Source organism: Lethenteron reissneri, chromosome 64 (genome assembly GCF_015708825.2).
Source record: "Lethenteron reissneri isolate LAM-NWPU_2019-01 chromosome 64, ASM1570882v1, whole genome shotgun sequence".
In the NCBI taxonomy this organism is placed as follows: Eukaryota; Metazoa; Chordata; class Hyperoartia; order Petromyzontiformes; family Petromyzontidae; genus Lethenteron; species Lethenteron reissneri.
Genome location: NC_083842.1, coordinates 3,235,310 through 3,305,859, shown reverse-complemented (window position 1 = coordinate 3,305,859; position 70,550 = coordinate 3,235,310). Strand labels below are relative to the sequence as shown.

General features: G+C 53.5%; 2 protein-coding genes across 10 annotated transcripts; one reads left to right on the top strand and one right to left on the bottom strand.

Moving 5' to 3' along the window:
• Positions 1–18,620: 18,620 nt before the first annotated feature.
• LOC133359275 (tyrosine-protein kinase SYK-like) lies at positions 18,621–57,449 on the top strand. 7 transcript variants are annotated; one of them, XM_061577760.1, is made up of 15 exons: positions 18,621–19,012; positions 32,785–33,407; positions 33,767–33,981; positions 37,788–37,951; positions 45,090–45,228; positions 46,576–46,654; positions 47,673–47,695; positions 48,196–48,276; positions 51,008–51,056; positions 51,193–51,397; positions 51,682–51,891; positions 52,496–52,691; positions 53,128–53,268; positions 53,794–53,906; positions 54,262–57,449. In XM_061577760.1, exons 2-15 carry the CDS (start codon positions 33,197–33,199, stop codon positions 54,389–54,391), a joined length of 1,956 nt encoding a protein of 651 aa, XP_061433744.1. In that variant the 5' UTR covers positions 18,621–19,012; positions 32,785–33,196; the 3' UTR covers positions 54,392–57,449. The 7 variants fall into 7 exon arrangements, with proteins under 7 accessions (XP_061433744.1, XP_061433745.1, XP_061433739.1 ...); XM_061577761.1 differs by having other exon boundaries at positions 48,193–48,276; positions 52,502–52,691; XM_061577755.1 differs by having other exon boundaries at positions 48,193–48,276.
• Positions 57,450–57,590: 141 nt separating this feature from the next.
• LOC133359277 (protein shisa-like-2B) lies at positions 57,591–70,282 on the bottom strand. Of its 3 annotated transcripts, XM_061577764.1 has the most exons (5): positions 69,144–69,254; positions 66,231–66,705; positions 60,754–60,975; positions 60,517–60,653; positions 57,591–59,559 (listed from the first exon to the last, which is right to left on the bottom strand). In XM_061577764.1, the coding sequence occupies exons 3-5, from the start codon at positions 60,948–60,950 to the stop codon at positions 59,240–59,242; spliced, it is 654 nt and encodes a 217-aa protein (XP_061433748.1). In that variant the 5' UTR covers positions 60,951–60,975; positions 66,231–66,705; positions 69,144–69,254; the 3' UTR covers positions 57,591–59,239. The 3 variants fall into 3 exon arrangements, with proteins under 3 accessions (XP_061433748.1, XP_061433746.1, XP_061433747.1); XM_061577762.1 differs by lacking the exon at positions 66,231–66,705 and having other exon boundaries at positions 60,754–61,074; positions 69,144–70,282; XM_061577763.1 differs by lacking the exon at positions 66,231–66,705 and having other exon boundaries at positions 69,144–70,282.
• Between the last annotated feature and the right edge of the window lie 268 nt (positions 70,283–70,550).

The window sequence follows — 70,550 nt, the reverse complement described above, 5'->3', positions numbered from 1 at the left end:
GTGCGTGTACTGTGAGTATGTGAGTGTCTGTGTGTTACTGTGAGAGTCTGCGAGAGTCTGTGTGTACTGTGAGTATGTGAGTGTCTGTGTGTTACTGTGAGAGTCTGTGAGTGTCTGTGTGTTACTGTGAGAGTCTGTGAGTGTCTGTGTGTGTACTGTGATTATGTGAGTGTATGTGCGTGCACTGTGAGTATGTGAGTGTATGTGTGTTACTGTGAGAGTCTGTGAGTGTCTGTGTGTGTACTGTGAGTATGTGAGTGTATGTGCGTGCACTGTGAGTATGTGAGTGTCTGTGTGTTACTGTGAGAGTCTGCGAGTGTCTGTGCGTGTACTGTGAGTATGTGAGTGTCTGTGTGTTACTGTGAGAGTCTGTGAGTGTCTGTGTGTGTACTGTGAGTATGTGAGTGTCTGTGTGTGTGTACTGTGAGTGAGTATGTGAGTGTCTGTGTGTTACTGTGAGTATGTGAGTGTCTGTGCGTGCACTGTGAGTATGTGAGTGTATGTGCGTGCACTGTGAGTATGTGAGTGTCTGTGTGTGCACTGTGAGTATGTGAGTGTATGTGCGTGTACTGTGAGTATGTGAGTGTCTGTGTGTTACTGTGAGAGTCTGCGAGTGTCTGTGCGTGTACTGTGAGTATGTGAGTGTCTGTGTGTGTACTGTGAGTATGTGAGTGTCTGTGTGTTACTGTGAGAGTCTGCGAGTGTCTGTGCGTGTACTGTGAGTATGTGAGTGTCTGTGTGTGTACTGTGAGTATGTGAGTGTCTGTGTGTTACTGTGAGTATGTGAGTGTCTGTGTGTGCACTGTGAGTATGTGAGTGTCTGTGTGTTACTGTGAGTCTGCGAGAGTCTGTGTGTGTACTGTGAGTATGCGAGTGTCTGTGTGTTACTGTGAGAGTCTGTGAGTGTCTGTGTGTTACTGTGAGAGTATGTGAGTGTCTGTGCGTGTACTGTGAGTATGTGAGTGTCTGTGTGTGTACTGTGAGTATGTGAGTGTCTGTGTGTGTACTGTGAGTATGTGAGTGTCTGTGTGTGTACTGTGAGTATGTGAGTGTATGTGCGTGCACTGTGAGTATGTGAGTGTCTGTGTGTTACTGTGAGAGTCTGTGAGTGTCTGTGTGTGTACTGTGAGTATGTGAGTGTCTGTGTGTTACTGTGAGAGTCTGTGAGTGTCTGTGTGTTACTGTGAGAGTATGTGAGTGTCTGTGTGTTACTGTGAGAGTCTGCGAGTGTCTGTGCGTGTACTGTGAGTATGTGAGTGTCTGTGTGTTACTGTGAGAGTCTGCGAGTGTCTGTGCGTGTACTGTGAGTCTGTGAGTGTCTGTGTGTTACTGTGAGAGTATGTGAGTGTCTGTGTGTTACTGTGAGAGTCTGCGAGTGTCTGTGCGTGTACTGTGAGTATGTGAGTGTCTGTGTGTTACTGTGAGAGTCTGCGAGAGTCTGTGTGTACTGTGAGTATGTGAGTGTCTGTGTGTTACTGTGAGAGTCTGTGAGTGTCTGTGTGTTACTGTGAGAGTCTGTGAGTGTCTGTGTGTGTACTGTGATTATGTGAGTGTATGTGCGTGCACTGTGAGTATGTGAGTGTATGTGTGTTACTGTGAGAGTCTGTGAGTGTCTGTGTGTGTACTGTGAGTATGTGAGTGTATGTGCGTGCACTGTGAGTATGTGAGTGTCTGTGTGTTACTGTGAGAGTCTGCGAGTGTCTGTGCGTGTACTGTGAGTATGTGAGTGTCTGTGTGTTACTGTGAGAGTCTGTGAGTGTCTGTGTGTGTACTGTGAGTATGTGAGTGTCTGTGTGTGTGTACTGTGAGTGAGTATGTGAGTGTCTGTGTGTTACTGTGAGTATGTGAGTGTCTGTGCGTGCACTGTGAGTATGTGAGTGTATGTGCGTGCACTGTGAGTATGTGAGTGTCTGTGTGTGCACTGTGAGTATGTGAGTGTATGTGCGTGTACTGTGAGTATGTGAGTGTCTGTGTGTTACTGTGAGAGTCTGCGAGTGTCTGTGCGTGTACTGTGAGTATGTGAGTGTCTGTGTGTGTACTGTGAGTATGTGAGTGTCTGTGTGTTACTGTGAGAGTCTGCGAGTGTCTGTGCGTGTACTGTGAGTATGTGAGTGTCTGTGTGTGTACTGTGAGTATGTGAGTGTCTGTGTGTTACTGTGAGTATGTGAGTGTCTGTGTGTGCACTGTGAGTATGTGAGTGTCTGTGTGTTACTGTGAGTCTGCGAGAGTCTGTGTGTGTACTGTGAGTATGCGAGTGTCTGTGTGTTACTGTGAGAGTCTGTGAGTGTCTGTGTGTTACTGTGAGAGTATGTGAGTGTCTGTGCGTGTACTGTGAGTATGTGAGTGTCTGTGTGTGTACTGTGAGTATGTGAGTGTCTGTGTGTGTACTGTGAGTATGTGAGTGTCTGTGTGTGTGTACTGTGAGTGAGTCTGTGAGTGTCTGTGTGTTACTGTGAGAGTCTGTGAGTGTCTGTGTGTTACTGTGAGAGTCTGTGAGTGTCTGTGTGTTACTGTGAGAGTCTGTGAGTGTCTGTGTGTTACTGTGAGAGTCTGTGAGTGTCTGTGTGTTACTGTGAGAGTCTGTGAGTGTCTGTGTGTTACTGTGAGAGTCTGTGAGTGTCTGTGTGTGTACTGTGAGTATGTGAGTGTCTGTGTGTTACTGTGAGAGTCTGTGAGTGTCTGTGTGTTACTGTGAGAGTCTGTGAGTGTCTGTGTGTGTACTGTGAGTATGTGAGTGTCTGTGTGTACTGTGAGTATGTGAGTGTCTGTGTGTGTACTGTGAGTCTGTGAGTGTCTGTGTGTTACTGTGAGTATGTGAGTGTCTGTGCGTGTACTGTGAGTATGTGAGTGTCTGTGTGTGTGTACTGTGAGTGAGTATGTGCGTGTACTGTGAGTATGTGAGTGTCTGTGTGTTACTGTGAGTCTGTGAGTGTCTGTGTGTACTGTGAGTGAGTATGTGAGTGTCTGTGTGTTACTGTGAGAGTCTGCGAGAGTCTGTGTGTGTACTGTGAGTGAGTCTGTGCGTGTACTGTGAGTATGTGAGTGTCTGTGTGTTACTGTGAGAGTCTGTGAGTGTCTGTGTGTGTACTGTGAGTATGTGAGTGTCTGTGTGTGTACTGTGAGTATGTGAGTGTCTGTGTGTTACTGTGAGAGTCTGTGAGTGTCTGTGTGTGTACTGTGAGTATGTGAGTGTCTGTGTGTGTACTGTGAGTCTGTGAGTGTCTGTGTGTGTACTGTGAGTCTGTGAGTGTCTGTGTGTTACTGTGAGAGTCTGCGAGGGAGGATTGTTGGATGCTAGGGACGTTACTCAGCAGAATCGCAGATGCCTCGTGCAGTCCCGACCACCCAAGTCGCGTTCGGCGCAGATTCAAACCGGCTTGAGTGTTCACGGGTGGGAGTGTGTGAGAGCAGTGTGTGTGTGTGAGACCAGTGTGTGTGTGGTGTGTGTGTGTGTGTGTGACCAGTGTGTGTGTGAGACCAGTGTGTGTGTGTGTGTGTGACCAATGTGTGTGTGTGTGTGAGACCAGTGTGTGTGTGGTGTGTGTGTGTGAGACCAGTGTGTGTGTGTGTGTGAGACCAGTGTGTGTGTGGTGTGTGTGTGACCAGTGTGTGTGTGTGACCAGTGTGTGTGTGTGTGAGACCAGTGTGTGTGGTGTGTGTGTGAGACCAGTGTGTGTGTGGTGTGTGTGTGTGAGACCAGTGTGTGTGTGGTGTGTGTGTGTGACCAGTGTGTGTGTGAGACCAGTGTGTGTGTGTGTGTGTGACCAATGTGTGTGTGTGTGTGAGACCAGTGTGTGTGTGGTGTGTGTGTGTGAGACCAGTGTGTGTGTGTGTGTGTGAGACCAGTGTGTGTGTGGTGTGTGTGTGACCAGTGTGTGTGTGTGACCAGTGTGTGTGTGTGTGAGACCAGTGTGTGTGGTGTGTGTGTGAGACCAGTGTGTGTGTGGTGTGTGTGTGTGTGTGACCAGTGTGTGTGTGTGGTGTGTGTGTGTGTGGTGTGTGTGTGTGTGAGACCAGTGTGTGTGTGACCAGTGTGTGTGTGTGTGTGTGAGACCAGTGTGTGTGTGGTGTGTGTGTGTGTGTGACCAGTGTGTGTGTGTGTGTGAGACCAGTGTGTGTGTGTGACCAGTGTGTGTGTGAGACCAGTGTGTGTGTGTGTGTGAGACCAGTGTGTGTGTGTGTGTGAGACCAGTGTGTGTGTGGTGTGTGTGTGTGAGACCAGTGTGTGTGTGTGTGTGAGGCCAGTGTGTGTGTGTGTGTGACCAGTGTGTGTGTGTGTGTGAGACCAGTGTGTGTGTGAGACCAGTGTGTGTGTGTGAGACCAGTGTGTGTGTGTGAGACCAGTGTGTGTGTGGTGTGTGTGTGTGTGACCAGTGTGTGTGTGACCCGTGTGTGTGTGTGTGAGACCAGTGTGTGTGACCAGTGTGTGTGTGTGTGTGGTGTGTGTGTGACCAGTGTGTGTGTGACCAGTGTGTGTGTGTGTGAGACGAGTGTGTGTGTGTGTGAGACCAGTGTGTGTGTGGTGTGTGTGTGTGTGACCAGTGTGTGTGTGTGTGACCAGTGGTGTGTGTGTGAGACCAGTGTGTGTGTGGTGTGTGTGTGTGTGACCAGTGTGTGTGTGTGAGACCAGTGTGTGTGTGGTGTGTGTGTGTGTGACCAGTGTGTGTGTGTGTGACCAGTGTGTGTGTGTGAGACCAGTGTGTGTGTGGTGTGTGTGTGTGTGACCAGTGTGTGTGTGTGTGTGAGACGAGTGTGTGTGTGTGAGACCAGTGTGTGTGTGTGAACAGTGTGTGTGTGTGTGGTGTGTGTGTGTGTGGTGTGTGTGTGTGTGAGACCAGTGTGTGTGTGTGTGTGACCAGTGTGTGTGTGTGTGACCAGTGTGTGTGTGTTAGACCAGTGTGTGTGTGAGACCAGTGTGTGTGTGACCACCAGGGTGTGTGTGTGTGAGACCAGTGTGTGTGACCAGTGTGTGTGTGTGTGGTGTGTGTGTGTGTGACCAGTGTGTGTGTGTGTGACCAGTGTGTGTGTGTGTGTGACCAGTATGTGTGACCAGTGTGTGTGTGTGGTGTGTGTGTGTGACCAGTGTGTGTGTGTGTGAGACGAGTGTGTGTGTGTGAGACCAGTGTGTGTGTGTGAACAGTGTGTGTGTGTGAACAGTGTGTGTGTGTGTGACCAGTGTGTGTGTGTGTGAGACCAGTGTGTGTGACCAGTGTGTGTGTGTGTGTGGTGTGTGTGTGTGACCAGTGTGTGTGTGTGTGTGTGACCAGTATGTGTGACCAGTGTGTGTGTGTGTGGTGTGTGTGTGTGTGGTGTGTGTGTGACCAGTGTGTGTGTGACCAGTGTGTGTGTGTTCACGGGTGGGAGTGTGTGTGTGTGACGTGTGTGTGTGAGACCAGTGTGTGTGTGAGACCAGTGTGTGTGTGACCACCAGTGTGTGTGTGTGTGAGACCAGTGTGTGTGTGTGTTTGTTGTGTGTGTGGTGGTGTGTGTGTGACCAGTGTGTGTGTGACCAGTGTGTGTGTGTGACCAGTGTGTGTGTTTGTTGTGTGTGTGTGGTGTGTGTGTGTGACCAGTGTATGTGTGAGACCAGTGTGTGTGTGTTCACGGGTGGGAGTGTGTGTGTGACCAGTGTGTGTGTGTGACCAGTGTGTGTGTGTGACCAGTGTGTGTGTGTGACCAGTGTGTGTGACCAGTGTGTGTGTGTGTGACCAGTGTGTGTGTGTTCACGGGTGGGAGTGTGTGTGTGACCAGTGTGTGTGACCAGTGTGTGTGTGTGACCAGTGTGTGTCTGTTCACGGGTGTGTGTGTGTGTGACCAGTGTGTGTGTGTGAGAGCAGTGTGTGTGTGTTCACGGGTGGGAGTGTGTGTGTGTGAAACCAGTGTGTGTGTGAGACCAGTGTGTGTGTGTGTGTGACCAGTGTGTGTGTGTGAGACCTGTGTGTGTGTGTGAGACCAGTGTATGTGTGTAAGAGGCTTGTGTGTGTGTGTGTGAGACCAGTGTGTGTGTGTGACCAGTGTGTGTGTGTGTGAGACCAGTGTGTGTGAGACCAGTGTGTGTGAGACCAGTGTGTGTGTGTGACCAGTGTGTGTGTGTGACCAGTGTGTGTGAGACCAGTGTGTGTGTGTGTGTAAGAGGCTTGTGTGTGTGTGTGAGACCAGTGTGTGTGTGTAAGAGGCTTGTGTGTGTGAGACCAGTGTGTGTGTGTGACCAGTGTGTGTGTGTGTGAGACCAGTGTGTGTGTGTGTGACCAGTGTGTGTGTGTGACCAGTGTGTGTGAGACCAGTGTGTGTGTGTAAGAGGCTTGTGTGTGTGTGTGAGACCAGTGTGTGTGTGTGACCAGTGTGTGTGTGTGACCAGTGTGTGTGTGACCAGTGTGTGTGTGACCAGTGTGTGTGAGACCAGTGTGTGTGTGTGTTCACGAGTGGGAGGGTGTTTGTGTTCATGGGTCTTCATAGGTGCTCACTAACAGCACTTGCCCCAACAGTCTGTTCAAGGCTGTACGGTGGATCTTTGTGTGCACGTGTGGGAGTCTGTGTGTATTCACGGATGGGAGTGCGTGTGTATGTGTGAGATAGTGTATGTGTGTTCACGCGTGGGACGGTGTGATTGTGTGTGAGGTTCTCCTGAACAGCACTTGCCCCAACAGCTTCTATAGGCCATACGGGGGATATTTGTCTTTGTGTGTATGTGTGCACGTGGAGTGTGTGCGTGAGAGCGTGTGTGGCCATCTTAGTGAGCTTGTGTGTGTGTGTGTTCACGAGTACGTATGTGTGTGCGCGTGTGTGAACACGTGTGCAGTGGTATTCCTCAAATACCCGCATCTCACGTGTGCCCGCATTCGCCTGTGGAAGTGTGTGTGTGTGCGTGTGTGTCCGTGATTGTGTGCATGCACTCGTGCGTGGATGTTGTGCATGTGTGTGTGTGATTGTGTGTGTGATGGCACAGCGGGGAGCGCAGGTGGTGCATCTGTCAGTCATCTCGGTCAGTCAATCCATGGCACCTGGGTCTGTCCCGTGACCTCCTGCCAGCAGCAGAGAGCCTTCCACACTTTTTACGTTGACCTCAAGGGGCATCTAGCCTGGCACAAGCGCCGTGGTGACCGTCACCCACCACTTAGTGTTGCTGGTGTGCGTCTGTGACCGTGCCTGTGTGTGTACGAATGGAAAAATGTGTGTGCACGTATGTATGTGCGGAATTGCATCCGTGTATGTATTCATCCTGAACAGATTATTGGGGCAAGTGTCCGACGAAATATTATGTTGACCTTCTTTCGCACCGTACGTAGCCAACCGTGCTAATCGGAGTAACAGAACCCGTACAGGTCGGCACGGCACACGAGGGCTGGTGGCTGGCCAGGACCACGCCCGGCCGCCTTTATCTCCGGAACAGGCCCAGGTGTTTACACATCGCACCAGGTACTCGTTTGAGGCTGAGTCGACCTAGGGGAGGGCTAGGACTGGTTCAGATATCAGCCAGTTTTTTGGTCGTGAGCGGGAATCGAATTCGTCTCGCCGGGTTTGTAGCGCACACACACATGGACACACACACGGACACACACACGGACACACACGGACACACACGGACCCACACACACACGGACACACACGGACCCACACACACACGGACCCACACACACGGACACACACACGGACCCACACACACACGGACACACACGAACACACACGGACCCACACACACACGGACCCACACACACACACGGACACACACACACACAAGGACAAACACACGGACACACACACACGGACCCACACACACAAGGACAAACACACGGACACACACACACGGACACGCACACACGGACACACACGGACACACACACGGACACACACACACAGACCCACACACACACGGACACACACACGGACACACACGGACCCACACACACACGGGGACACACACGGACCCACACACACACGGACCCACACGGACCCACACACACACGGACCCACACACACACACGGACACACACGGACCCACACACACACACGGACACACACGGACCCACACACACACACGGACACACACACACGGACCCACACACACACACGGACACACACGGACCCACACACACACACGGACACACACACACGGACACACACGGACCCACACGGACCCACACACACACGGACACACACACACACACGGACGGACACACACGGACACACACACACGGACACACACACACGGACACACACACACACACGGACCCACACACACACACACACAAGGACAAACACACGGACACACACACACACACGGACACACACACACGGACACACACACACGGACACACACGGACACGCGCGTTGCGGGACACCGTTGTGAGGATGTTCGAGTGCGGATGGAGTTGAAGCGCCGGAATGAGAAAGTGAACGGAGAGAGATTGAGAGGAGAACCATCCATCATCGTCGTCATCATACGTGCTCGATCCACTGCTGGATGAAGGCCTCCCCACGTGGAGGAGGACATGGGGGGGGGGTGAAGGGACTGATGGGGGAGGGGAGGGGGGTGGGGTCGAGGGGAGGGGGGCTAGGGGGGAGGGCCTTGCGAGGAGAGGGAAGATGACCGGGGGGAGGGGTGAGGGGGGTGAGGGGGGTGAGGGGGGGAGGGGTGAGGAAGGTGAGGGGCGGGGCTTGGGGGCTGTGGGTGGTCTCCGCGGTTGCGCGGCTCCGTTGGGTGTCCAACGACACTTGGCATTAGCGCCCGACGAGCGCGGGTCGCGTGTGTCCCGAGTGTGTGTGTGGGTGTTGTGAGTGTGTGTTGTGTGTGAGTGTTGTGTGTGGGTTTCGTGAGTGTGTGTTGTGAGTGTGCGTTGGGACTGTGTGAGTGTGTGTGTTCCGAGTGTGTGTGTGGGTGTCGTGAGTGTGTGTGTGAGTGTTGTGTGTGGGTGTCGTGAATGTGTGTTGTGAGTGTGTTGTGAGTGTGTGTTGTGACTGTGTGAGTGGGTGTGTTGTGAGTGTGTGTTCCGAGTGTGTGTGGGTGTCGTGAGTGTGTGTTGTGAGTGTGTGGGTGGGTGTCGTGAGTGTGTGTGTTGTGAGTGTGTGTTGTGAGTGTGTGTGTGGGTGTCGTGAGTGTGTGTTGTGAGTGTGTTGTGACTGTGTGAGTGTGTGTGTTGTGAGTGTGTGTGTGGGTGTTGTGAGTGTGTGTTGTGTGTGAGTGTTGTGTGTGGGTGTCGTGAGTGTGTGTTGTGAGTGTGTTGTGAGTGTGTGTTGTGACTGTGTGAGTGTGTGTGTTGTGAGTGTGTGTTCCGAGTGTGTGTGTGGGTGTCGTGAGTGTGTGTGTGAGTGTTGTGTGTGTGTGAGTATTGTGTGGGTGTGTGTTGTGACTGTGTGGGTGGGTGTCGTGAGTATGTGTGGGTGTCGTGAGTGTGTGTGTGAGTGTTGTGTGGGTGTGTGTTGTGAGTGTGTGTTGTGACTGTGTGAGTGTGTGTGTTGTGAGTGTGTGGGTGGGTGTCGTGAGTGTGTGTGTGAGTGTGTGGGTGTTGTGAGTGTGTGGGTGTTGTGAGTGTGTATTGTGAGTGTGTGTTGTGACTGTGAGTGTGTGGGTGTTGTGTGTGAGTGTTGTGACTGTGTGAGTGTGTTGTGAGTGTTGTGTGTGGGTGTTGTGACTGTGAGTGTGTGGGTGTGTTGTGTGGGTGTTGTGAGTGTGTGAGTGTTGTGAGTTTGTGATTATTGTGAGTGTGTGTGTGTGTGAGTGTTGTGACTGTGTGAGGGTGTTGTGTGGGTGTTGTGTGTGTGTGTTGTGAGTGTGTGTTGTGAGTGTGTGTGTGTTGTGAGTGTGTGTTGTGTGTGTGTGGGTGTTGTGTGTGTGGGTGTTGTGATCGGGTAGGTCATGGAGAGACGCCATATCCTCTTGTCAGTCTGCTACAGAGAGGTGTTGAGAATGTTCCACAGAACCCACATCTCTGCTTTATTGACCTGGTCAAGGTCTATGATACCATCATTAGACCAAACGTTGGGTTATTCTTCATGCTTTTGGGGTTCCTGACCCTCTGCTCACAACCATTAAAGACCGTCATGATGGTGAACAGGCCCGGGTAAAGCTGTGTGAGTGAGAGGCATTCCCTGTTCAACTTGGGATGCGACAGGGATGTCCTCTGGATCCTACATTCACACCTTTTGACTGCGTAGTTGGAGAAGCTTCCCATGGCTGTACCGGTGGAACTTACATCTGGTACAGATGCAGTGAAAGGCTGATTGATGTTCGGGTATGATCAAGGAATGACTTCCTGTTGATCAGCCATGTTATGCATGCAAATGATCTGGTAAATTGCTGATCACTCTGAGGCATTGGAGATTGCTGCTGAACCTGGAACGTGCCACTACGAGGTGGGACCTCGCCATCAGCCCCACAAAAATAAAGCACCTGCCTGGGTGTTTTATGTAATCGAACACTCCACCCCCTCAACTCATCACGAATGATGAAGCAGTTGTGGAGGGTGGAGGAGTTCCCATACCTGGGCAATGTGCTTATGCACCGAGTTCCGGTTTGGCAGCAGAGGTCTCCGAATCCGTCCAGCGGCATTATCTTTTCATCACCTGCGTAACGCTGCTATGTGGAAGCTACCTTGCCTGTCACTCCACCCGAAGCTCCACGTCTTCTCGGCCACATTCATGCCTTTCATTTATCTATGCTTGCGAAACGTGGAGCACCTCTCAAGGAACATCTGCGCAGTTTTAAAACATTCAGCCTGGCCTGCCTACGATCCATCCTGGGTTTACCAGGCTGTTTTTTTTATGAGGAGCTCAGAGATCTTTGAAAGATCTGGACACAGTTTCATCGGTGAGCTCCTCAGTCAAACAAGGCTGGGTTGGTTTAGCCATGTAGCCCGCATGTCCAGCCACCGCATGCCCTAGCAGCTTCTGTTTGGCCAGATTGAGGGTCTAAATGGACGCGGCAAGGGATGGAGAGGAGATGGATTGGTGTGGTACAGAAGGATATGGAGCTGATTGGCTGGTGCCAACAGTGTCAGAATCGACCTCGGTGAAAGAGGTTCGTGAAGGACGCAACTTGGGAGTTTGAGGCAGTCGCCCTGCAGCAACAACAGAGGGCATAGGAGCGGCGCTCACAACGAGCAAAACACCAGACGGATAAAATGCGTTAAGTCGGCACAGCGGGGAGCACACCTGATGCATGTGCCAGTCATCTCCGTCAACCCATGACACCTGGGTCTGCTCCGTGACCTGCTAGCAGCCAAGCCAGCAACACTTTACGTGGCCTCAAAGTGCACCTAGCATGGCACAAGCGTCGTGGTGACTTCACCGCCACTTAGTGGTGGACTTCGGCTGTTGTGTTGTGTGGTAGAGCGGTGGCGCAGTGGTTAGCGCTGTGTTGCTCTCCAGAACCGGGCGACCCGAGTTCGATTCCATCTCACCACCAACAAAGATCACGAATGTTCTTAACCGGCCCTGGACCTCCCTTAAGTCGTCTCAGCCTGAAATGAGTAACGGTAGCAGTGTGTAAACATCGGCACACGTCAATATATCCACCCGCTTGCTGTCCTGCCATCCCCTGGCTACGGACGCGGATTCTCCGGATAATAAGACGCGCACCTTCTCCATGTATTTTAAGCCCAAGTTGAGGATGCGTCTTACAACCCGGTAGCTGTGTGTGTGATGACCAAATCTGTAGTGCTTTAATGAAACCGGGCACAAGCTCGGAGTGCGTCTTATTTTCCAGTGCGTCTTATACTCCAGTAACATCAATCAGTGACTTGTATTAGGTGATTATATATTTAAAAAAAAACTATTATTATCAATTCATATTCGTGTTAAATAATATAATTAATTGGCCACGGAAAGTGTAGCCCTCTTGTGGCGAGGCCCGCTGTCTCGTGTTCAGCAGATCGTCATCACGCTGCATAACCCAGGAAAGCCTCACTGAGTCCCATGACTGATTTTCAAGAGGAACCTGCCAAGCTTTCGCAGTACGGGCAATGGTGGCTCTTGTGAGTGTCATCCCAATTGAGTCCTTTGCTGAGCTTTCTAGATCACGCAGCTGCACGCGGCTGCTCTGAGTGAGCCAGCTCTGTGTGCAGGCAGCAGCTAGGGTTGGTGAATCACACAGAGACGTTGTCGTGAAACTCCCTTCTTTGAGGGAGAGCCGTGCCCTGGCTCGCCAGGAGGAGGCGATGGAGGAAAGTGTTGACTAATCTCCATCTGTTCCATCTTCTTATCGAGGAGCCAGAAGGGAGGACCTCATGTACAGCAACAATGTAGACGCCACCTGTCCCGTCTCCATGGGATCGAGTGTTCCCCCCTCGCACGGGGTTTCTCCAGGCGCTCCGGTCCCCCCCCCCCCCCCCACACGTGTAATATGGTATCGTTAAATGGTTGAAAACATCTTAACATGCAGAGGACCGCAGAGCTTAGGCAATTGTTGGTAGCCGCGGCTCAACAAGTGGCCGCTGTGGCTGTTGCTGCATCTCCGCTTGTCGGCGCGAGAAGTAACGGAATCTTATTTCCGTCACTTTGTGAAGCCATCTGAGGGTGGCGTTGCTTTCCCTTCAGTCATGCGAGGCTGAGAGAAGTGATCATCGCAGTGTCCGGATTCTAAGACGCACTTGCATCCTTTGGATTTGTGTTATTGTCCGCGCGTGTGTGTGTGTGTCAGCAGATTTGCATCACCTTAATATATACCCGCGGGCACAAGCTTCGAAGTGCGTCTCACTTCCCGGTGCGTCTTATAATCCGGAGAATGCGCGCGGCGAGGTTCATCCTCGACGTGGAGCGCCGTGTGTGGTCCCGCGTCACGTGACTCGCCCTGGGTGGCCGCGTAGCCCTGGAAACCGTGAGGGCGGCTCGACTGCATTCCCCTGCCAGAGTGTGTGAGTGAGTGTGTGAGTGAGTGTGTGAGTGAGTGTGTGAGTGTGTGTGTGAGTGTGTGTGAGTGAGTGTGTGAGTGTGTGTGAGTGTGTGTGAGTGAGTGTGAGTGAGTGTGTGAGTGAGTGTGTGAGTGTGTGTGAGAGTGTGTGTGAGAGTGTGTGTGCGAGTGTGTGTGAGTGTGTGTGAGTGTGTGTGTGAGTGTGTGTGTGAGTGTGTGTGAGTGAGTGTGTGTGTGAGTGAGTGTGTGAGTGTGTGTGAGTGTGTGAGTGTGTGAGTGTGTGTGAGTGTGTGTGAGTGAGTGTGTGAGTGAGTGTGTGAGTGTGTGTGAGTGTGTGTGTGAGAGTGTGTGTGAGTGTGTGTGTGAGTGTGTGTGAGTGTGTGTGTGAGTGTGTGTGAGTGTGTGTGAGTGTGTGTGTGAGTGTGTGTGAGTGAGTGTGTGTGTGAGTGAGTGTGTGAGTGTGTGTGAGTGTGTGTGAGTGTGTGAGTGTGTGTGTGAGTGTGTGTGTGTGTGAGTGTGTGAGTGAAGTGAGTGTGTGTGTGAGTGAGTGTGTGAGTGAGTGTGTGTGAGTGAGTGTGTGATGTGAGTGAGTGTGTGAGTGTGTGAGTGTGTGTGTGAGAGTGTGTGTGAGTGTGTGGGAGTGTGGAAGTGTGTGAGTGTGTGTGAGAGTGTGTGTGAGAGTGTGTGTGAGTGTGTGGGAGTGTGTGAGTGTGTGAGTGTGTGTGAGTGTGTGTGAGTGTGTGAGTGTGTGTGAGTGTGTGAGTGTGTGGGAGTGTGTGGGAGTGTGTGAGTGTGTGTGAGTGTGTGTGAGTGAGTGTGTGTGTGAGTGTGTGAGTGTGTGAGTGTGTGTGTGAGTGTGTGAGTGAGTGTGTGTGTGAGTGTGTGTGAGTGAGTGTGTGTGTGAGTGAGTGTGTGAGTGTGTGTGTGAGTGTGTGAGTGTGTGTGAGTGTGTGTGAGTGAGTGTGTGTGAGTGTGTGTGTGAGTGTGTGAGTGTGTGTGAGTGAGTGTGTGTGTGAGCGAGTGTGTGAGTGTGTGTGTGTGTGTGTGAGTGTGTGAGTGTGTGTGTGAGTGTGTGTGAGTGTGTGAGTGAGTGAGTGTGTGAGTGAGTGAGTGTGTGTGTGAGTGAGTGTGTGAGAGTGTGAGTGAGTGTGTGTGTGAGTGAGTGTGTGTGTGAGTGAGTGAGTGTGTGAGTGTGTGTGTGAGTGTGTGTGTGAGAGTGTGTGTGAGTGTGGAAGTGTGTGAGTGTGTGTGAGTGTGTGTGTGAGAGTGTGTGTGAGTGTGTGGGAGTGTGTGAGTGTGTGAGTGTGTGTGAGTGTGTGAGTGTGTGGGAGTGTGTGAGTGTGTGTGAGTGTGTGAGTGTGTGTGCGAGTGTGTGTGCGAGTGTGTGTGCGAGTGTGTGTGCGAGTGTGTGTGTGTAAGTGTGTGTGAGTGTGTGTGAGTGTGTGTGCGTGAGAGTGTGTGCGTGAGTGTGTGTGCGAGAGGGGAGCGGTAGTGTAGCGGTTAGCGCGCTGCGCTATGAACCTGGCGACCCGGGTTCGATTCCCGCTCACGGCTAACACCAGTGACGATTATCTGAATCCGGTCCCGGGCCTCCCCTAGGTCGACTCAGCCTTAAATGAGTACCTGGTGCGGTGTGTAAACATCGCCACTGGGGAGACAAAGGCGGTTGGGCGTGGTGCTGGCCACCCACCCCCTCGTGTACCGTTCCGGCCTTCATAGGTGCTCGCTAACAGCACTTGCCCCTACAGTCTGTTAAGGCTATACGGGGGATCTTTGTTGTGTGTGAGTGTGTGTGAGTGTGTGTGTGAGTGTGTGTGAGAGTGTGTGTCTCTGAGAGTGCGTCTGAGTTCGATTCCCGCTTACGGCCAACACCAGTGACGATTATTTGAACCGGTGCTGGGCCTCCCATAGGTCGACTCAGCCTCAAAAAGTACCTGGTGCGTGTGTAAACATAGCCACAGGGAAGACAAAGGCGGCCGGGCGAGGTGCTGGCCACTCACCCCCTCGTGTTCCGGGCCGGCCTAAATAGGTGCTCGCTGACATAACTTTCCCCGACAGTCTGTTCAGGCTATACGGGGGATCTTTATCTGTGTCTTTGTTGTTTTGTGTGAGAATGTGCGTGTGTGTCTGGGGAGCGGTAGTGTAGCGGTTAGCGCGCTGCGCTATGAACCTGGCGACCCGGGTTCGATTCCCGCTCACGGCTAACACCAGTGACGATTATCTGAACCGGTCCTGGGCCTCCCCTAGGTCGACTCAGCCTTAAATGAGTACCTGGTGCGGTGTGTAAACATCGCCACTAGGGAGACAAAGGCGGTCGGGCGTGGTGCTGGCCACCCACCCCCTCGTGTACCGTTCCGGCCTTCATAGGTGCTCGCTAACAGCACTTGCCCCTACAGTCTGTTCAGGCTATACGGGGGATCTTTGTCTTTTTTTGTCTTTGTGTTGAGCAGAGTTGAGCGTGGAGAGTGCTTGAATGGGCGACCACCGTGCGTAACAGGTGCTATCGGCTGCTGCTGCCGGGCTACGTTGTGCAATAACATCAATTGTTGTACTGCACTCTGCTTACGCGTCTATGCTCCCCGCATTGACCAACCCACACTACTCACATTGGGAGTGCAGTACAACAATGCGACCAGGACCGGCTCAGATGTCGTCACTAGCCAATGATATGAGCCGGTAATCGAATTCTCCTTGTATCCAAGGTCTGGGTGTATACGGTACTTACAAAAATAATCTAAGCTTTAGAGACCCAAATACCAAAATAAATTGTACTTACAAAGAGTCCCAACGACTTACATAGAGACCTACAGACTCACTTCGAAACTCGTAGACTTCACATAGAGACACAAAACCCACATAGAGACCCATGGACTGGTACGGAGACCCACAAGACACACACAGAGACACACACAGAGACCCATGGACTGGTACGGAGAGCCACAGAGACACACACAGAGACCCACAGAGACACACACAGAGACCAACAGAGACACACACAAATACCCACATAGAGACCCATGGACTGGTACGGAGACCCACAGAGACACACACAGAGACACACACAGAGATCCATGGACAGGCACGGAGACCCACAGAGACACACACAGAGACCCACAGAGACACACACAGAGACGCCCCCCCCACGCCACGAGATTGCGGTGACCTCGAATTCAAACGGCGCTCACCGGCGCGGCCAATTCCACATTCCTTTGACGGTGGCCAGACTTTCCACGATGCTCAAAAAAGATCCCCCAGCCCCACCGTGCCCCCCACTAATCCCGTCTCACAATGCAGCCCCCCCCCCCTCACCAGAGTAGCCCCGGGGTTTAACGACCCCGCGAAGTTGCGGCTCTTAGCGGAGTGCGATTTATGTCGAAGAGAGAATTCTCACACGGACCTAAATCAGCAGCGAGCCTCCCTCTCACACGCGAGGGCCATCACTCACTGCCCCCCCCCCACCCACTCCCGGGCCCCCCCCAAACTCACACGCCTTTGTATTATCTAATTCCCCTTTATTTAACACGGGGGTGGATGGAGGAGGAGGGGGGAGGAGCGTGTGTGTGTTGTGTTTTATTTAAATGTAAAATGTGGCTAAAGACTGCGTGGTGAGCTGGAGACGGATACTTAGTTAGTCAGCGAGTCAGTCTGTCAGACAGTCAGTCATATAGTCAGTCAGCCAGTCAGTCTGTCAGACAGTCAGTCATATAGTCAGTTAGCCAGTCAGTGTGTCAGACAGTCAGTCATATAGTCAGTCAGCTAGTCAGTCTGTCAGACAGTCAGTCATATAGTCAGTCAGCCAGTCAGTGTGTCAGACATACAGTCATATAGTCAGTTAGTCTGTCAGACAGTCAGTCATGTAGTTAGTCAGCGAGTCAGTCTGTCAGAAGTCAGTCATATAGTCAGTCAGCCAGTCAGTCTGTCAGACAGTCAGTCATATAGTCAGTTAGTAAGTCAGTGTGTCAGACAGTCAGTCATATGGTCAGTTAGTCAGTCAGTCTGTCAGACAGTCAGTCATATAGTCAGTCAGCCAGTCAGTCTGTCAGACAGTCAGTCATATAATCAGTCAGCCAGTCAGTCTGTCAGACAGTCAGTCATATGGTCAGTTAGTCAGTCAGTCTGTCAGACAGTCAGTCATTTAGTCAGTCAGCCAGTCAGTCTGTCAGACAGTCATATAGTTAGTTAGTCAGACAGTCTGTCAGACAGTCAGTCATATAGTCAGTTAGCCAGTCAGTGTGTCAGACAGTCAGTCATATAGCCAGTCAACCAGTCAGTCTGTCAGACAGTCAGTCATATAGTCAGTTAGCTAGTCAGTCTGCCAGTCAGTCATTTAGTCAGTCAGCCAGTCAGTCTGTCAGACAGTCAGTCATTTAGTCAGTCAGCCAGTCAGTCTGTCAGACAGTCAGTCATATAGTCAGTCAGCCAGTCAGTCTGGTGATGATAATTGGTGATGATGATTGGTGATGATGGTGATGATGGTGATGATGATTGGTGATTATGATTGGTGATTATGATTGGTGATTATGATTGGTGATGATGGTGGTGATGATGATGATTGGTGATGATGGTGGTGATGATGATGGTGATGATGATGGTGATGATGATTGGTGATGATGCTGGGAGCTTTTGGCGAGAGCCGTTCCCGGTTGCGGGCAGCATGAATGTCGCTCTCCTGCCACCTGCTGGCGTGTGTCGCCTCGGACACGGCGCAACGACGAGACGCGGGCGGCAGTCGAGCAAGTAGGTTCGCGTGTCCACGCACGGGGCCAATGGTGTCAATCCACTGCTGGATAGGGATGGCCTCCCAACGCCGTGCGGGTCTCTTGGAGGAGCAGGCGCTCACGGGGGGTAGAGAAATTCAGTTCTATCCGTTGGTTCTTTCGGTAAAGTCACGTAGAAGAAAAACAAGAACGAAGACGTCCCCCCCCCTCCCTCCTCCTGATGACGATCGCTTGCGGCGTGATCGAAATGTCGTAGTTTTTTTTTAATTAACTTTAAATTGTATATCTACGCGACTTTACCGAAAGAACCAAAGGATACGAATTCCTGCAGTCACGAAAGTTGTAAGTCAAAATGCAGTACCAGGGATGTTTATTTTGCGGGACTGCCTCCTCTCATTCTCTCACGCGCATCTCTGCGGCCGCCTTTGTCTCCCCGGGTGCCGATGTTTTTTGCACATCGCAACCAGGGAACTCGGTTTCGGGCTGAGACGACCGAGGGGAGACACAGGACCGAGGCCACTGATGTTAGGGGCCGTCCATAAATGACGTCACGCGATTTTGGACGATTTTGACCCCCCCCTCCTGCATCGTCACACGGCGTCACAAAAAGTCAGACCCCCCCCCCCCGAAAATATGACGTCACAAAGCTCTGCCCCCCCCCCTCCCCCAAAAATAAACCATGCTTCAAATCGCTTTAAACTATTGTGATTGTGGTGCGTATTTAATGTGGCGCTGCACTCTGATGTTGTAGGAGAAAACATGTATTAAAAAGTCTAATTTAACTAAGTAGAACGTGTTGTCTATATTTATTTAAAGTTGCGCATTTTGATGTGACGTCACATTTCTCAACCCCCCCTCCATTGTCACACATCGTCACAAATATCTGACCCCCCCCCCCCCCCCCCCAGGTGGCAGGGATTCGAACTCGAGCAACTTCATCCGTAGCGCAGTGCGCTCACCACTGCGCCACCGCTCCCCCACTCTGACACACACACACGTGCGGTTTCACGCCGACCAAAGGTCAATGAGAGTCGCTTCCTCTGCTTACAGTGCTTCTATCCACGCTGACCCATCCGGTGTCGGCACTTCCTGACTGCCTGCCTGAGAAAGCACCTAGCGACTCACCTGCCTACCTGTGCATTCACCTACCTGCTCGTCTACTCACCTGCCTCTTCACCTGCCTACCTGTGCATTCACCTACATGTGCAGTTGCCTACCCACCTCCCTACCGACCCATCCCTTTGTTCACCCGTAAACTGCACGGCTTCCTACCTATTGCCTACCTGCTCACCAGAAGACATGCTCTCCAGGCTCACCCGGCAGTATTCGCACATGAACAGCTGGTGATCTGGACAGCTACTCACCAGCCAGAGGAGGGTGGGGGGCTGGAGGGAGATTGGGGAGAGGTGAGATTCCGGACCCCCCCACCACCAACACCACCTCTCCCCAGGTGAGATGCGACCTTCTGCGAGTTGATGGTGAGTGTGCGGGAGTGGGGAGCGAGGAAGATTTGCAGGTGGCTGTTGCGTGACGAGGTTGGGACGTCTCCAGACGGAGTCTCATTGCCCGAGTGGCCTGGCGCGTCAGTCTGTCTGCTGCCAGCAGGGGGCGATGATTGCCGCTCTGTGCGCACAGTGACATTTGAGAACATTTCGCGGTGTGATTTTCGATTTTGGCCAATTCGAACCCTGGTCTGGAAGGCAGAGAAGGGAGGGGAGAGGGAGGGAATGGAGGAGGCAGGGAGGGAGAGCAAGGACGGAGAGAAGGGGAGGCAAAATTAAGGAAATTATGAAATCCTCCAGTTCCACCTTTGCCGACTCCCACCACCTCCTGCACCCCCCCCCAAAATCCACACGCGTGTTCGCGCACGAACACGCGCGCGAACACACGCGCGTGCTCACACGAACGCGCACGGGGAAGCGAGAGGACGGCTGACGGAGAGGATTTTAGTCACTTTTAAAGTCCCTCGCCCCAGCTCGCTTAGACCTCGACCTTCCACGCGGAGACACGGACATCGGCTGTCGGTAAAGTGGGTGCAGCGATGTATACTGTCGGTAAAGTGGGTGCAGCGATGTATACTGTCGGTAAAGTGGGTGCAGCGATGTATACTGTCGGTAAAGTGGGTGCAGCGATGTATACTGTCGGTAAAGTGGGTGCAGCGATGTATACTGTCGGTAAAGTGGGTGCAGTGATGTATACTGTCGGTAAAGTGGGTGCAGCGATGTATACTGTCGGTAAAGTGGGTGCAGCGATTTATACTGTCGGTAAAGTGGGTGCAGCGATGTATACTGTCGGAAAAGTGGGTGCAGCGATGTATACTGTCGGTAAAGTGGGTGCAGCGATGTATACTGTCGGTAAAGTGGGTGCAGACTGGATGTGCTCTCGCTCAGTTCGGAATTGAAATCCAATCTGGCTCTGGATTTTGATGAGGCTGGGATAGTGATGTGTGCTGTGATGATGATGATGATGTATTTGATGACGACGATGTGTGATGATGGTGAATGTTGTCTCGAACTGCACTGGGCTGCTTTAATCTCGGCTTATATCGCATACCAAACCTACCCCGAACACTACCCCTCGCACTAACCCTACCCAACCCCCTAACTCTACCCCTCACACTAACCCTACCCAAACCCCTAACACTACCCCTCACACTAACCCTACCCAAACCCCTAACTCTACCCCTCACACAAACCCTACCCAAACCCCTAACACTACCCCTCACACTAACCCTACCCAAACCCCTAACTCTGCCCCTCACACTAACCCTACCCAAACCCCTAACTTTGCCCCTCACACTAACCCTACCCAAACCCCTCACACTACCCCTCGCACTAACCCTACCCAAACCCCTAACACTACCCCTCACACTAACCCTACCCAAACCCCTCACACTACCCCTCACACTAACCCTACCCAATCCCCTAACACTACCCCTCACACTAACCCTACCCAAACCCCTCACACTACCCCTCACACTAACCCTACCCAAACCCCTCACACTACCCCTCACACTAACCCTACCCAAACCCCTAACTCTGCCCCTCACACAAACCCTACCCAACCCCCTAACACTACCCCTCACACTAACCCTACCCAAACCCCTAACACTACCCCTCACACTAACCCTACCCAAACCCCTATAACTCTACCCCTCACACTAACCCTACCCAAACCCCTATAACTCTACCCCTCACACTAACCCTACCCAAACCCCTAACACTACCCCTCACACTAACCCTACCCAAACCCCTATAACTCTACCCCTCACACTAACCCTACCCAAACCCCTATAACTCTACCCCTCACACTAACCCTACCCAAACCCCTATAACTCTGCCCGTCGCACTAACCCTACCCAAACCCCTAACACTACCCCTCACACTAACCCTACCCAAACCCCTAACACTACCCCTCGCACTAACCTTACCCAAACCCCTAACACTACCCCTCACACTAACCCTACCCAAACCCCTATAACACTACCCCTCACACTAACCCTACCCAAACCCCTAACTCTACCCCTCACACTAACCCTACCCAAACCCCTATAACTCTACCCCTCACACTAACCCTACCCAAACCCCTATAACTCTACCCCTCACACTAACCCTACCCAAACCCCTATAACTCTGCCCGTCGCACTAACCCTACCCAAACCCCTAACACTACCCCTCACACTAACCCTACCCAAACCCCTAACACTACCCCTCGCACTAACCCTACCCAAACCCCTAACACTACCCCTCGCACTAACCCTACCCAAACCCCTATAACTCTACTACTCACACTAACCCTACCCATAGCCCTAACTCTACCCCTCACACTAACCCTACCAAAACCCCTAACACTATAACTACACCACGATTACTCTACCCCTAACTTTTCACCTAACCCTATAACTCTACCCCTATTACTCTGCCCCTAACTTTTCACCTAACCCTATAACTCTACCCCTATTACTCTACCCCTACCCCTATAACCATACCCATATAACGCTACCCCTAACTCTACCCCTATAGCGATACTCATATAACTCTAACCCTAACTTTACCCATATAGCGCTCGCCCTAACTCTGTGCATCATGGGTGTTGGCCGAGGGCGCGCTGTGTCTGTGAGGGTATTCCCAGTGACGTCTGCGTACATATGTACACTAAGCACACTTTGTGTACAATAGTATTGTGTACACATTTATAATTGTACACGGGGTATTTTGTGCCTTACTGGGTAACTTATTCTATTTTTATATACATTTACTAAAAATTATGTTGCGTGTACACCTTGTGTGTGTGTGCATAGATTGTGTAAATGTAAGACGACGCATTTCGCGCGTAGATTCGCCGTCGTTGATGTGCGTGTGCACATGTTAAAGAAGCGCTGCAATTGAACGGTTACAATGATGCCAAAACCAAATGAAATAACACGAGCCTTAGAACTGACCAAGTAATTTAAACGATTAAAATACCGTACATTGCGGGAGTAACCGATGAACTAGCTCTGGCTTTGAAGCTTTCGTGACTGCGGGAATGACTCTGGTTCTTTCGGTAAAGTCACGTAGAAAGAAAATAAATTAAGTAATAGAGTACGACGTTTCGATTGCAACACAAGCAACCGTCATCAGGTAGAACTCAATTTGAGAGATAGACAAAACACAGACACACAGACAGACACACACGCAGAGAGAGACAACACAGAGACACACAGAGAGAAACACGCAACATAGACACACAGAGAGAGACACACACAGACAGACACACAAGCAGAGAGAGACAACACAGAGACACACAGAGAGAAACACACAACATAGACACACAGAGAGAGACACACACAGACAGACACACAAGCAGAGAGAAACAACACAGAGACACACAGAGATAAACACACAACATAAACACACACTTCTACCTGATGATGGTTGCTTGTATTGCAATCGAAACGTCGTATTCCATTATTTTATTTATTTTATTTTTTTGTGACTTTACCGAAAGAACCAAAGAGCAGCTCTGGATGTTTGGAAAAACAAAACATCCGAGCCAGATTTGGCACGGTACGTAAAATACAGAAATTAATATCTGGTACAAAAGATGTATTACCGAAGCTATCAACAGAAGGTGTGTACCGGATTGATTGCACTTGTGGCGAATGTTGTGTTGGGCAAACAGGACGAATGATCAGCACGAAACTAAAAAAAACACCAAAAAAATATTTTATATCCCCAACTACAACTGTCGGCAGAGGCAGAACACGCGTGCCAACAAGGACACTCAATTTATCTTGATAATGTTGAAGTGCCGTGCAAAACTAGCTACTACTGGCCAAGACTAATTAGAGAATTTATCGAAATTGAGAGAAATAAAAATAATGTTAACCGTTCGGATAGCTACAGACTTAGTGCTGCTTGGGAGCGAATCATCAAGTAATACATTTTGTTTAAAGCTTTCGTGACTGCAGCGATTCATATTCTTGGCTCTTTCGGTAAACTCACGTAGAAGGGAAGCAATGAAATAAAAATAAAATAATAACAAATAATATAAAATATAATTTTGTTTTATATATATATTTTTTATTTGCTTCCCTTCTACGTGACTTTACCGAAAGAACCAAGAATAAGTAATAGATTGTTTAAATTATTGCCTATACAGGTCCCCATACTTGAATGGGGATTACCGTTGAACGATAACAGGGACGGCTATTTCAGTGTACACAATCAACAGGCGGTACAAGAGCAATGGGCTTGCATAATGCGCATGCAGAACGTACGTTGACACATCTACCCCTCTATGTAAGAAACGAAACGGGAGGATTTCTCCACAAATCTGGCTGTCACCTGATGAAGCTAGTTGTAATTATTGGCGAAACGTCGTACTCAGATTGTAAATGTTGTGGCTTTGCAACTCCAACACACTCCGGTGATGCTGTACTCGGAGCGATTTGGCACGTTCTGTTTACGTGACACACCTTACTAGTTGGCTGTGTCGGGTGGTGGCGGTTTTAACAACACATATTTACGTGATCTAACCCCCCCCCACCCCCCCAAAAAAAAAACCTCTATTATTGGTGTACATAATTATTGTGTATACATGTATCATGATTTGTGTGCGCCATAACTTTGCGTGCATTTGATCATAATCGGTGTACACGGGAATTCTGTGTCCACACCCACCGGAGCGCGCACGTGCGCTTGGGCGAGTAATTTGCATGCGCTTATCATAAATTGTGTTTGTCTGTGCCCACGAGTATTGTGTGTGTGTTTGCACTAATCAGAATGTGAATGTGTGTACGCACGCAGTGTGTCTACATTAATTATGTACGCGCATGTGTGTGTACACTCGTCTCATGATGATAAGACATCATGAGACGGGTATGCAATTAGTGATGGGTCTGTTAAATTTAATAGAATTATACCACACATACACAAAGACACATGCGTTCCGTATAGCCTGCATAGACTGTTGGGGCAAGTGCTGTTAGTGAGCACCTATGAAGGCCGGCCACGGCACACGAGGGGGTTGGTGGCCAGCAACCACGCCCGGCCGCCTTTGTCTCCCCAGTGCTAAAGTTTACTTCAGGCCGCACCAGGTACTCATTTAAGGCTGGATTAAGTTACGGGAGGCCCAGGACAGTACCGGTTTTAGATATCACTCGGCATTGATGTGGCTGTGAGCGGGAATCGAACTCGGCTCGCTGGGTTCGTAGCGCAGCGCGCTATCCACAGCTCCGCACACACAATGGTTCTTAACTGTTTTATGCTGCTGCCGGGATTTGTTTTATTGCCATCATTTATACTCTGAACACATTTTAAATAACCAATTGTCTTAAATGTCAATGTTCGTCAGTGAAACGATGAACGCGTCACTCTGTGTCTCATTGACCTGTAACTTTACACACCTCGTACAAAACATCGGTGATTAAATATGGCCAAAAATCGTAACAAAAACAGCCACTCAAAGACAAATAATCATCAGTCAGGGTGAGCGCCACTGCTAGATGAATGCCTCCCAAAGCCGCTGACGATCCTGCGATGTAACGATTCACCCAGCGCCTTCTCTAAACACCACGAGCCGATTTCGCTCCATCTCCTCTCGGGGCGCGTTCACGTTCCTCGGCGGCCGCTCCGTTCGCAGTCGCGGCCATCGCCGCCCCTCGTGGCCGCGACGCGCGGCCCGCTGCCGAGGCCCCTCTCACTCCCGTCGCGGCGTGGACGATGCCTCGATCCGGCGGCGTGCGCTCTCCAAGCGGGCCTCTCTCTCTCTCTCCCCCTGCTTCTGTGCGCACTTTTCCGTTCCTTCTCTTCATTAGACGCGCCGCGTAGACTCGCGGAGCCGAGACGCAGTAGCGAGGCGGTGAGGCTCGAGAAGGATGGGTTTGCATTTGTTCAAGTTTAAATTGACGATGACAAACAACGTTTACTGTTTGCGCCGGACAAGGAAAGCTTTCAATCAGCGCGCACTGCCAGCAGCTTCAATGTACGGATCCGAGGTACGTGCTCAGAATTGGAGTTTCGGATAGAGAAAGAGGAACGCGTGGATAAGAGAATCTACGCCAGGTAGAGAAACATTGCTGACTGCCAAGTACAAGGAAATTGGCGTGGGCAAGACACGTCGTAGCTGGAAGGGATGATCATCCTTCCCTCTTGGGTCGATAAAATGACAATGATCACCACTTTGTGGGGAAGATCAACCGTGGCTGTCCTCGATTTAAAGCTTTCGTGACTGCAGGGATCCATTTTCTTGGTTCTTTCGGTAAAGTCACGTAGAAGGGAAGTAATAAAATAATAAAAAATAAAACATAATAATTATTTTATTTTATTATGTTTTATTTTTTATTATTTTATTACTTCCCTTCTACGTGACTTTACCGAAAGAACCAAGAAGACGTGGCTGTCCTGTTGATGGACTTGCGCCCGCCATAGTCATGTGGAATTTCCACGACGAGCTCCGCAGGACCGTTTTCTCCCTTCGTGACGATGTTAACAGATCGCAGCAGGTCCTGTACTCATTTTAGGCTGAGTCGACCTGGCGAAAGCCAGTGGAGGAACATTCCACATTCCTTCGGCTAATGTAAATCTATCCATAAGACACTCGCTGTGTTGTTCTTCCTTTCTTAGCTCGATGAATGAGCGGCTTGATAAGAGCAGATCTCTGTGCGGGGTGATGGTGTGACTCTGCATTCAGAGCGGCGTCAGTGTGCGTTTTCTTACGGTAAATGCTGCGTGTTATTGTACCATTTAGACCCCGTCCGAGCAGAATATCCAGAAATGGTAGAACTTCCACTTCCATTGTGATCAAAGGGCTCGCATAATGCGCATGCATAATGCACGTTGACTCATTAACCCCTCCAATTTTGCGCAAGAGCGCAGAAGCGTGGTCACCACATCTACGCCTCTATATAAGGAACGAAACAAGTGGACTTCTCCAAACATCTGGCTGTCTCCTAATGAAGCTAGTTGTAATTACTGGCGATACCTCGAACTCAGATGGTAAATGTTGTGGGTTGGCTCTCCAACACACCGGTTAGTGCTGTACTAGTGACGAATTGGCCACGTTCTGTTTACGTGACAACCCTTACTAGTTGGCTGTGTCGGGTGGTGGCGGGTTTTAACGACACATTTATATATTTACGCGATCTAACCCCAAAAACCCTTTATAATGGATGATATTGGTAGCGAAAGCCCGCGTGTTAAACCGAGCAGAACGTATACTCCCCAGGCTCCGGAATATAAGACGCACTTTTTGTGCCTGCACGTCTTATAATCCGGTAGATGAGTATGTATGCTGAAATTCTTTCGCACCGTACTTGTCCAACAGTTCTAATTGGATGAGTAAAACTTTATTGGGGTCGTCTTATAATCCGGTAGCTTTGTGTGACCAGATTAGAACTCGTCGGTTGCGTCTTATAATCGGGTCGCCGCGTGCGTAAGGCCACATTTGTCTTTATAAAAACTGGGCACACGTGTGGAGGTGCGTCTCACTTTCCGGAGCGTTTTATAATCTGGAAAATGCGGTAATTGTATGAATTATTCGGAAAAGTGCCGTACATATACAGTATATATCATATATATACCAAATCATATCTGCCCGATCTTTTTTGAGGAACAAATTAAAATAAACTTCTCGTAAAAAGCGAAGCCCCGACAGAAATTGTGCAAATGTCAGTTCCCCGGGCCGACGAGAAGATGATTACAACACCCCACAGGGTGCAGGCGAGGAGCGGTGTCGCATTGGTTAGCGCACTGGGCTATGGCCCGGGCGACCCCAGTTCGAGTCCTGGCTTACGTGTGAAATCTGAACCCGGATTTTTGGGCCCTAAACTCAGCCTTTCACTGCCGTGGTGACGTCTGCTTAATCAAGTCATTATTATTATTTTGGTTCTGTAATGGTCGTTGGATGAATAGCTTCGTATAATGGAGGTTATAATATATTAAACATAATTGCGTTGACTGTGAAATGTCATCAACCCTATACCGAGCCAAGTGTTTTGAGTGGCCAGTGTCTGCTTCGTACAGTATTAGTGAGTCAAATTTAACACGGAAAACGCATTACTGTATATCTATATCATATACTCTGTTGGGATATGTCTGCGTAGCTAATTACTTCATGTAGAGCCTCCCGCCCCCCCCCCTGCCAGAGAAATGTGGAATGAGTAGTCACTCATGATGGGGGACTCATGCAAGCGACTCGGAGGTTGGGAATAGGAGGAGGTAGAGTGACGGGTGGAGCACGTGGGTGTGCACGTGGGTGTGCACGTGGGTGTGCACGTGGGTGTGCACGTGGGTGTGCACGTGGGTGTGCACGTGGGTGGGTGCAGGGGGACAGGCGATGGAGTGATACACCGAGCTCGGCGACCCGAGGGGAGGAGACGTAGGCCTCGGCAAGTTAAGGTAAAAGTTAAAAGGTAAAAACAACGAGCCTACCTTTACCCTACCTTTACCCTTTTACTCGGTAAAAAGGATAAATTACCTTACCTTGCCGAGGCCTAATTGAGACGAACTCAAGAAGCCAGACCGGTGGCGAGAGCGCACGCGGCTACGGCTCTCTGGTGATCACTCGAAGCGCGAACCCCAGGCGAGCGAGACCTCCGTTTCTCGGAACAATGTTTGCAAGACGTTGCCTCGGCCTCTGCCGCACGTCGACTGCGCCACAGGAAGTGTCGGTTGGGCCCCGTGGCTCCCTCCGAGTCGCGCCGCGGCCTCGGCTGCCACGGGAGCCGCTCGGCCACGTGGCGGCTGAGCCAAGGACCCCCCAAGACCCCCGAAACCTGTCCCTCCCGTCGCTCCTACAGCGCAAACAGCACTATTGCAGGTGTATTGAGCAAGGGGTACGAAACGCGTTTTATCGAGTTGAGCGGGGTGATGGTTGCACGAGTTTTAGTTTAAAAAAAAGAGACGTCGACGATGATGACGGTGATGGGAGAGGGAATTCCCAAAAGCGGAGCAGTGGCGGGGGATGAGACGAAACAGTCTGAGTCTGATAAAAGCCGACAGTCTGAGTCTGGCAGAAGCCGAGTCCTCGACACGGCTGGAGGAATCAAGGAGTGAGGCTCACGGGAACAGGAACCGTGGCAGCAGTAGTCGTAGCAGCAGCGGCGATAGAAGAGCGGTCAGAGAACCATGGTCTGGCTACGGCGAGGGGAATGCCTCTGCAAGCTGTCGACTGATTTCGGTAACTCGCACGCCCGTGTGCAGCAATAATAGCCCGGGTCGGGTTACGAACTCGCCTCGTTCGTGCGAACCCCATTTCACACGCTGCGCAACACGCAGCTCGCGAAGGCGCCCACAGAACGAGGAGTTTTCAGTCAATCGATGACGAGTGTTTATTATTCCCATTATACGTGTCGGGGGAGACAACTCACGCGTGCGAGAGGGACAACACTCTATCCCAGTACAGAAGGCACAGATGGAGTCCAAACCATGCGCACGTGTGATTGCGCCCAGCCGGTCCTGGTGATCATTTGGCCATGCTTCAGTACGCTGGTTAGTGCGGGTTGGTGTACTCGAGGGAGGCGACATGTCTGTTTCGGATAGAACACCATTGCCCATGGCCGCGAGTCAAACTCTGGGTGCTCGGTTTGTAGCACAGTGCGCTACAAACCGCTGCATCACCGCTCTGCTTATTTAATTTCCATTACACCTTGGATTTAATTTAATCTCGTTTTCCGTGTAGCTGTTGAGTTTTTTGTTGTTTTTGCACTTTGTGTTTTAGCTTACGTTTAAATTAGGTTCGCTCTTCTATTCATAATAACTACGACTTGTAATTGTCATTTATATGCTCAACGGATCACTTATAGGTACGCCTAAATATATCTCTGTAAGTCTATGGCTCTCTGTAAGTATTTGGGTTATGTAAATCTATGGATCTACGTGTGCATCTATAGGTCTCTACATAAGTATGTGGGTCTCTATGTGATTCTATGCAAGTCTCCGGGTTTCCATGGAAGCCTGTGAGACTTTATAAACGCCCAGGGTCTCATTTGAAGATAATTGTAGTCTGTGTGGCTCTCAATCGGTTTAACTCTGGTTTGGTTTGTGCCAGAGATCTGCTTTGGTTTGGTCCAGAGATCTGGTTTGGTCCAGAGATCTGGTTTGGTTTGGTCCGGAAATCTGGTTTGGGACTGAGATCTGGTTTGGGACTGAGATCTGGTTTGATTTGGTCTGGGGATCTGATTTGGTTTGTGCCAGAGATCTGGTATGGTTTGGGACTGAGATCTGGTTTGGTCCAGAGATCTGGTTTGGTTTGTTACTGAGATCTGGTTTGGTACTGAGATCTGGTTTGGTACTGAGATCTGGTTTGGTTTGGTACTGAGATCTGGTTTGGTCCAGAGATCTGGATTGGTTTGGTACTGAGATCTGGTTTGGTTTGGTACTGAGATCTGGTTTGGTCTGGGGATCTGGTTTGGTTTGGTACTGAGATCTGGTTTGGTTTGTGCCAGAGATCTGGTTTGGTACTGAGATCTGGTTTGGTCCAGAGATCTGGATTGGTTTGGTACTGAGATCTGGTTTGGTTTGGTACTGAGATCTGGTTTGGTTTGGTACTGAGATCTGGTTTGGTCTGGTACTGGGATCTGGTTTGGTTTGGTACTGAGATCTGGTTTGGTTTGTGCCAGAGATCTGGTTTGGTTTGGTTTGGTACTGAGATCTGGTTTGGTCTGGGGATCTGGTTTGGTTTGGTACTGAGATCTGGTTTGGTTTGTGCCAGAGATCTGGTTTGGTTTGGTACTGAGATCTGGTTTGGTCTGCGGATCTGGTTTGCTTTGGTACTGTGATCTGGTTTGATTTGGTCTGGGGATCTGGTTTGGTTTGTGCCAGAGATTTGGTTTGGTTTGGTACTGAGATCTGGTTTGGTTTGGTCCAGAGATCTGGTTTGTGCCAGAGATCTGGTTCGGTTTGGTACTGAGATCTGGTTTGGTTTGGTCCAGAGGTCTGGTTTGGTTTGGTCCAGAGATCTGGTTTGGTTTGGTCCGGAGATCTGGTTTGGGACAGAGATCTGGTTTGATTTGGTCTGGGGATCTGGCTTGGTTTGTGCCAGAGATCTGATTTAGTTTGGTACTGAGATCGGGTTTGGTTTGTGCCAGAGATTTGGTTTGGTTTGGTACTCAGATCTGGTTTGGTTTGGTCCAAAGATCTGGTTTGTGCCAGAGATTTGGTTTGGTTTGGTACTCAGATCTGGTTTGGTTTGGTCCAGAGATCTGGTTTGTGCCAGAGATCTGGTTTGGTTTGGTACTGAGATCTGGTTTGGTTTTGGACTGAAATCTGGTGTGGTTTGTGCCAGAGATCTGGTTTGGTTTGGGACTGAGATCTGGTTTGGTTTGTGCCAGAGATCTGGTTTGGTTTGGGACCGAGATCTGGTTTGGTTTGGTACTGAGATCTGGTTTGGTTTGGTACTGAGATCTGGTTTGGTACTGAGATCTGGTTTGGTTTGGTGTGGAGATCTGGTTTGGTTTGGTACTGAGATCTGGTTTGGGTTGTGCCAGAGATCTGGTTTGGTTTGGGACTGAGATCTGGTTTGGTTTGGTACTGAGATCTGGTTTGGTTTTGGACTGAGATCTGGTTTGGTTTGTGCCAGAGATCTGGTTTGGTTTGGTACTGAGATCTGGTTTGGGTTGTGCCAGAGATCTGGTTTGGTTTGAGACTGAGATCTGGTTTGGTCCAGAGATCTGGTTTGGTTTGGTACTGAGATCTGGTTTGGTCTGGGGATCTGGTTTGGTTTGGTACTGAGATCTGGTTTGGTTTGTGCCAGAGATCTGGTTTGGTTTGGGACTGAGATCTGGTTTGGTTTTGGACTAGAGATGTGTTTTTTGGATTGCGCAGCAGTTTCTGTTGTTGGATTGGACATCTGTGCTAGCTATGGGGCCCTGTTAGCTATGGGGTTAGCCAGCTGGGCTGCAAGGTGAGCCCGTGGTTAGCTTCACGGAAGTATGGACATCTGCTTCCTTTCACGGCACCATGTGACACAAGGGAGGCGATAAGATGTACTTGTGGTGAGGGGGAAGGGTGGTAGTGGTGAGGGTGGTGGTGAGGTTGGTCGTAGTGGTGAGGGTGGTGGTGAGGTGGGGTCGTCCTGGTGAGGGTGGTTGTGAGGAGGGAGGGTGGTTGCGAGGAGGGAGGGTGGTAGTGGTGAGGAGGTGGGGTGATCATGGTGTGGTGAGGGTGGTGGTAAGGTAGGATGGGTGATAGTGGTGAACGCACGTCATTTCCACCATACCTCCTCTCACGATGGCTGTGACTACGCGTCGCGTGCCGCTCACTCCGGTCTCGCAGACACCCAGCGGAATTCGCAGCGAGACATGAAAACCTTGCAACGTGGAGCTGTGGTGGGAACGTTCCAGACGGGGAGAGCGAGAGAAAGCGAGAGAGGGAGAGCCCGGCGCTGTCTCAGCTCGCTGGGACACCTCGTCTGGCAGCCGGGGGTTCTGGAGACTTCTCTACTGCGTTCCAGATGCAGTCCATTGCAGCTGCGTGAGCCGAGGTCCTAAAATTCGACCATTTCCCCTTTCGACATCAGGGCGAGGCGGGGGGTGTAAACGCCAACCCCAGCCGCAAGCCACGATCGCATTCTCTCGCTCGCTCCCAACTTTTATGGATAATCTTGGTCGCGAAAGCCTTAAGTGTTAAACGTGCAACTTTCCTCAGGCGGTCCAGGACCAGGCCAGGCAGTCGAGATTTAGAATCTTAGGTTCCTAGGGGAACTTTCACCACCACCACCACCGCGGCTCTGGGTGTCTGGGAGCAGCTCGCGGCAGACTGAGAGAGAAGCGCGGTCGATGTTTAATTCAGTCCGCGACGAGGTGCGAGGCCGCGCGGAGAATGGGGTCGACGCATCGGCGATGTGGTGAGATGTTAACTTCCTCGCCTGGTGTGCAGGGAGTTCGAGGCTTCGATCCCGACCCTGATGTCTGTTGTATATTTGGTGTTTGCGTTTTCTCTTCCTGTGGTCGTGTGGATTTTTCTCCGTGTCCTCCGTTTTTTATCCCCTCCACATTTAGAAACACGCGTTTTAGAGTATTGGGCTGCTATAAATGTCCACGTGACGACAAGCCACTTCGTTGAGCTGTCATTTGTGGCCAGGTCGCTTCTGATAAAGAGCGATAATAGCTCAGTGGGCCTTACCTGGTCAAATACAAATAGTAAAAAGCAATCGACATCGTGGGTGTAAACGTGATAACCACGTCGGGTGGTGGAGGATTCATGACTTGGAATTTTGGCCTGAAGATTAAAAACCACGGCCGCCACCGCCGACGACGCGTGGCGCTGCCGCAGCGACGAGGTTCGAGGAGCCGCAGCGACGAGGCTCGGGAACGGCGCGGCCACTCGAGGGAACGAACAATCGAGAGAAGTGCGCCGCGAAGCGCGGAGAGACGCGCGCTTGGCGAGTCGGAGAGAGAGGAGACACGCGCGCTAGGGAACGCACCGCAGGTTCGAGGCATCGCCGTGACGGGGACTGAGAGGGGCTTGGGCAGCAGGACGGGCGTCGCGGCCAGGAGGGACGGTGATGGCCGATGGTCGAGACGAAGTTTGTTCTGCTGATGATGATAATAATGCTACTTCTGCTGATGTTGATGATGCTGATGACAATGTTGCTGATGCTATTGCTTCCGGTGGTGATGCTGATGATGCTGATGTCGAAGATGATAATATTGCTGCTGATGATGATGCTGCTATTCATGATGGATGTATTGCTACTGCTGCTGCTGATGATCATGGTGACACTGCTCTGCTTGTGCAGATGCCTGCGTCTGCTTGGAATGAATCGTGACCACGGGAATCGCCCAACCTCTTCGGTGTCCCACGGAGAACGACTCGATTAGAGATAAGAGAGGGAGGTGGAGGAGCAGGAGAGGACGGCGATGAGTGGAGACACACGCAGACTCGGCTGACGCCAAGAGACTCGGGAACAGGGGAGACAGGACAGCACCGTCGAGACCAAGACATCAGACTCATCGACAAGAAGATTCTGGCACGAGAAGATTCCGAGACTCGGGTGCGAGAGACAAGGAGGCTCTTAGGTCAAAGGCAAATTGTGAGACAATTCCGACTCTCCGCCACTGGGACACGGAGCGCACACGCACAGAGAACGCCCTACACGGGGGGGAGGGAGGGGGGTGACGGTGTCACTCGCTCGCTAGCGGGTGGGAGCCATGGACGCGAGCGGGGAGCCGCTGCCCTACTACTTTGGCCACGTGGGCCGCGACGAGGCCGAGGGCCACCTGCGCGCCGCCGGCTTCGTCGAGGGCCTCTTCTTGCTGCGCAAGAGCACAAGCACGGTGGGCGGCCTGGTGCTGTCCGTCGTGTGCAGGGGCCGCGTGCACCACTACGAGGTGGAGCCGCGCCCCTACGACACGGGTCCAGGTAACGCGCGGCACGCTGGGCGCACGCACGGGTGCCCGCGCACGCACGGGCACGCGCGCACGGGCACGCGCGCACGGGTACACGCGCACGCACGGGCACGCGCGCACGTGTACACGCGCACGTGTACACGCCCACGGGTACACGCGCACGCACGGGCACGCGCGCACGTGTACACACGCACGGGTACACGCGCACGCACGGGCACGCGCGCACGTGTACACGCGCACGGGTACACAGATTTATAGAGGTATGTGCACAGCAGATACACACACACCTCCACCACCACCACCACCACCAAAAACAGCACCACGATTGCTCGCTCAATGGTGGTGATGTTTTTGGTGGGGTTGGTGGCGCAGGTCTGGAAGGGCGCGGGTGCGGCATCGACGGGGGCCGTACGCACGCGGGTCCCGCGGAGCTGTGCGCACACCACGAGCACGGCGCCGACGGACTGTGCTGTCCCCTCGCGGCGCCCTGCCACCGTCCCGACGGGACCCCCCCGCGCAGCGGATACTTCGAGGACGTCAAGGACCAGACGATCCGAGACTACGTGCACAAGAAGTACCACGTGGAGGTGACGGGAGGGGGGGGGGGCACACCACCACTACACCACGCCTGTTACCACCATCACCACCACGCCACCACTACCACGTCACCACTACACCACGTCTGTTACCACCAGCACCACACCACCACCACTACACCACGCCTGTTACCACCATCACCACCACACCACCACTACACCACGCCTGTTACCACCATCACCACCACGTCACCACTACGCCACGCCTGTTACCACCACCAGCACCACACCACCACCACTACGCCACGCCTGTTACCACCATCACCACCACGTCACCACTACACCACGCCTGTTACCACCATCACCACGTCACCACCACTACGCCACGCCTGTTACCACCACCAGCACCACACCACCACCACTACGCCACGCCTGTTACCACCATCACCACAGCACCACCACTACGCCACGCCTGTTACCACCATCACCACGTCACCACCACTACACCATGCCTGTTACCACCATCACCACCACACCACCACTACGCCACGCCTGTTACCACCATCACCACCACACCACCACTACGCCACGCCTGTTACCACCATCACCACCACGTCACCACTACGCCACGCCTGTTACCACCATCACCACCGCACCACCACTACGCCACGCCTGTTACCACCATCACCACCACACCACCACTACACCACGCCTGTTACCACCATCACCACGTCACCACCACTACACCACGCCTGTTACCACCATCACCACCACGTCACCACTACACCACGCCTGTTACCACCATCACCACCACACCACCACTACACCACGCCTGTTACCACCATCACCACGTCACCACCACTACACCACGCCTGTTACCACCATCACCACACGTCACCACTACACCACGCCTGTTACCACCATCACCACCACGTCACCACTACGCCACGCCTGTTACCACCATCACCACCACACCACCACTACGCCACGCCTGTTACCACCACCAGCACCACACCACCACCACTACACCACGCCTGTTACCACAAGCACCACGTCACCACTACACCACGCCTGTTACCACCATCACCACCGCACCACCACTACGCCACGCCTGTTACCACCACCACCACGTCACCACTACGCCACGCCTGTTACCACCACCACCACCACGTCACCACTACGCCACGCCTGTTACCACCACCATCACCACCACACCACCACTACGCCACGCCTGTTACCACCATCACCACCACGTCACCACTACGCCACGCCTGTTACCACCATCACCACCACACCACCACTACGCCACGCCTGTTACCACCAGCACCACCACCACGTCACCACTACATCAAGTTCAAGTTAATGTATTAGGTATAGCCCTGTGAGCCATTCGGCTCTTGAATCGGGTGCAACCGCAACAAACAAAACAAAAACATGAACCAGAAAACATCTTAAAGTGAATACGTGACTAAGTGCAAACAGAAAATCCAAGAAAAGACAGCAAAATATTGCAGAAAAACAACGTACACCAACGCTGTGTGCAAAAATCCCAGTGGGATGCAAGTCAAACAACAATAACAACCACAAGACAGCTTAGATTAAGGCCATCAGTCTTACTCCGTACTACAACAAACAAACATGGCTAAACCAATACACTTTTCGAAATCACCAAAATAAAGCCATGAAAGAAATGAAACAGTGATCATAGGAACTGTGACGGAATTTTCACAATAAATGACATAAACAACATGTACTACCAAAACCCTGCAGCCATAGCTGGTTGCATGAGTCACTCCACACCAGCAGAAGCATCAATCGGAGTATTATAATTTTTCAATGCACCTTTAAAATCAGCACACTAAATCAAAACACAGGTCATACTTTGTAGCGATCATCTGGAGCGAAACATTTTATTTTAGGCCACTGAATAGCACTGGCAGCTAGGGGTGTACAACTCCTCTAGAGCAGTTTTGAGTGAAGATCTCATAGGTAGTGACTAAAGTTGCAATTTATTGGCAACAGCATTCCAGACCCTGGGGGCATCAATAGCAAAAGCCCTTCCTCCAGTATATGTACGGCAATAGGGAATATGAAGATGGTAAATAAGTGTAGACCTTAGGTCAAATTTGTTCTTTGAAACAGAGAGGAGATCCAGCAGGTAACCTGCGGATTTTTTTGTAAGTACATCATGAATAAATAAGATCTGGTGCACAAGCCGTTGAACATTCAGAGATGTTAAGTTTGACCCAATGTAGAGATCACAGTGGTGAGTCCTATATGGGCAGTTCAATGCAAATCTTAAGGCCGAGTGATACATTGAGTCAAGCTTCTTCCAGTACAGTACTTGGGGCTGATTTATACACGATGTCACAGTAATCAAGTAGAGGCAGTACGGTAGCTTTAATCAATTCCAAACGGAACATAGGAGGGAAGCAGTGCTTGTGTCGATATAGAAAACCAATTTTAATTTTTGTCTTTTTCCCAATATAATCAATGTGATCTTCAAAATTCATTTTGAATCCAGGATGACCCTAAGATACTTATAGATCTTGACTTGCTGTATTTGATCATTATTTAAGGAATGTAATTGGGGGAAAATAACTCCCTGCTTTAGTCCTGGTGATAAGCATAGCACCTTGGTTTTGGCAGGATTTAGGACTAGTTTAAGAGCAACTAGCTGATGTTGTAGTTTGTTGAAATCACTCTGGAGCTTAGCAATCACGTCATCCGGAGAGCAGCCAGCAGTAATCAGTACCGTGTCATCTGCAAAAAGATTTACTCTGGAATGCTCCAGTTCAGTGCCCAAGTCATTTACATAAAGAGAGAACAAGAGGGGGCCGAGAATGGAACCCTGTGGAACCCCTTTTGTTATCGGAACACTGTTTGACCTCCAACCATCTGTGAATACAGTTTGGGTGCGAGAAAATAGGTAATTTTTAAACCATTTTACTGTGTTTTCGGAAAAACCGAGGCAACTTATTTTACTAAGCAGGATGTTGTGGTCTACTGTATCAAAAGCTTTGGACAAGTCAAGAAAAAGACAGGCGCAGTACTGCTTATTATCAAGGCTATTGTAAATGTGATTCGGAGAGTCTAATACAGCAGATGTGGTGCTGTATTTTTTTCGGAGCCCAGATTGTCTTAGATGTAATAGATTGTTGGCGGACAGGAAACTGCTAATTTGGTAGTTCAATAATTTTTCAAAAATGTTCATCAACGGGGATAAAATTGAGATAGGTCGGTAGTTATTTGGATCATCTTTAGGGCCCACGTCACAACAGAGACATGAGTGCAGGCCGGAGACCAAACAGACGAGTCCCCATTGACGACCTGAACCCGTGGGTGCTTGCCGAGCCACGAGCAGGAGGAGCTCTCTCAGTCAGACTCCACGCGGCAGAGAGACACGCGCACGCTCACCGGAGCCGATGGCCAGCGTGACGGTCCCGTCGGGTGGTGGAGGGCTCATGGCAGGAATTCTGGGCCCATAACGAGCGCCGCGTGGCACCGGAGCCAAAAACAAACGTGGCTCGAGGACAAACTCGGGCCATGCAGTTGGGCCTGATACAACAATGACCACGGTACAGTTCTTCTGAACTGGTGATCTACGTAAGGCCGAGAGCTTCTGCGCAGTCAATGCACCTTTGTGCACGCCGCTAAATTGCGCCCCTCCCTGGCCCTCTCCCCGCGTGCGGTGCGTGCGGTGTGGAACGGTGCGTGCGGTGTGGTGTGGTGCGTGCGGTGTGGCACGGTGCGTGCGGTGTGGTGTGTGCGTGCGGTGTGGCACGGTGCGTGCGGTGTGGTGTGTGCGGTCCGGTGCATGCGGTGCGGTGTGGTGCATGGGGTGCGGTTGTGTGCAGGGTGCGGAGGCGGACGCCCTGATCGCGAGGCAGAGGCCCGACCTGGAGAAGGAGGTGGCGTCGTCTCTGCACGAGAAGCTGCCGTGGTTCCACGGCTCCATCTCCCGCAAGACGTCCGAGGAGCGACTCTTGTCGCAGCGCCAAGTGCCCAACGGCCGCTTCCTGTGTGTACCCGCACGCGCTCACCTGTGCCACTCACCTGTGCCACTCACCTGTGCCACTCACCTGTACCACTCACCTGTGCCACTCACCTGTGCCACTCACCTGTGCCACTCACCTGTACACAATCGCTCACCTGTACACACGCTCATCTGCGTCACTCACCTGTATATAATCTCTCACCTGGACACGCACGCCCTCACCTCCACATGCACTCACTCACCTGTACTCGCATTTACTCACACCTGTATAGACAAACACACACACACCTCTGTGTATGATTGTGTAGTTGTACATACAGTGTATGTGCTCACGTGGATATGCGTGAATCAGTTCAGACCCAACAAAAGGGGATCTTTCGCTTAATAAATAATTATAGTTTTATATTTTTACATACAAGATTGAGGAAGTGTATTGGTGGTTTGGGGTGTTAGCATTGCTGTTTGCTTCAGCAAATCGCCACGGCTACCAGCTGATGCTGCTGCTTCCATAACGTCCGCCCAGTGGCATCGCGAATCCGTCGACCCGCTTACAAGAGGGCCTCGTTCTGGTGCGGCCTGGCTTCGGCCTCCACCACCAAGCCAACACGGCAGGGGCTGGCGGCGCCGTGGTGCCACTGGTGCCTCTCTCTCTCTGTCTCTCCCCTCTGATTCACGCGGGCTTCCTCTGGGTCTCCGGCTCCCTCCTCTTCCTCCTCGTACTAGAGCTTGAAATCGCTCCACACCACGGGGCCGCTGATGGCCAAACGTCGTTTGGCTGCATCGTGATCGCAGCAGCAGCACCAACATCGCCCCTTACCACGGAAACTTGGCATGGCCCTCCTGACAAGAGGGCCTGAGACTCGGTGGTGATAAAAACGAGCGCAAATTAAGAATGCAATGCAGAACTTTGCTGATTTTGCGTGGTGGCAAAATGTTCCCTCGCGGTCGTCTCCACGCCCGAGCAAAGGGACCGTTCATTGTTCAAGGCTCGCCCTCGACACCCATGGGGGGGGGGGGGCCTTCCCGTCACAACGAGTCCCGAATCTAGCGTGGACGACGAAACCTACTCGGCGCATTCTCGTGAGCGCCAGAGGGACACAGCGAAGTCGAACACTCTGAAGGGAACAACTCACGGCCGGCAGTCCACTGTCGTGTCGATCATAGGGGGTTGTTTGAACATACTTCACCACGCTGGTCAATGCGGCTTGGTGAAGGAAAGCCCAGGACCGGTTTCGGTTGTCACTTGCTCCGCGTTAGCCGTGGTCAGAACTCGAACTCGGCTCGCCAGGTTCATGGTGCAGTGCCCCCCCCCCCCCCCCGACACTTTCTCAACCAACCACCATCACTGTGAGTCAGTGAGCCATCTTGAGCCATACTTCTCCACGTCGATCAGTAAAAATTGGTGATGTATGTATATGTTGTATCGTAGACGGAGGTACTCGGAGACGGAGGTTGAGTTAGGGGCTTCCGCCAGGGTTTATTAACACTTATCACTATCCCTGGTTCCCTCTTTACCCCTTCCACTATCCCCGTTCCTCCAGTGACCCCGCTTACGTTACGGGGTCTCCCTTATATACCCTCGGAGGGGTGATGTCACGTGCACTGCCCAGCGCGTGCGACCCCACGTCCCGTGAGGTCACCGCACCGGACAGCGCACACGACGCCACCACTCTCCACTACTCCTCTACATCACCCCCCCCTGTGAAAAAAATTCAGCCGACTCGGCTGTAAACAATATAAAAGTAGAGGAGTCCCAGAACCACAAACCAACATATTCACAACCAACCGACAACATCCAGGCAGCATGACAACAATCAATCAAATTTCAAAACTTTGAAACTCTCATCACGCGCTGCCATCAATACAAAGGCGGAATCCCGATGGCCCAGACAACACACACCAACAAACAACAATTGAACAATTGAGCAGCCCAGACAAAACACACCAAAACGGACAATTGGGCAGTCTTAGACAAAACACGCCAACATAACACAATTGAGCGATGAGGGCTGGAGGCCGACGGCAGCGTTTCCACAGGCCATCAACAGAGCGCACGCCTCCCCATGTGGCACGAATCGCCAGGGCAGGCACCGTGCCAGCTAGTGACAGGCCCCGGGAGAGCCGCAGCAGCCCAGCAGCCCAACGCAGCTCCTGCCAGGCGCGCGCCGGCCCGAGCGGCGGCTCCTGCTGCCCATGCCGCGGCAAGATGCAGAGCCGCGGCGTCGGCATGGCAACGCCCAGGCACCGCGAGGTGCGGGGCCGCGTCGTCGCCGGCGGCCCCCACCGCGATCGCTGCAGGCAAAATAGCAGCCTGGTGCGGCGTCGCCGGCGGCAAACCCCGCATGCACAGCGAGGTGCGGTGCCCCGGCGTGACCCTCGGCCCACCCCGCGGCCGCGGCAACTATAGCAGCCGCGGTGGCGGGCGCGCCAAACCCCGCAGGCACGGCGATGCTCGGAACCGCGGCAACTTCCGCGGCGCGGCATCGTGAGGAGCCGCGGCAGCGATGCACGGGGCCACGGCGACACCCGCAGCGTACCCCGCCAGCGCGGCGATGGCCGGAACCACGGCGGCACCCTCGGCAACTCCCGTGGTGCGGCGAGGTGTGGAGCCCCGGACGTACCTGGGGCTCCCCCGGCGGGCGCAGCATGGTGCGGAGCTGTGGCATCGCCGCTGGCAGACCCCGCGCGCGCGGTGTGGCGCGAAGTCGCGGCGGCACCCACGGTGGACAACGGCGTCGCAGTTGCCATGGCAGCCATGGCGCCGACGTGCGGCGTCGCATGAACAATGGCCGCCACCTGCAGCGTCGCAGTTAAAATGGCGGCCGCCTGAGGCGCCCCAACCAACATGGCCGCCGCTGGCGACGTCGCAGGCAAAATAGCCAGCTGGGGCGTCGCGGCGAAGATGGCGGCCGCCTCTCGCGGCGTCCCGGCAGTTGACAGTTGCTCCCATCCCGAGTGCGGACCGGGAGGACCCAACTTCGCCTCCGCGATGTCGAGACGGGCGCAAAGCTGCGCGATCGCCTGCAGGAGCTGCCTCAGCAGGTCTGCAGGGGTGCTCCCCGTCTCCAGCGGTGGTGGCGGCGAGCTGGCACCCCCGCCCGTCGTCTTCTCGGGGCCTGTCACCGGAGCCCCGGACTCCGGGGTCACTGCCGAAGCCTCCTCCCCGCCGTCTTCATCCTCCGATCGTCCCGTCGCTGGGTTCTTGCGCTCCGCTCCCGATGTAAACATTGTAGCAGCAGTGCAGACACTCTGACACCAGTTGTTGTATCGTAGACGGAGGTACTCGGAGACGGAGGTTGAGTTAGGGGCTTCCGCCAGGGTTTATTAACACTTATCACTATCCCTGGTTCCCTCTTTACCCCTTCCACTATCCCCGTTCCTCCAGTGACCCCGCTTACGTTACTGGGGTCTCCCTTATATACCCTCGGAGGGGTGATGTCACGTGCACTGCCCAGCGCGTGCGACCCCACGTCCCGTGAGGTCACCGCACCGGACAGCGCACACGACGCCACCACTCTCCACTACTCCTCTACATATATATTGGGTGGGTAGTGAGACGGTGAGAGTGGAGAGGGGGGGGGCATACAATTGGAGCTCCCTAACCCGCGCTGCGTGAACCCGGCCCCGCTCCCCGCTCGCGACAGCCTCGCGGGATCGGGAGGGGGGGGGTCTCGGGATCAAACGTGTGATCCACCAACCCCGGGGCTGACATTTGCGCTGCTGATACTGCTGTGCTCGAGTTCCGCTTGCGGCCACCACTTCCTGGAGAACTCAAACTACCCCCCTCCTCCTCCTCCTCTCCCCCCGGCTTCGTAGAGACGCCACGAAAACCCCGGCACCGCGGCCATCAAGCGCTCCTCCACTGCGCGCACACAATGGGCCCCTCTGTAGCCAGGCACACAAAGACAAAGGTCCCCGCGTAGCCTCGAGCACGCTGTTGGGGCCGGCAGCGAGTAGCACCGGTGAAGGCCGGCACGGCACACGAGGGGTGGTGTAGCACAGCAGCACCACCACCACCCAGTGCTGTGTTTTATACACACCACTGCCAGGTACTCGCTCCTTAATGACGTCCTTCCATCTGTGAAGGATCCCAGACATGCAATACCCCGGCGTCTACAAACTAAGCTTCGGCTGTGGCAGTAGTTACATTGGGGAAACTAAGCGACATGTCTCGGACCGTGTTCGTGAACACAAGGCAGATCTGAAACGCGGTAGGACCAATACCTCGGCCGTGGCTGATCATTGTTTTAATGCGGTGGGCTCACACGAAATAGATTTTTCCAAGACGAAGGTACTCTGCAAGCCCACTGGCTATCAACAAAGATTCGTTCATGAAGCCATCCAGATATATGAACACAGACACAAGTTCAACCGAGAAGATGGATGCAAATTGAGCAATCATTAGAAGGATGTTATTATAGTTATTAACCAGGTTAAGTCATAACTGGCTCTGATGTCTCCATCCTACCTGCCGATGCCAGCAGTTATTTCCGTGTCTCTGAGTGACATTCACGCTAAATGTCTCACTAACACAGCCACCGTTGATCATTTTCCTCGATGTGGTGTTGTCCCTCGTTTTTTGTAACGAGCTGGATGTCTCACTAGCACAGCCGCCGGTGCGGTGGCTCGTTGACATTGACACGCTAATCTCTCGCAATACAGTGGCCACCTCCACGGCTGCGTCGTCGTCGTGGTGGTACATCACCGATCTTACATTGACATGCAAATTCCACCTCTAGCCTCGCCCACTTACCCTTGGGCTGAGCCCATCTCCAGCCCATATCACCTCGTGTCTCAGCAGCTCTCCCGCTGTACTTTTTCACCTGATGACGATTGCTTGCGTTGCGATTGAAACGTGATCATTTTATTATTTTTCTATCGACATGGCTTTACCGGCGCCCCAAAAGACCCAAACAATATTTTGTATATATATAAAATATTTAGTATTCCACATCTTCACATCATCACATTGCAGCATCCTGACAATATCGACAGCGTTACCAGTCGCACCGATGGTATCAGGCACACTGGCCTCATCAGCGCGGGGTGGGGGAGGAATTTTTCTTGGGGGAGGGAGGGGGGGTTGGCCAGGTCATTGCTACCACTCCGGGCTCAGGTATTTAAGACTGTTCTAAGGTTTAGGAATGGACCCCATGTACTCTTCTTCCCTGTCTCATGCTCGACCTCCGCTGTCTCCCCATCGGCTATGTTTTTACACACCGCCCCAGGTACTCATTTGAGGATGAGTCGACCTAAGGGAGGCCCGCAACTGGTTGAGATAATCGCCACTGGTGTTGGCTGTGGGCTGGATTCGAACTCGGGTAGCCGGATTCGTAGCGCAGCGCGCTACACTATACAAACTACATACACGATCATACACACACCTACATATACAGAGACCCCCCCCCCATACCACACAGGCGCACAGCTCCTGTAACAATGATCACCCCGATCCCATCAAGACACGTGGCCCCCTTTAGCTGCTTAAATGAGTGACTTGTTAAGTTGATGGGTTATTGAATCTGTAGGTGAAGTAACACAACCACCATCTTCAACATCACCACTACCGTCAAGACCACAAACACAACCCTACATCACCACGACCAACCACCACCATCATCACCGCCTTCGTGAATTTGTAACGAAATCCTTTGACAGCAGTGCCCAGTGTGTGCAACTGGGCGTGATAGTCGTTGTTTACCCGCATCCCGTGTAGGTTATCGATTTAGAATGTGCGTATGTGTGTCAATGCATGTGTGCTGTGTGTGTGTGCGTGTGTGGTGTTGGCCACCCACCCACTCGTGTGACGTGCCGGCCTTCGAAGGTGCTCGCTTGCAGAACTTGCCCCGACGGTCTCTTCAGGTTGCACGGGGAATCCTTGCCTTGTATACGCGAGTGTGAGTGTGCGAGTGTACGAGTGTGAGTGTGTGCGTGTGTGTGAGTGTGCGGGTGCGAGTGTGTGAGTGTGTGTGAGTGTGTGCGTGTGTGAGTGTACGAGTGTGAGTGTGCGAGTGTACGAGTGTGTGAGTGTACGAGTGTGTGAGTGTGTGCGTGTGAGTGTGTGCGTGCGAGTGTGTGAGCGTACGAGTGTGCGAGGGTGCGAGTGTACGAGTGTGAATGTGTGAGTGTGTGAGTGTGCGTGTGCGAGTGAGTGTGTGAGTGTGTGTGCGTGTGTGAGTGTGTGTGAGTGTGAGTGTACGAGTGTGTGAGTGTACGAGTGTGTGAGTGTGTGAGTGTACGAGTGTGAGTGTGTGCGTGTGCGCGTGTGCGAGTGTGCGAGTGTGTGAGTGTGTGGGTGTGAGTGTACGAGTGTGAATGTGTGAGTGTGTGAGTGTGCGTGTGCGAGTGTGAGTGTACGAGTGTGTGAGTGTGCGAGTGTGTGAGTGTACGAGTGTGAGTGTGCGAGTGTACGAGTGTGTGAGTGTACGAGTGTGTGAGTGTGTGAGTGTACGAGTGTGAGTGTGTGAGTGTGTGCGTGTGCGTGTGCGAGTGAGTGTACGAGTGTACGAGTGTGAGTGTGCGTGTGCGAGTGAGTGTGTGCGTGTGTGTGTACGAGTGTGAGTGTGCGAGTGTGCGCGTGTGTGAGTGTGTGGGTGTGTGAGTTTGTGCGTGTGCGAGTGTGTGGGTGTGAGTGTGTGCGTGTGTGTGAGTGTGTGAGTGTGTGTGTATGAGTGTGTGAGTGTGCGTGTGTGAGTGTGTATGTGAGCATGTGTGTGAGTATGTGCGAGTGTGAGAGTGTGCGAGTGTGCGCGTGTGAGGGTGTGAGTGTGTGCGTGTGCGAGTGTGTGAGTGTACGAGTGTGAGTGTGTGCGTGTGTGGGTGTGAGTGTGTGCGTGTGTGAGTGTGTGCGAGTGCGAGTGTGTGTGAGGGAGTGTGTGAGTGTGAGTGTGTGCGTGTGCGAGTGTGAGTGTGTGGGTGTGAGTGTGTGCGTGTGTGAGTGTACGAGTGTGAGTGTGTGCGTGTGTGAGTGTGTGAGTGTGTGCGAGTGTGTGCGTGTGTGAGTGTGTGCGTGTGTGGGTGTGAGTGTGTGCGTGTGTGGGTGTGAGTGTGTGCGTGTGTGCACGTACACTCGTCAGGGTTCGACTTCGACGTCTCGGGGTGGTGAAACGTGTGAATCGGCTGACGAGTCAAACGTCGTTGACATCCACAAACCCGCGTGCAGGATCCGCCAGCGGAACACGGGGGGCTCGTTCGCCATCAGCCTGGTGTTCAAGAAGAAGGTGTTCCACTACGTGGTGGACACCGACAAGTCCACTAAGTTGTCCATCCCCGAGGGCCGCAAGTTTGACGCCCTGTGGCAGGTTGGGTTGCCGCTCAAGGGGGTCACCCCGCACACACACACGACGGAGGGGTTTTGTTTGTTCATTGAGAACCCACGGCGTTGTCGTGTTGGGCATTTGAAATTGCGGGGGTCGTGGGTGAGTCAGACTCAGGTTACAGCTTGCAAATTATTGACCAGAGGAGTGTATGGGGCTTCATCGTCATCATAATTCGGGTTCATCAGTGAGTCGTGCCCAGATACAGACTTGCTATGAGTTAGGAGAGGTCGTTATAAGAGTTGGGGTTATTCAGTAAGCCATACACAGTAAGCCATACACAGTAAGCCATACACAGTAAGCCACACCAAGTAAGCGGGATCCATAAACACGTGGAATTTCCACCACCGGCTCTGCAGGGCTGTCAACAGGAGACGAGCACTATCGCCTCGATGCTTGTTTGAGCAGGAAATCGCTTCGCCATGAAAGGCAACAACAGATTGTAGACGAGTCTGCAGGGATTCATCTTCTTGGTTCTTTCGGTAAAGTGACGTAGAAGGGAAATAATAAAATAATAAAAATAAACCAATAAAATAATTCTCACGACGTTTCGGCCACAACGCAAGCATCCGTCCTCAGGTGAAGAACAGGTCTGTCGGAAAGACAGCGTCTGAATGAGCTTTCCGACAGACCTGTTCTTCACCTGAGGACGGCTGCTTGCGTTGTGGCCGAAACGTCGTGAGAATTATTTTATTATGTTGTATTTTTATTATTTTATTATTTCCCTTCTACGTGACTTTACCGAAAGAACCAAGAAGATTGTAGACGTTCGAATTTTTTGACGCGAGCGTGTTTACAGTAACATTGATAACGCAGTGGGGATGACGATGACGACGGCGAGCTCGATGTTGGTGGCGATGCGAGCCGTAAGGAACCGAGGCTCGGGGTAGACAGGCCAGCAGCGTTGTTTCTCACAAGCCCAGTTGCGTTTTAAGCGCCCTTGCTCAACATCCTCTTGTCAAATACCGCAAGTTCCTCCGCTCTTCCGCTTTGTAAAACATTTGTAAGCTACGGAGACAACGCCCACGTTGTCGCAACCAATGTGACGATGCTGAAATTGTGCTTTTTATGGGCTCGGACAAGTTAATTTGTTTGGCTATGTCGGCTGGTGGAGGGTTTCACGACAACACATTTGGCCACGTTAATCCATGATGGGCATGTCAGCCTGACTCAGCCAATCGCAGCCCTTGTTTGTGCAACAGTCGCAGCAAATTGTAACGCGCTTGGAACAAAGTTGCCTCGAGTTACAGAGGAACGTCGCGATGACTGCTCGGGGTGTCTTCGTGTCCCTTGCGTCTGACTCCTTCTCCCCGTGTCCCCGTGTCCCCGTAGATGGTGGAGCATTACAGTATGAAGGAGGATGGACTCATGTGCGCGCTCGGGGAGGCGTGCATCTGCCCGGAGTACGTGGGTGAGTACACATCACGTGGGTCTGTGCACGATACGTGGGGGAGTACACGGTGAGTGTATGGTGACTGTATGGTGAGTACACGGTGAGTACACGGTGAGTGTATGGTGAGTACACGGTGAGTACACGGTGAGTGTATGGTGAGTACACGGTGAGTACACGGTGAGTACACGGTGAGTCGACGGTCTCCACGCTCACCCGTACAGCACGTGCTGCTGCCGATGGGGGAGGTCACGGCCATGGTGGAGGTGGTGGTTTAGTTGATGGTGGAGGATGTTGTGGTGCAGATGGAGATCATGGTGGTGGTGGAGGTGTGGTAGTAGTGATGGTGGAGGATGCTGTTGTGCAGATGGAGATCATGGTAGTGGTGGAGGTGTGGCAGTAGTGATGGTGGAGGAGGTGGTGCAGATGGAGATCATGGTGGTGGTGGAGGTGTGGTAGTAGTGATGGTGGAGGATGTTGTGGTGCAGATGGAGATCATGGTGGTGGTGGAGGTGGTGGTTTAGTTGATGGTGGAGGATTTTGTGGTGCAGATGGAGATCATGGTGGTGGTGGAGGTGTGGTAGTAGTGATGGTGGAGGATGCTGTGGTGCAGATGGAGATCATGGTGGTGGTGGAGGTGGTGGTTTAGTTGATGGTGGAGGATGTTGTGGTCCAGATGGAGATCATGGTGGTGGTGGAGGTGTGGTAGTAGTGATGGTGGAGGATGCTGTGGTGCAGATGGAGATCATGGTGGTGGTGGAGGTGGTGGAGGATGTTGTGTTGCAGATGGAGATCATGGTGGTGGTGGAGGTGTGGTAGTAGTGATGGTGGAGGATGCTGTGGTGCAGATGGAGATCATGGTGGTGGTGGAGGTGTGGTAGTAGTGATGGTGGAGGATGTTGTGGTGCAGATGGAGATCATGGTGGTGGTGTGGTAGTAGTGATGGTGGAGGTGGTGGTTAGTTGGTAATAGTTGAGGTGGATGTGAGAGCTGGAGTGGTGTGTGATGCCCTCGTGTGTGCGCGTTTTTTTTCTTTCAGATCTGTATGGAAACTACGTGGATGTGAGTTGAATTAAAATCAAATGAAAACGCATCATGACACACCAATGCAAGTAAACACACAACACAGTAACTTTACGCACTCAGGCACACATAATGTACACACACACGTGTCCACATGTACAAATATCTCCCCTGTAGCCTTAACAGACTGATGGGGCAAGTGCTGTTAGCGAGCACCGATGAACACACACGTAGTTACACACACATAGTTACACACACACACACGTAGTTATACACACACACGTAGTTACACACACACACGTAGTTACACACACACACGTAGTTACACACACACACGTAGTTACACACACACACACACGTAAGAATAATTATAAACACAAGCACACAGACATACGGAGAGGTGCGCACAGATACACACACGTACACAAACACAACGCACTGCCGTCCAACATAGGGACCCCACCCCTAGTGGCAGCTGTCCCTACGCGACACAAGGGGATGAATCCTGCACTGTCTGTGTCCGTCCCACCCCGCAGCAGGCGAGAACTCACGAACCCACGCGCAAGAATTGGTTTTCTTCATCCTTCCCCAGCGCCCTGCGGCTGAAAAACCTCATCCCGGTAGGTCACCTACGAAGGGAAAGATCCACTCCCTCCCCCGCCCCCGTGTGGAGGACCGCAGAGCTTGGGCAATCGTCGGTAGCGCCGTCTTATCACCAGTCCCACCACCGCCACCGCCTAGCTGCTGCTGCTGCTGCCATCCAGCTCGAGTCTGTGGTTCTTCTGAATCTGAGAGACACAATTTGCTACCAAACATGACGACGCTCGATATACAACCACACGTGACGATTCATCATCAATCATAGGCCATTGGTCCCCGTGAATGATCAATTTAAGAATAACTTAATTCTTATCTCTTCAAAACTTTGATGGTGCTCTTTGTTGCTGACCGCTTGACGTTGTGTGTTAAAGCCACTTTGTTAACCAAAAACCAAAATCAACCCGCCGGTCGAATGGCCGAGCCAAAGCTGCAGCGGCTACTCCGTGCGAGCCGCAGATGGCGCTGTCCAGCCATCAATCGTGGCGCTACGGTCGAGGAAGTCTCCGTCTGTTGGGATCGGGCCTCCCTCGTCATGGACACGTCTGGATGGGCCTTTGCCTCCAGTTCGAATGCTAACGGCGTGCCCACGGTGTAAATCTAATCCCTCTCCACATACGAGGCAGATGACGGCGGCGAACATGGATGACTGTGCCGTACTGATGAGACCTAGCTAGGACGAAACCGGTCTCGACTGAAATCTTCACTTAAAGCTTCCGTGACTGCAGGAATTCATATTATTTGGGTCTTTTGGTAAAGTCGCGTAGATAGGTTGAAAGAAAAGAACAAATTTTGACCTATCTACGTGACTTTGCCGAAAGACCCAAAGAATACGGTCACCGCGACGCGCGTTTGAGTCGAACGCTTCGTAGTTTATTTCTAACCAATTGCACGGAGGCAATGGCAGCAGCAGCGGTGGCTGCGTGGATCAGGCGCTGCGTGCACGGCACGTTCGCCGCTCACGCGGTCGGCAGCTCGGAACTTCGCCACGGTCGCGCTCCCGGCGATGCCGCGGTGATCGTTTTAGGGAAGCACATTGTTCCACCGCGGCTGTCCGCCGTTGGGACGGCCACATTTTCCCTTTTGAGTTGGGGGTCCTAAACGACAACGTGGTCGCACGTGCAGTCATTTTGTGCCCGTGGTCTGGGCAAGGCTGAGAGCTTTTGTAGGTGCAGTGCTGCACACCTCTGTGTGTTGTTAAATCTAACTGCAGTGTTTGGTTATGGCTAAAGTAATGATGTCCAATATCTCCCTTGCAAAGAGACTTTCTGTCTCACCTGCATATCTGTCTACCTGCCATCACACCTACTTACCTGCCTGCCCTACCAACCTACCCACTCACCTACCTACTCAGCCACCTACCTATATATTTACTCACATACCCACCCACCTATCGACCCACTTACCTACCCACCTACCTTTCTCATCACCCAAAAACTTACCTACTCACTACCCACCAATGTAGTCATCCACCTATCTGCCTGCTCAACCATACACTTTCCTTACCCACCTACTCATCCACACACCCAGCATTGCCACCTATACCATACAATTTTGTTGAAATTAAAATACAACTGTTTTTAATCTTAGCGAAGAAAACCCATTCTAAATCTCGACGTTTCAGCTCTCTGGCCTTCATCAGGAGAATGGTAAACAAACAACGTTCAGCGTCACTTCGTATGCAGCTGTGTGGCTCAGCGGTGGAGCAAGCGGCTCGCGATTGGAGGGTCGCGAGTTTAGAATCCTGGTTGTGAGGTGTTGTTCATTCGGCCCATCATCTCTCCCTCCGGGGTCGATACAATTAAGCACCACTTTGTGGGGAAGCATCAGCAGCGGGTATCCTGTGGACAGACTCGCCCCTGCCATAGGAATGTGTAATTTACATCGCTGGCTCCGCGTGGCTGGTGAGCGGCTGTAAACAACAGGCGAGCACCGCTGTTTCAATGATGAGATGAGCAGAACATCGACCTCACTCGACTCAGCGTCGAGCTAATGGGCTCCATCCCTTATCCACGGAGCAGGGACACCCATTAGGAGGCTAATGTTGTTGTGGATTCCCATTGTAGCTGACACGGTGGGGAGGGGGGGGTCATGATGGTGTCCATGCAATGAATGAGTAGGTGGATGTGATTGTGTGTACACGCGTGTCAATGCATGTGTCTGTCTTTTGTATGTGTGTGTGCGTAAGTCTATGTATGTGTGTGTAACAGTGTGTGCGTAAGTCTATGTATGTGTGTGTGACAGTGTGTCTTTTTATGTCCGTGTGTAACAGTGCGCGCAAGTCTATGTATGTGTGTGTGTAAGAGTGTGCGTGTGTCTTTGTGTGTGTGTGTAAGAGTGTGCGTGTGTCTATGTATTTGTCTTTGCGCGACTGTGTGACACTTTCTCCCCGATGTAGGCTATACGGGGGATCTTTGTCTTTGTATGCAATCCTATTGCACGAATGGAGGGAGTTCCATCTGAACCAGCCCGAACTGAGTCACTAGATTGGCTCGTAAACATCCGCGTTGGGGAGACAAAGGTGGCTGTGCATTTATCCCGGTCACACAGCTTGGGGTGGCCTTCGTTCAGCAGTGGATTGATCATGGCTGATGATGACAATGATCAATGGTGGTGGTGATGATGGTTGTGGTTTTGATGGTGCTGATGATGGTTGTGCTTTTTGTGAAGGTGATAGTGATGTCAATGATGATGGTGATGATGATGGCGATGATGATGGCGGTGATGGTGACTGGAACTTACCTCTATTCACAGGCCATCACCAATGGATTCTCCAGTCCGGAGCCGCCCATCGAGAACCCAGGTAACGACCTGCACCACCCTTGCGGGCAACCCCGCCGACATGCCTGCCTGAGTGAGACCGTGTCCCCACCGTATCCCTCTAACTCTGCATCCCTCCCGTATCCTCCTCGTGTCCCCCCCCCCCCCCGTGTCCCTAGGCCCGGTCCAGAATAACGTGTACTACTCGAAGCCGCCGCTGCCCGGAGCTGCGGTGAGCGACGCGGAAGGGGAGGGTGTGTACAGCGACCTCAGCGACCTCCGCTGCATCTTCCTCAACCGCAACCTCCTGCAGCTGCAGCACAACACGGAGCTGGGCTCGGGAAACTTCGGCACCGTGCAGAAGGGGACCTACACCTTGGCGGGGTACGGCGGAGTGGGGGGCTCGCGATCGCGGACGCGGAACTCGCGTCGTGACGGGTACCGTGCGGGGGCTCGCAGTTCGGGTCTCTGGGGTTGTTGTTCTGTGGAACCAGGCGGGACCCTCAACAGGCCAGGGGGTGGCAGTGTCATTTGCAGGCGTGACCGAACAGTCTTTCGATGTTTGCCCCCCACGTCTCCCCGTCTCCACCATCTCCACCACCATCACAACCTCGATCACCACCATCTGTACCACCAATACACTCCACCACCACCTCTCTGGCGAGCAGGAAGGAGGTGCAGGTGGCCGTGAAGGTCCTCAAGCCCGTGGAGAACCAGGAGATGCTGAAGAAAGACCTGATGAAGGAGGCGGAGCTGATGCACCAGCTGGACCACCCGTTCATCGTGAAGATGTTCGGGGTGTGCGAGGGAGAGGCGCTCATGCTCGTCATGGAGATGGCCCCACTTGGGGCCCTCAACAAGTACCTCCGCGAGCACCGGTACGCGACGTCACCGCACCGGTGCGCGACGTCGCTGCACCGGTGCGTGACGTTACCACCATCGCCGTGGTGGTCGCTACTCTGCTGCATGTGGCTGCCGTGACCCAGAGCTGTGGAGGCAGAGGCGAGGGGTTAGTGGATCACACACAGATGTTTAGAAACTCCCTTCCCATGGGAGTCCAAGAGGCGCCGTACCCTGATTCGCCAGCAGAAGGCGGTACAGCAAGTGGGCTAATCGACATCTGTTCCCAGCTGTAGGTGTGGGATAGAGTGTTGCCCCCTCACACAAGGTGCAGGTTTGCTCTGGGTTCTCCTGCTTCATCCCGTAACTTAACAAACACACACACGCAGTGGAACCGGTATTGGGTAAACATCTCCATCCTGAGTAATCACCTGCAAATTAATCAACTGGCATCACACTCAGCAGCAGCACCATCGCCCCCTCCTGCGAAAAATAGTTTTGAGACTCGGTGAAGCCTCCTGGGTCAACGAGCATCATCACCCTGACCATCACCCTCACCATCACCCTCACCATCATCGTCACCCTCATCGTCACCATCATAATAATAATACATCGCCGTGGCGACGGTGGTTGTTGGCGGAGGTACAGCGGCACGATGCCGGTGGAAAACATCCTGGAGCTGATGCACCAGGTGTCGGCCGGCATGAAGTACCTGGAGGAGCGCAACTTCGTGCACCGCGACCTGGCGGCGCGCAACGTGCTGCTGGTGAACGAGCGCTACGCCAAGATCAGCGACTTCGGCCTCTCCAAGGCCCTCGCCAACGACGAGTACTACAAGGTGCCTGCCTGGAGTGTCGCCACGGTCGATGTGGTGTGCCGGGGTGGAGATGTGTTCTGGTGTGGCTAGGAGGCTGACTGCAGGAGGCTAAACTGGATGTGGCGTGCTGTGCGCCGCCATTTTCTGCATCACCGATGGACTAGCCACAGCCAGTGGTGGAAATTCCACATTCTTTTGGTAGGGGCAAGTCTAGCCATGCGATAGCCACTCGTGTTTAACAACGCACAATAGGTGTGCATCACTGCACCTACAAAAAGCTCTCAGCCTTATCCAGACCGCCAGCTCCAAAGAACTGCACGTGTGGCCATGTTGTTGTTTAGATCGCCTACTCAAAAAAGTTGTCAGGGCAATGTGGCCGTCCCAACGGGCAGCAGTCCTCAGCCTGACCCCGCAAGTCTTGTGCCCCCCCCCCCCCCCCATTCCCCACTGTCCCCAGGCATCGAATGTGGGCCGCTGGCCCATAAAGTGGTACGCGCCCGAGTGCATAAACTACCGGCGCTTCACCAGCAAGGGCGACGTGTGGAGCTTCGGGGTGACCATGTGGGAGGCCTTCTCCTTTGGCAGCAAGCCCTACCCGGTGAGTGACGGGAGGGGGGGCCGGGGGGGGGGGGTTCGCAGGCAGGGTGAGGATATGGAGGCGGCAGGATGGAGTCAGTGGCGAGGAGTAGGCAGCACAGCGGTGACGCTCGCGCCTTGCAGCCACGAGTGCCTGGGTTCGATTCCCAACTCGGACCCCTCTCTGTGTTGAGTTTGTAAGTTCCCCCCCTGTTCTGCAGAATGAAAGTTGGATTATCTCTGAGTGTATGGCGAGCGGTAGTGTAGTGGTTAGCGCACTGCATTACGGCGACCCGATTTCGATTCAAGCTCACAGCCAACATCGGTGACGAATATCTGAACCGGTCATGGGTCCACGAATACCCGGTGCGGTGGGCGAACATCAGGCTGAGAAAACGAAGGTGGGGCCTGGCGCGGTGCTGGCTACCCAATCCCTTTGCAGGCTGACATGCCAGCCTGCAAAGGTGCTCGCTAACAGCACTTGCCCCAACGGTCTGTGAAAGGCTATACGGGGGATCTTTGTCTCTGCATGTGTGCGCGTGTGTAGAAGATGAAAGGCCACGAGGTGCTGGTGTTCCTCGAGAGCGGGATGCGTCTGGACAAACCGGAACATTGCCCAGACCCCGTCTACCAAATCATGCTCGCGGCCTGGAACCTGAGGTGAGGCGCTCCCTCCCACCTTTGTGTCTCCCACACAACAATTCCACCTCCATCATCCACCACCTCTATCATCCACCACCTCCATCATCCACCACCTCCACAATCCACCACCTCCATCATCCACCACCTCCATCATCCGCCACCTCCACAATCCACCACCTCCATCATCCACCACCTCCATCATCCACCACCTCCATCATCCACCACCTCCATCATCCACCACCTCCATCATCCGCCACCTCCACAATCCACCACCTCCATCATCCACCACCTCCATCATCCACCAGCATCGTGTCTCCCTTCCCCGTGCGATCCTCACCCCCGCGTCTCCGTGTCTGCCCCATGCCACCCGCAGTCCGGACGCGAGGCCGATGTTTCAGGAGATCGACATGCAGCTGGAGTCTCTGAAGAATGAGACGCTGAACCTCGGCCAGGACACCCTGCCGCCCAAAATGCCGTCACGGAGAAGCACCGCCAGGCCATGAGGGGGGCCGCAGAGGGGGCTCTCTTCATGCAGGCCTCACTCTCCTGCCCATCGCAGGCCTCGCCCACGCAGCCTCTACCCACGTAGGCCTCACTCTTCCCCGCATGCAGCCTTCGTCCCACAGAGAATCGTCGTGTGCAAAGCTTCTTCCTTCTTTACAGGCCTCATGCATACACAGAGGCATCTACTCACATGCAATCTTCACCCACGCACATTTAATCTATCCTCTCCATGCAGGCCTCACCCAGAGTCTCTTATTTTAATGCAAGGCCTCATTCATACAGCGAGGCCTCTACTCCATTCAGACAAACCAGGCATCTACTCCACCACAGGCCATGCCACACACTCTCCTTCTCATGCAGGCCTCGCCCGCACCGATATAACTTCTTCTATGCATGCTGATTGCACTCACAGACAACCTTATCATTGATAATCGTCATTCATCATCATTGATAGAATGACCCTGGTCATGGGAATGTGGAATTTCCACCACAGTTGCATTGGCTTGAATGGACAGGGAGAAGCTTTTACTTGTATGTATGTTGACCTTCTTCCGCACCGTACGTAGCCGGCCGTGCTAATCTTTTTACTTGTAAAGTACAAGATGCACGGATATATTTAAATGTCCACGTGTGTGTGTGTAAGTGCAGAGGGGAGCGGTAGTGTAGCAGTTAGCGTGCTGCGCTATGAACCCTGCGACCCGAGTTCGATTCCTGCTCACAGTCAACACCACTGACGATTATCTGAACCGGTCCTGGGCTTCCCCTAGGTCGACTCAGCCTCAAATGAGTACCTGGTGCGGTGTTTAAAAACATCGCCACTGGGGAGACAAAGGTGGTCGGGCGTGGTGTTGGCCACCCACCCCCTCGTGTACTGTGCCGGCCTTCATAGGTGCTCGCTAACAGCACTTGCCCCAACGGTCTGTTAAGGCTATACGGGGGATCTTTGTTTGTTTGTGTAAGTGCGGAGGAGGCTCGTGAAGGACGCTACTGGGCAGTTGGAGGCAGTCGCCCTTCAACAACAACTGAGGACAGAGGAGCGACGCTCACAACAATGAACGGAGCGCCGGGCGGGTAAAATTATGAAAGTTGGCATTGCAGGGGGTGCAGCTGGTATTGCATCTACCGGTCATCTCAGTTAGCTAACCCATAACACCTGCTGGGTCTGTCCCGAAACCTCCTCCTGTCAGCGAGCCTTCGACACTTCACGTGGCTTCAAAGTGCACCTAGCCTGGCACAGGCGCTTTGGTGACGTCACCGTCACGGAGTGGCGAATGGCGGAGCTTGGTATTGGTGTTGTTAAAGGCTTGAACATGCTAGATCGTAATATTCATGCTTCTACTGATGTGTTCACAAGTTTGTCCGTTGTTTCGCATATAACTCAGTAACCAACAGCAGCATAATCGGGTGGCTGTGTGTTTGTGACCAGATCTGTATAATTTTATTGATATTGGGCACAAGTGTTGGGTGTCTCTCACTTTCCGGATCATGCAACGATCCGGAGAATATAGTAACTGGGGGGGAGGGGGGAGATTCAAAACTGTAAACTTTTTGGGGAAACCCAAAATCTGGGGATAATTCTTTAACTTTGCTATTTGAACACAGGCCTACAAACGCTGGTATGCTGACTTTTTAAGATAATGCTTTATTCAAATATGGCGTTAAGATTGTAAAACCATGAAGCTGACATTCCTGGTTTTTTTACCTCCCTGGACTGGGGGCTAAGTTTGATTCTGCTGCTGTTGCACTCGTTTGTATTTGTATCCAGTGCCTATGCCCGTTGGCACCCGGCAGTTTTGTACGGCGGTGAAATGTAACGCAGCCCGTCGCTTATCCGCCCCGACCAATTAATCGCCCACACGCAGTGCGGGACTGGTACACGGCTTAATTTCCTGTCATTTGCTCCAGATGTTAACGAATCCGAGTTAGTCACACGCAGCATTAGTGAGCTCCTGACCGCGCGAACGTTGGCTGGAGAGTCCGGCGAAGCGTTGCCCTGCGGCGTTCATTCTGCTTTCTCTCCATCCCTGTCGGTAACGGTGTAACGGCTGTCATCCTCCGTAGATTCTCACTTATCCCACCAATTTACGTATCCGCCTAGACCTAGGATACTTGCAAGGCGGTAGTGGTGTTGTACTGTACAATGCTATGTTTTCTATACTTTTCGGATAAGTGTGACTTTTAAGCTGATAGCCATTGTTGGTTGTTTTATACACACAAATGTATAACATGGGGTGGAGCGGTGGTGTAGCGGTGAGCACACTGCGCTATGAACCTGGAAACCTAAGTTCGATTCCAAACTTCGGCTAACATCAGCAGCGGGTGATATCTGAACCGATCTTTGCCTTCTGTCACCTTCACCAATCTGCACCGACCAGCGAGGTAAAGTATGACAAAATAGCCCCCAAGACTGGCATGGCGTTTGAAAGGCCTTAATCTAGCACTGGACTATTCTTTCTTCATTCAGCCATGTTGTTGTATCCTGTCCTTTACATTGGAATCTCCAACACAGCATGAGAGCTGTAAATAGGCAAAAATTGCCTGCCAAAGATAAATTTAAGCAGGAAAACATTGACACGTTGTAACTTCCTAAATGGCAGAGTGGTGTCACTTGCAACTGACACTCTTCTCAGCCTTATCCAGACAACAAACTGAATGCGGGGCCATTTTGTCGTCAAAGAAACACAATCGCAAACAGTTGAGAATTGGTGGTCCAAAAGACAACGTGGCCACTCGTTCACTTCTGAGCTAGTGATCTGGACAAAGCTGAGAGTGAGAATGCGATGCTGCACACCTCCACGTGTCGTTCACGCCATTCCCCCTTATTCTCGTCATTTAGAGATTTGAACTGAAAGGCTTGCATGTGACTTGGTTTTGGAATCAAACTTTGACAGTGTTTGGGTTTGAGACGGGTTACCTTTAAGTATTTAAGACCGCAAATACGTGTTTGTTTTTTGTTTTTATTCATCTTAGCAGTTTTTTTTGTACAACTGCAAATGTTACTCGTTAAAAATATAACTTTTCAAATAAGCACATACAATAAAAAAAAGTGAAGTTTCACGTTTAGCGTTGGACGTATTGCTGTACACAGTGCGCGGGTGCCGCTCTGCTGCAGAGGTTTGCGGTTCTATTGCAGTGGCCGCCCTGGTTAATAATGCAGTTGTGTATTCACCGTGATGGTACCACGCGCCGTCTGATTCACTCACAGTAGACGTTAAAGATCCCGTTGTGTCACTCGCAGAAGGAGGCCACCATGTGCCAGCGTCATGGTCCACATTTAACAAATAAAAAATTGCATCGCAAATTACTGTATTGGGATCACACATACAGCAGCAACATCGCCCCCCCCCCCTACTGTGAAAACTGGACGGGACCCTTCTGAAACAGAGTCTTGAGACTCACCGAGGCTTTCCTGGGTAAACACGCGGAATCCCGACAATGACATTGAAAGCTGCTGTCCACTTCACCACCTCTCTCAATGCTATAGCGGCCTGGGGTAGATCTTCATCATCATCCCTCTCTGTTTAATTCTCGTCACCACGACCATCTACCTGGCTTTAGGTTTCCTATTGTTACACTGTTGACATTTGTCTCATTGTTGTTGTCTGGGCTTTATGGAGATGATGTTCACGAGAGATTCTGACGATTGGGATCGTGATCACCCAGAGCTCATTCTCAAGGTGATTGTAATGAGGACGATGATGACAATGGTGATGAACTCAGGCAATCGAGTTTTTAAACGAGATAAACAATTGTCTTACAGACATTCAATTCGCACCAACAATGACAACCACAACAATCATAATAATTTAACAGCAACGACTTCATTTCCCCCTCCAAAGAAATAATTCCCTCAAACATTCCAAGCAGGCATGACCCTCTTGCCAAAGAGTCTTGAGACTCACTTTAGCCTCATGCGGCAAGGTGGCTGCGCAGCGGTGACTCTGGAGCCTCACGGCAACAAGAGCCTGGGTTCGATTCCCGAATCGGGTCACTTTCTCTGTTGAGTTTCTCTGTTCTCCCCCTGTTCTGCGTGGGTTTCGTCCGGGATCTCCGATTTCCTCCTCCTATAGCAAAACCCCCCCACACAGTGGAACTACTATTGGCCAAAGCAACATCCCAATGCTGAAAAATGTATCGTACTGTCCGGATTATACGACGCCCCCGAAAGTAAGACGCACCCCACATCTGCGCCCAGTGTCGGTGCCAATGCAGTTTTAACAGATCTGTACTCGCACACAGATACACTTACACCGGATTATAATACGCACGTAAAAAATTGTCATACGAATATAATGCACTGCCCAACCTTTGCCATCAAAAAAACAGGGAGAGCAAGCGCGCCTCTTAGAACGCAACCCGGAGACAAGGCTCAATACCCATGGCACGTGTCACCGTCTCAGATCGCCTGTGGCAGCGCGAGACGTGGTAAGGGGCGATTTTGGTGGCCAAAGTTAAATCGTTGGAGAGACACGACTGTAAGCAGAGCAGTACGCGTGTGTGTGTACCCAGGGCGGATACTGAAGGGTGCCCGGGATCAAAGCGGCCGAGAGCCGCGTGGTGGAGAGGTTTGGTGGAGCCGAGCTCCACGATAGGAAGCGACAGAGCGAAGGGCCTCCAAGGAGAGAGTTTTCACTCCGTGCGCTCTGCCACGGACCCGCCCCGCCGTGACGTGCGGATCAGAACGTGGACACTGACGATGGCCGTGTAACGCAAACTGAACAGTGCGCACGGCCACGTGGAATGACACTGAGATACAGCGAGAGGGACGCGTGCGAGTGAGGATCATCGATGGAGTAAGTGTCGCGTTATCGACGTGAGGGTGTTTGATGGGTTAATGCTTGTTGGGGTTACGGTAGATGCTGTTGAATGTTGGCGTTGGGGTTGTTGGTGTTGTTAGTGTTAGTGATATTCGGGTTCTGAATATTGCTGGGGTTATGATTAGGGTTGGGGTTAGTGTAAGGGATGTTGCTGATGGGGGTCGGGTGGATGTTGGGGTTCGTGTTGTTAGAGCTCGTGTTATTGTTGTTGGCGTTGTTGTTGCTGGGGGGCTTGCATGGGGTGACCCCGATTGGGGGGCCCCTGGGCTGATTGCGAGTGCTGCGCATGAACAGCGGAGATCCCAGCGGGCCGTGGGGGGCCGGGTTGATGCTGCCCCCCTCGCGGGTTCCTGCACGCAATCAGCATCGTCATCAGAATCGTCATCAACATCGTCGGCATCAACATCGTCGTCATCAACATCAGCAGCATCCTTTTCATCATCACAGTGAGTATATGGATGAGTGTGTGTGATTGAGTATATACTGGATGGCACCAGGCTGTGAGTGCAGTGCTGACCCTACAGGACAGGGTGTATGGGTGCCGACCGAAGGATGGGGTCGTGTGAGGCCATGACACTCTGGTTGACCCGGGAGGACACGTGACCAGTTAAGTTGACAGAGGGGCCCCAAGAGGGGGCTAGGGGGGTCACGTGACTGGGACCCAGATCCTTCCCGAGGATTATGGTCGTGGCCAAGGGCGGAGCCGGCCACGCCACAGAGAATATAAGCCGGGTCCCGAGAGGGACTAGGGTTGGTGTTCATGCGACTTAGTTGAGCCCATCACACTCGTATATGTGGGTGGGTGTTTGTGGGGAGCGGTAGTGCAGAGTTTAGCGCGCTGCACTATGAACCCTGTGACACGAGGTTGATTACCGCTCACGGCCAACACCAGTTCACGATTATCTGAACCTGTCCTGGGCCTCCCCTAGGTCGACTTAGCCCGAAATGAGTTCATAGTGCGGTGTGTAAATATCGCCACTAGGGATACAAAGGCGGGCCAGCCATCCCCTCGTGTGCTTCCCAGCCTTCATAGGTGCTCGCTATCAGCGCTTGCCACAACAGTCTGTTGAGGCTACACAGGGGAACTTTGTCTTGGAGGTGGATGAGTTGATGAGTGGGTGCGTGAGTGTATAGGTGAGTAGCAAGTGGTTGAGCTTTTTGGTGAGCGTGTCGGTCAGGGAATAGGTGAGCGTATTAGCGAACGAGTGAGCAGAGTGGACGATTGCTTGGTGAGCGCGTTGTGGGTGAGCGCGTTGTGGGTGAGCGCGTTGTGGGTGAGCCCGTTGTGGGTGAGGTTAGCGGCTCACCAGCCTCGAGTGCCAGGCCGTGGCGCAGCGCCGTCTTGGGCTTCGTGCAGTGGAAGAGGAAGCAGAGGGCGCAGACGCTCACCACGAACGCCATGAGGGTGAGCGCCACCACGCTCAGCGCGAGCAGCAGGCCGATGCTGCGGGAGGCGCCACGGCAGAGACACGACCCGCTTGTCACCCTTCACCACCTCTGATGTGACCAATTCACCACCCACTCACCCTTGCCACCGTGCTCACCTGAGCGCGCGCATGTAGGTGTAGTCGTACTCGTAGTAGCTGATCGGGTCACCACAGCAGTACTTTAAGTCCGCGAATCCGCAGCAGTGCACGTGGGCCGGTTCATCCCCTTCGCGGGGACACATGAAGGGGTCCACGGGGAGACCCCGGGCGCTCACGTACCCCCCACACAGCTCCCCTCGCCCGCACTCCCCCATCACCGCCTCCTGCGTGCAACCAGGTCTGGAACGTGGCGGTGGAGGTGGTGGCGGTGGTGGTGGCAGAGGGATAATTGAATGGTTTTGGTGGTGGTTGGAAGAGCGTGGGAGGCTGCTGGTGGTTCTGGAGGTGGTATCGAGTGTTGATGGTTGGTGGTCGTGATACAAATGGTGGTTATGTGTAGATTCAGCAACGCACGTGAATCGAGAAAACCCACAGCAATCGCGCCGACTGCTGCGACAAACTTTGTCAGAACCCTCCTGCTAAGGAGTCTCGTGGGAAAACGAGCGAACTCGCGATCACAACAACAACACCAATAGGCGCTCTCCACCCACCCACGCCTCGGGGCCCTGTTCAACGAGCAGGACCCCGAGCCACTGCAGCGCTGCCACGGGGGCCGCGAGTTCTGTTGGCGCCCCTCCAACCTGGCCCCCCCCTCCAACCTGGCTCCCCCCCCTCCAACCTGGCTCCCCCCCCTCCAACCTGGCTCCCCCCCCCTCCAACCTGCCCCCCCCCCTCCAACCTGGCTCCCCCCCCCCTCCAACCTGCCCCCCCCCTCCAACCTGGCTCCCCCCCCTCCAACCTGGCTCCCCCCCCTCCAACCTGCCCCCCCCCTCCAACCTGGCTCCCCCCCCCCTCCAACCTGGCTCCCCCCCTCCAACCTGGCTCCCCCCCCTCCAACCTGGCTCCCTCCCCCCCTCCAACCTGGCTCCCCCCCTCCAACCTGGCTCCCCCCCCTCCAACCTGGCTCCCCCCCTCCAACCTGGCTCCCCCCCCCCTCCAACCTGGCTCCCCCCCTCCAACCTGGCTCCCCCCCCCTCCAACCTGGCTCCCCCCCTACAACCTGGCTCCCCCCCCCCTCCAACCTGGCTCCCCCCTCTCCAACCTGGCTCCCCCCCCCTCCAACCTGGCTCCCCCCCTCCAACCTGGCTCCCCCCCCCTCCAACCTGGCTCCCCCCCCTCCAACCTGGCTCCCCCCCTCCAACCTGGCTCCCCCCCCCCTCCAACCTGGCTCCCCCCCTCCAACCTGGCTCCCCCCCCTCTCCAACCTGGCTCCCCCCCCCTCCAACCTGCCCCCCCCCCCCTCCAACCTGGCTCCTCCCCCCTCCAACCTGCCCCCCCCCCAACCTGCCCCCCCCCTCCAACCTGGCTCCCCCCCCCTCTCCAACCTGCCCCCCCCCTCCAACCTGGCTCCCCCCCCCTCCAACCTGCCCCCCCCCCAACCTGCCCCCCCTCTCCAACCTGGCTCCCCCCCCCTCTCCAACCTGCCCCCCCCTCCAACCTGCCCCCCCTCCAACCTGGCTCCCCCCCCCTCTCCAACCTGGCTCCCCCCCCCTCCAACCTGGCTCCCCCCCCCCTCTCCAACCTGGCTCCCCCCCCCCTCCAACCTGGCTCCCCCCCCCTCTCCAACCTGCCCCCCCCCTCCAACCTGCCCCCCCCCTCCAACCTGGCTCCCCCCCCCTCTCCAACCTGGCTCCCCCCCCCTCTCCAACCTGCCCCCCCCTCCAACCTGCCCCCCCCTCCAACCTGGCTCCCCCCCCCCCCTCTCCAACCTGGCTCCCCCCCCCCCTCCAACCTGGCTCCCCCCCCCTCCAACCTGGCTCCCCCCCCTCTCCAACCTGCCCCCCCCTCCAACCTGCCCCCCCTCCAACCTGGCTCCCCCCTCTCCAACCTGGCCCCCCCCCCTCCAACCTGGCCCTCCCCTCCAACCTGGCTCCCTCCCCCCCTCCAACCTGCCCCCCCCCTCCAACCTGGCTCCCCCCCCTCCAACCTGGCTCCCCCCCCCTCCAACCTGGCTCCCCCCCCCCTCCAACCTGGCTCCCCCCCCCTCCAACCTGGCTCCCCCCCCCTCCAACCTGGCTCCCCCCCTCCAACCTGCCCCCCCCCCTCCAACCTGGCTCCCCCCCTCCAACCTGGCTCCCCCCCCCTCCAACCTGGCTCCCCCCCCCCTCCAACCTGGCTCCCCCCTCCAACCTGCCCCCCCCTCCAACCTGGCTCCCCCCCCTCCAACCTGGCTCCCCCCCTCCAACCTGCCCCCCCTCCAACCTTGGCTCCCCCCCCTCCAACCTGGCCCCCCCCCTCCAACCTGGCCCTCCCCTCCAACCTGGCTACCCTCCCCCCCCCTCCAACCTGCCCCCCCCCTCCAACCTGGCTCCCCCCCCCTCCAACCTGGCTCCCCCCCCCTCCAACCTGGCTCCCCCCCCCCTCCAACCTGGCTCCCCCCCCCTCCAACCTGGCTCCCCCTCCCTCCAACCTGGCTCCCCCCCTCCAACCTGCCCCCCCCCTCCAACCTGGCTCCCCCCCTCCAACCTGGCTCCCCCCCCCCTCCAACCTGGCTCCCCCCCCCTCCAACCTGGCTCCCCCCTCCAACCTGCCCCCCCCTCCAACCTGCCCCCCCTCCAACCTGGCTCCCCCTCCTCCAACCTGGCCCCCCCTCCAACCTGGCCCCCCCCTCCAACCTGGCTCCCCCCTCTCCAACCTGGCCCCCCCCCCCTCCAACCTGGCCCTCCCCTCCAACCTGGCTCCCTCCCCCCCTCCAACCTGCCCCCCCCTCCAACCTGCTCCCCCCCCTCCAACCTGGCTCCCCCCCCTCCAACCTGGCTCCCCCCCCCTCCAACCTGGCTCCCCCCCCCTCCAACCTGGCTCCCCCCCTCCAACCTGCCCCCCCCTCCAACCTGGCTCCCCCCCTCCAACCTGGCTCCCCCCCCCTCCAACCTGGCTCCCCCCCCCTCCAACCTGCCCCCCCCTCCAACCTGGCTCCCCCCCTCCAACCTGCCCCCCCCCTCCAACCTGGCTCCCCCCCTCCAACCTGGCTCCCCCCTCCAACCTGCCCCCCCCTCCAACCTGGCTCCCCCCCCCTCCAACCTGGCTCCCCCCCTCCAACCTGGCTCCCCCCCCCTCCAACCTGGCTCCCCCCCCCTCCAACCTGGCTCCCCCCCCTCCAACCTGCCCCCCCCTCCAACCTGGCTCCCCCCCTCCAACCTGGCTTCCCCCCTCCAACCTGCCCCCCCCCTCCAACCTGGCTCCCCCCCTCCAACCTGGCTCCCCCCCTCTCCAACCTGGCTCCCCCCCCCTCCAACCTGGCTCCCCCCCTCCAACCTGCCCCCCCCCTCCAACCTGGCTCCCCCCCCTCCAACCTGGCTCCCCCCCCTCCAACCTGCCCCCCTCCCTCCAACCTGGCTCCCCCCCTCCAACCTGGCTCCCCCCCCCTCCAACCTGGCCCCCCCCCCCTCCAACCTGGCTCCCCCCTCCAACCTGCCCCCCCCTCCAACCTGGCTCCCCCCCCTCCAACCTGGCCCCCCCCTCCAACCTGGCTCCCCCCCCTCCAACCTGGCTCCCCCCCCTCTCCAACCTGGCTCCCCCCCCCTCCAACCTGGCTCCCCCCCCCTCCAACCTGGCTCCCCCCCCTCCAACCTGGCTCCCCCCCTCCAACCTGGCTCCCCCCCCCTCCAACCTGGCTCCCCCCCTCCAACCTGGCTCCCCCCCCCTCCAACCTGGCTCCCCCCCTCCAACCTGCCCCCCCCCTCCAACCTGGCTCCCCCCCCCCTCCAACCTGGCTCCCCCCCTCCAACCTGGCTCCCCCCCTCCAACCTGGCTCCCCCCCCCTCCCTTCCCTAGACCGACGCACCGCTCGCTTGCGCCCGTGCCAAACTGGGTTCTTTCCTCTCACATCGCGTGCGCAACGTTCGTCACGTTCGCGCGTGTTTCGCCGACGAGCGCTACAAACCTCGTTTGTTAGCCGTGCGATATTCCTTCAAACGCCCGCCTCGACTCCGCTTATCCGATGGCTGTGTCATGGCTGTGTCATGAGTCGCAGGCGTGGACTTGGAGGCAACACATTTATGCAAGTCCAACACACGGGGTAACTTCCCCTTAACAGAATAGCAACCTATGGTGGTGACCACCAGGCTAACTACACTAGTTACCACGTGACTGGTGTAGTTACCCAGGTGGTGACCACCAGGCTAACTACACTAGTTACCACGTGACTGCTACTACGGACCGGGACCGACAGTTTGAGTCCAGGTCCACGTGTTGGAGACTCGTTGAACGGAGAACGTAGACGAAGGTTTCTTCCAGGATGAACAACCACCCTGGTCCCTCTTGGGACCCGGCTGATATTTATAGATTTGAAGCTTTCGTGACTGCAAGGATTCATACTCTTAGTTTATTATTATTTTATTTTAATTTTATTATTTAATTTTTATAAATTTTTATTTTAGTTTTTTACCTACGTGACTTTACCGAAAAAACTAAGAGTATGAATCATTGCAGTTACGAAAGCGTCAAATCTAGAATTAATACCCTCTACGGGGAGGAATTTCACCTATCTTCCTCAAGAGATGCCGCGATAACAAGGTAATACCCATCGCTTTCACACTAAGAACTTGCATCTTTGAATCCCTGCCTCACTTGATACAGCAAATCTGGCTGTGACGGTCCCACCTGATGACGGAGACTTGTGTTGCCTCCGAAACGTCGTGATTTTTATTATTTTATTTTATTAATTTTAATTTCATTTTTAACCTACGTGACTTTACCGAAAAAACTAAGAGTATGAACACGGTGATATTCTCTGCGGCGTGGCCGGCTCCGCCCTTGGCCATGCCCACCTTCCAGAATCCTCGGGAAGAATCTCGGTCCCAACCACGTGACCACCCCTAGCCCCCCACTTGGGGCCCCTTTGTAGACTTAACTGATCACGTGTCTTCTTGGTTCTTTCGGTAAAGTCACGTAGAAGGGAAGTAATAAATAACTTTACCGAAAGAACCAAGAAGATGAATCCCTGCAGTCACGAAAGCTTTACATCTAAATTTGGTCACGTGTCCTCCCGGGTCAACCAGAGTGCCATGGCCTCGAGTAACCTCGTCCCTCGGCCGACACCCACACACCCTGTCCTGTAGGGGCTGGCACTGCACGCCAAGCGTGGTGCCATCTCGCGCTGTCATTCAGCGCTCACCGGGCCCCTCTCGGGCCGGTACTGCACCCACACTGTGACTCGAGTTGTATGCAAGTTTTTGTTTAAGTTGCTGTCACCGCTGTGCTCACGCACCACGGACCTCCCGTGTCGAATAGCCGGGAAACTGGCTGGACGGGACTGGTCCGTGCGACAAATCAGGTGACCTGGCACCAGACACACCTGGGTGCTCGGAGCCTGAGAACAATAGGGTGAGATGGAGTGGGCGGAGCCAGAGAACAATAGAGTGGGAGAGTAATAAGAGAGGGGGTAAAGGTAACACAATGGCAGCGTTGTCGCTGAGACGATGGCAGCAGCGAACCTGAGGAACCAACTCGAATGGATGCAGGCGGGACTCGGGCCGTCATGGCTCAGCTGCAGGCCGCGGAGTTTATGAAGAAGACCCGGGTTGGACACCCGTACGATGGGCGCTGCTTCGGAACCCGGTGAGTTCGGAATTGATTTGTGGAGAGGTGAGCGCGAGTCGGTAATCGAAGAAGTTATTCGACTTGTAACCCGAACAACAGCACTGCGAGCGATCTTGAATCGTTTTCAACATCATCATCATCCGCCACACGCAATCCACTGCTGGATGAAGGCCTCCTCCCCAACGCGGCCGCCACCGCTCTGCGCACCCCGCGCCGATCCCATCATCGCTCCGTCTCCAGGCGGGACGTGCTCACGGTACGCGTTGCGTTCCTCGGCTGCCGCTCCGCTATTCGTCTCGACCGTCACTGTCCCTCGTGACCACGACGCGTCCTGCTTGTCCACGCAAGCGCTCTCTCGTTCCCCGTCACCTGTGTGGATGGCGGTGTCTCTGAGACCTTGAATCCGTGAGCTTCCTATCGTGACTTCACTCACAAATATAGTGCGCCTGAGTGTGTGCCTGTGTGCCTGCGTGCGTGTCTGTGTGTCTCTGTGTGTCTGCGTGTCGGCGTGTCTGTGTGTATGTGTGTCTGTGTGTGTCTGTGTATCTGTGTGTGTGTCTGCGTGTGGGAAGCGGTAGGAGTTAGCTCACTGCGCGACGGACCCTGCGACCCGAGTTGTATTCCTTCTCACGGCCAATACCAGTGAAGATTATCTGAGCTGGTCCTGGGCCTCCCCTAGGTCGACTTGGCCTCAAATAACGCCTCTGTGTGATGTGTAAACATCGGCACGAGGGAGACAAAGGCGGCTAGGCGTGGTGATGGCCACCCACCCCCTCGTGCGCTGTGCCGGCCTTCAAAGTTGTTCGCTCATAGTGCTTGCCCCAACAGTCTGTGAAGGCTATACGGGGAATCTTTATCTTTCGATTGCTGACTCGGGGTGACATCCATGGCGAGCGATATGCGAACCGTCTCTGGCGCCCGCCCTCTTCAGGAAACCCGCAATGATCAGCGTGGTGAAGTATGGTCGAACAACTCCCATGACTATAACGGGATTGGAGAGGCTTTCATCCGGCAGAGCTATCATTTGTTATTATTTTCAAAGACACAATAGCAGCCAAGGAGGGAGTTTTGTACGCTTTTTTTTAAGGCGCCACTGGAGGCTCGCAGCGAAAATCGCGGGGATTTGATTCCCGTTTCTGGCGCCTTTTTGCGTGCGTGCGTGCGTCCTCAAACCAGTCCTGCATGGGGTTGCTCCGGCTTTTCTGGTACCCTCCCATAGCTAAATAAGCCACACAATGCAACTGCTGTTGGCCAAACATCCTCACACTGCTGAAGCACTACCAGCAATGGACTCCATTGGGATCACAGAGTAGCAGCAGCAGCAAGAATATCGCCCCCCTCCCTCCCTCCCTGTGAGAACTTGGCAGGAGCCTCCCGAATAAAGAGTTGAGACTCGGTGCGTCTCTCCTGGGTGAACGGGCGGAGTTAGAATAACAACAACCATAACAACAACCATAACAAAAACAACAATAATACATTTCGATTTAAAGCTTTCGTGACTGCAGGGATTCATCTTCTTGGTTCTTTCGGTAAAGTCACGTAGAAGGGAAATAATAAAATAATACAAATAAAACATAATAAAATACAATTCTCACGACGTTTCGGCCACAACGCAAGCAGCCGTCCTCAGGTGAAGAACAGGTCTGAAGAACAGGTCAGACCTGTTCTTCACCTGCGGACGGCTGCTTGCGTTGTGGCCAAAACGTTGTGAGAATTGTATTTTATTATGTTTCATTTTTATTATTTCCCTTCTACGTGACTTTACCGAAAGAACCAAGAAGAACAACAATAATAGTAGCGATGGCGATGGAGAGAGTGCTATGGGAACAACGTAGATGAGAGAACGGCACCCTCGCTAGAGACCTCGCCATGCACAGCGGTGAGCCGTGAGCACGCGGGGTGCGCAGAGCGGCGGCGGTCGGGAGCAGGCCTTCATCCAGCAGTGGATGGAGCCCGGCCGATGATGATAATGATGATGAGGCAAGTGTTGAAAACGATTCACGATCGTTCTGATCGATTCGCTGTTGTTAGGGTTACAAGTCGAGTAACTTCTTAGATTAATTATTCGCGTTGTCCTGGAAACGCGCAGCTTTCAGATGTCATGGCAACACATAACTTTGAGTTGGCATGGCAACACATAACTGTGTGGCCACGTGGTTGTTCGTCTCATTCATTAGCAGTCGAGGTAGCTGTGTACTGTCGTGCTGCTACAGTCTTGTAGACTGTAGCGGTATCGCGCAGCGCCAGGGTCGACAGCGAAAATAACACTTCTTCTTGTTATCGAATTCGATACAATACTCGACATACTTGAAGAGGCGCAATGCGATGTGAAGACGAGACGGCGGCAGTCCTTGATTGGACAGCCTCCCGGAGCGGTCCTTTGATGAGTCGCGTCTCACCCGCCGACTCGCCTGCCGCCCCCTTCAATTCCCAACTCGACACGAAGGCAGCAAAATAACGCCAACAGACGATGCAATTCCTTCCCACACCCTTCTCTCCACGCATCTACAATGTAAATGTCTACGCATCCCATCAGCCAAACGGCCTCCCTCCTGGAAGCGCATGATCTCAGGAGCGTTGGTTCAGCACAAGCAAACTCTGGACCGGTTCCGATATTCAGTGTCTCATCAGGATGTCAGTCGTGAATACACAGAGCGCACACGAGCCCATGGCAGGTTCTCCATCGCATCGTCTCCCACTGTGACCTAGGATCAGTCCACTGCTGGATGAAGGCCTTCCCAATCCGTGTATATGCCGTTGTAATCAAAGACATACACGCACACGTAGATACACAAACACACACGCACCTTGGGTATACTTGCACGCAGACCGTGGCGGAAAGCGCTGCTTGCGAGCGCTTATTACTGAGGGGGTGGTTTTGGTAGAAGCACGCCCGGCCGCCCTGGTCTTCCTCGTGGTGATGTCTACACATGGCACCAGGGACTCATTTCGAGGCTGAGTTGAGCATCGTGGAGGCTCAGATATCCGTGAGCGGGAATCGAACTCAAGTCAACGGGTGCATAGCCTAGCGCGCTAACCGCTACTCTACCGCCCCCCCATTTACAACAACAACAACCGAAATTCGCCACTAAGTGGCGGTGACGTCACCACGACGCTTGTGCCAGGCCAAGTGCACCTTGAGGCCACGTGAAGTGTCGTACGCCCGCTGGCAGGAGGTCACGGGGCAGACCCAGCAGGTGCCACGGGTCGACTGACCGAGATGACCGAGATGACTGGCTGATGCACCACCTGTGCCCCCTACTGTGCCAACTTGCTGTGCTTTAGCCACACGGCACTCTGCTCGTTGTTGTGAGCGTCGCTCCTCCGCCCTCCGTTGTTGTCGGAGGGCGACTGCCTCCAACTGCGCAGTAGCGTCCTTCACGAGCCTCCTCCACTGAGGCCGATCTTGACACCGCTGGTACCAGTCATCGGCAAGTCCACTCAGCTCCACGTCCTCCTGTACCACGTCACTCCATCTCTTCTCCAGCCCGTGCCGCTCCCGTTTAGCCCCCTCGATCCGGCCGAACAAAAGCTGTTTAGGCATGCGGTGGCTGGGCATGCGGGCTACATGACCCAGCCAACGCGCAGCCTTGCCTGCCGGAGGAGCTCACCGATGGGACTTTGCCCAGATCTTTCGAGGATTTGTGAGCTCCTCACACAATCCAGCCTGGTTAAACCCAGGATGGATCGTAGGCAGACCAGCCTAAATGTTTCTAAATGTTTCAAATGTTTCCAAAGACACATTGACACACACACACACTTACTCACACACACACGTACTCACACACATTCCTACTCACACACTCCTACTCACTCACACACACACACGTACTCACACATACGCGTACTCACACACACACGTGTACTCACACACACTCGTACTTACACGCACGCATACTCGCACACACACGCGTACTCACACACGTACTCACACATGCACGTGTACTCACACACACGTAGTCACACACAAACACGTACACACGCACACGTACTCACACACGTACTCACACATACGCGTACTCACACACACACGTACTCACACACACGTACTCACACACACGTACTCACACACGTACTCACACATACGCGTACTCACACACACACGTACTCACACACACACACACGTACTCACACACATACACGTATTCACACACACACGTACACACACACGTACTCACACACGTATTCACTCACACACATGTACTCATACACAC

Excerpts from the sequence above, each read along its gene's own strand:
- LOC133359275 (XM_061577755.1), top strand. The coding sequence starts at position 33,197 with ATGGACGCGAGCGGGGAGCCGCTGCCCTACTACTTTGGCCACGTGGGC. Across the intron at positions 33,982-37,787 it reads ACAAGAAGTACCACGTGGAG|GGTGCGGAGGCGGACGCCCT; the intron begins GTGACGGGAGGG and ends GGTTGTGTGCAG. Across the intron at positions 51,892-52,495 it reads AAGTACCTCCGCGAGCACCG|GTACAGCGGCACGATGCCGG; the intron begins GTACGCGACGTC and ends TTGTTGGCGGAG.
- LOC133359277 (XM_061577762.1), bottom strand. The coding sequence starts at position 69,268 with ATGTGTAGACATCACCACGAGGAAGACCAGGGCGGCCGGGCGTGCTTC. Across the intron at positions 60,654-60,753 it reads ACCTACATGCGCGCGCTCAG|CATCGGCCTGCTGCTCGCGC; the intron begins GTGAGCACGGTG and ends CGCCTCCCGCAG. Across the intron at positions 59,560-60,516 it reads CGGCCTGGCACTCGAGGCTG|GAACCCGCGAGGGGGGCAGC; the intron begins GTGAGCCGCTAA and ends GATTGCGTGCAG.